The following is a 71,207-nucleotide window of genomic DNA, read 5'->3' as shown; positions in this document are numbered from 1 at the left end:
GAGGACCTCTCTCAGCGTGAGGGAGGTCCTCTCAGCGTGACGGAGGACCTCTGTCAGAGGACCTCTCTCAGCGTGAGGGAGGACCTCTCTCAGTGGACCTCTCTCAGCGTGAGGGAGAAACTCTCTCAGAGGACCTCTCTCAGCATGAGGGATGACCTCTCTCAGAGGACCTCTCTCACGCTGAGAGAGGCCCTCCCTCACGCTGGCCTGTTGAGGCCCAACTCCTGCCTCTGGCACCCTGCCCAGAGGCGTGAGCCCCTGCCTCACACTGGCCTCTCTCACGCTGAAGGAGGTCCTCTCTCACGCTGAGAGAGGTCCTCTCTAATGCTGACAGAGGAGCTCTGTCACGCTAGGACTTCTCAGCTTGAGAGAAGACCTCTCCCAGAGGACCTCTCTCAGAGTGGAGACGACCTCTCAGAGGACCTCTCTCACGCTGAGAGGTCCTCCCGCACGCTGGCCTGTTGACGCCCAACTCATGCCTCTGGCACCCTGTCCAGAGGCGTCAGCCCCTGCCTCACACTGGCCTCTCTCAGGCTGAGAGAGATCCTCTCTCAGACGACTTCTCTCAGTGTGAGGGAGGACCTCTCTCAGAGGACCTCTCCCAGCGTTAGGGAGGACCGCTCTCAGAGGACCTCTCTCAGCGTGACGGAGGACCTCTCTCTGAGGACCTCTCTCAGCGTGAGGGAGGACCTCGGAGGACCTCTCTCAGCGTGAGGGAGGACCTCTCTCAGAGGACCTCTCTTGGCGTGACGGAGGACCTCCCTCACAGGACCTCTCTCAGCGTGAGGGAGGACCTCTCTCTGAGGACCTCTCTCAGCGTGAGGGAGGAGTTCTCTAAGAGGACCTCTCTCAGCATGAGCGAGGACCTCTCTCAGAGGAACTCTCTCAGCATGTGGGAGGCCCTCTCTCAGGGGACCTCCCTCAGCGTGAGCGAGGACCTCTCTCAGAGGACCTCTCTCAATGTGAGAGACGATCTCTCAGAGGACCTCTCTCACGCTGATAGTTCCTCCCTCACGCTGGCCTGTTGAGGCCCAACTCATGCCTCTGTCACCCTGCCCAGCGGCGTGAGCCCCTGCCTCACATTTGCCTCTCTCACGCTGAGAGGGGTCCCCTCTTACACTGAGAGGGGTCCTCTCACACGGTGAGAGAGTTCTCTCACGCTAGGACCTCTCTCAGCGTGACAGAGGACCTCTCTCAGGGGACCTCTCTCAGCGTCAGGGAGGACCTCTCTCAGAGGACCTCTCTCAGCATGAGGGAGGACCTCTCTCAGAGGACCTCTCTCAGCGTGAGGGAGGACCTCTCTCAGAGGACCTCCCTCATTGTGAGGGAGGACCTCTCTCGGAGGACCTCTCTTATCCTCAGAGAGGTCCTCCCTGATGCTGGCATCTTGAGGCGCAACTCATGCCTCTCGCACCCTACCCAGAGGCGTGAGTGCCTGCCTCATACTGGCCTCTCTCACGCTGACAGAGGTCCTCTCTCACACTAGGACTTCTCAGCGTGAGAGAAGATCTCTCTCAGAGGACCTCTCTCAGCATGAGAGACCACCTCTCAGAGTTTCTCTCTCACGCTGAGAGGTCCTTCCTCACGCTGGCCTCTTGAGGCCCAACTCTTGCCTCTGGCACCCTGCCAAGAGGCGTGAGCCCCTGCCTCACGCTGGCCTCTCTGCCACTGAAAGAAGTCCTGTCTCACGCTGAGAGAGGTCACCCCTCACGCTGAGACAGGTCCCGCCTCACACTGAGAGAGTTCTTCCCACACGCTGAGAGAGGTCCTCCCTCACGCTGAGAGACCTCCTCCCTCACGCTGAGAAAGGTCCTCCCTCACGCTGAGAGAGGTCCTCTCTCACGCTGATAGAGGTCATCTCTCACGCTAGAACCTCTCTCAACGTGAGGGAGGAACTCTCTCAGAGGACCTCTCTCAGTGTGAGGGAGGACCTCTCTCAGCATGAGGTAGGACTTCTCTCAGAGGACCTCTCTCAGCTGAGGGAGGACCTCTCTCAGAGGACCTCTCACAGCGTGAGGGAGGACCTCTCTCAGAGGACCTCTCTCAGCGTGAGGGAGGACCTCTCTCAGTGGACCTCTCTCACCTTGAGGGAGGACCTCTCTCAGAGGACCTCTGTCAGCATGAGGGATGACCTCTCTCACAGGACGTCTCTTAGCATGAGGCAGGACCTCTCTCAGAGGACCTCTCTCACGCTGAGAGAGGTCCTCCCTCACACTGGCCTGTTGAGGCCCAACTCATGCCTCTGCCACCCTGCCCAGAGGCGTGAGCCCCTGCCTCACACTGGCGCCTCTCATGCTTAGAGAGGTCCTCTCTCACGCTGAGAGAGTTCCTCTCTGACGCTGAGAGAGGAGCTCTCTCAGTATGAGGGAGGACCTCTCTCAGAGGACCTCTCTCAGCGTGAGGGAAGACCTCTCTCAGAGGACATCTCTCAGCGTGAGGGAGGACCTGTCTCAGCGGACCTCTCTCAGCGTGAGGGAGGACCTCAGAGGACCTCTCTCAGCGTGAGAGAGGACCTCTCTCAGCGTGAGAGGACCTCTCTCAGCGTGAGGGAGGACCTCTCTCAGACAAACTCTCTCAGCGTGAGGGAGGACTGCTCTCAGAGGATCTCTCTCAGAGAACTTTTCTCAGCCTGAGGGAGGACCTCTCTCGGAAGACCCTCTCAGTGTGAGGGAGGACCTCTCTCGGAGGAACTCTCTCAGCGTGAGGGAGGAACTCTCTCAGCATGAGGGAGGAACTCTCTCGGAGGACTTCTCTCAGCGTGAGGGAGGACCTCTCTCGGAGGACCTCTCTCAGCGTGACAGAGGAAATCTCTCACAGGATCTCTCTCAGCGTGAGGGAGGACATCTCTCAAAGGACCTCTCTCAGCGTGCGGCAGTACCTCTCTCAGCGTGAGGGAGGACCTCTCTCAGAGGATCTCTCTCAACGTGAGAGACGACCTCTCAGAGGACCTCTCTCACGCTGAGAGGTCCTCCCTCACGCTGGCCTGTTGAGGCCCAACTCGTGCTTCTGGCACCCTGCCCAGAGGCGTGAGCCCTGCCTCACACTGGCGCCTCTCATGCTTAGAGAGATCCTCTCTCACGCTGAGAGAGCACCTCTCTGACGCTGAGAGAGGAGCTCTCTCAGCGTGAGGGAGGAGCTCTCTCAGAGGACCTCTGTCAGCGTGAAGGAGGACTTCTCTCAGAGGACATCTCTCAGCGTGACGGAGGACCTGTCTCAGCGGACCTCTCTCAGCGTGAGGGAGGACCTCTGTCAGAGGACCTCTCTCACCGTCAGAGAGGAACTCTCTCAGCGTGAGAGAGGCCAGTGTGAGGCAGGGGCTCACACCTCTGGGCAGGGTGCCAGAGGTCTGAGTTGGGCCTCAACAGTCCAGCGTGAGGCAGGACATGTCAGCGTGAGAGAGGTCCTCTGAGAGGTCGTCTCTCACGCTGAGAGAGGTCCTCTGACAGAGGTCTTCGCTCACACTGAAAAGTCCTCTGAGAGAGGTCCTCCCTCACACTGAGAGAGGTCCTCCCTCACAGAGAGAGGTCCCCTAAGAGAGGTCCATCCTCATGCTGAGAGAGGTCCTCCCTTACGCTGAGAGAGGTCCTCGGAGAGAGGTCTTCCCTCACGCTGAGAGAGGTCCTCTGAGAGAGTTCCTCCCTCACGCTGAGAGAGGTCCTCTGAGAAAGTTCCTCCCTCACGCTGAGAGAGGTCCTCTGAGAGAGGTCCTACCTCATGCTGAGAGAGGTCCTCTGAGAGAGGTCCTCCCTCATGCTGAGAGACGTCCTACCATGAGAGACGAACTCTCTCAGCGTGAGAGGGGACTTCTCTCAGCGTGAGAGAGGACCTCTCTCAGCGTGAGACAGGACCTCTCTCAGCGTGAGACAGGCCAGTGTGAGGCACAGGCTCTCGCCTCTGGACAGGGTGCCAGACACATCAGTTGGGCCTCAACAGGCCAGCGTGAGAGAGGACCTCTCAGCATGAGAGAGGTCCTCTGAGAGATCATCTCTCACGCTGAGAGAGGTCCTCTGAGAGAGGTCTTCTCTCACGCTGAGAAGTCCTAGCGTGAGAGAGGCCAATGTGAGGCGGGGACTCACGTCTCTGGGCAGGGTGCCAGAGGTATGAGTTGGGTCTCAACAGGCCAGCGTGAGGGAGGACCTCTCTCAGCGTGAGAGAGGTCCTCTGAGAGACGTCCTCCGTCACGGTGAGAGAGGTCCTCTGAGAGAGGTCCTCCCTCACGCTGAGAGAGGTCCTCCCTCACGCTGAGAGAGGACCTCTGTCACGCTATGACTTCTCAGCGTGAGAGAATACCTCTCTCAGAGGACCTCTCGCAGCGTGAGAGACGAGCTCTCTGAGGACCTCTCTCACGCTGAGAGGACCTCCCTCATGCTGGCCTGTGGAGACCCAATTCATGCCTCTGCACCCTGCCCAGAGGTGTGAGCCACTGCCTCACACTGGCCTCTCTCATGCTGGGAGAGGTCCTCTCTCACGCTAGGACCTCTCTCAGCGTGCGGGAGGACCTTCTGAGCGGACCTCTCTCAGCGTGAGGGAGGACCTCTCTCAGAGGACCTCTCTCAGCGTGAGGGAGGACCTTTCTCAGCGGACCTCCCTCAGCGTGACGGACGGCCTCTCAGCGGACCTCTCTCAGCGTGAGGGAGGTCCTCTCTCAGAGGACCTCTCTCGCCGTGAGGGAGGACCTCTCTCAGAGGACCTCTCTCACCGTGAGGGAGGACCTCTCTCAGAGGACCTCTCTCGCCGTGAGGGAGGACCTCTCTCAGAGGACCTCTCTCGCCGTGAGGGAGGACCTCTCTCAGAGGACCTTTCTCAGCGTGAGAGGACCTCGTTCAGAGGACCTCTCTCACGCTGGCCTGTTGAGGCCCAACTCATGCCTCTCTCACCCTGCCCAGAGGCGTAAGCCACTGCCTCACACTGGTCTCTCTCATGCTTAGGGAGGTCCTCTCTCACGCTGAGAGAGGAGCTCTCTCATGCCAGGATTTCTCAGTGTGAGAGAAGACCTCTCTCAGAGGACCTCTCTCAGCGTCGGAGACGACCTCTAAGAGGACCTCTCTCATGCTGAGAGGTCCGCCCTCACGCTGGCCTGTTGAGGCCCAACTCATGCCTCTGGCACCCTGCCCAGAGGCGTGAGCCCCTGCCTCACACTGGCCTCTCTCACGCTGAGGGAGGTCCTCTCTCACGCTGAGGGAGGTCCTCTCTCACGCTGAGGGAGGTCCTCTCTCACGCTGAGGGAGGTCCTCTCTCACGCTGAGGGAGGTCCTCTCTCACGCTGAGGGAGGTCCTCTCTCACGCTGAGGGAGGTCCTCTCTCACGCTGAGGGAGGTCCTCTCTCACGCTGAGGGAGGTCCACTCCAACGCTGAAGGAGGTCCTCTCTCACGCTAGGACCTCTCTCAGCGTGAGGGAGGACCTCTCTCAGAGGACCTCTCTCAGTGTGAGGGAGGACCTCTCTCATCGTACCTCTCTCAGCGTCAGGGAGGACCTCTCTGAGGACCCCTCTCAGCGTGATGGATGACCTCTCTCAGCGTGAGGCAGGACCTCTCTCAGAGGAACTCTCAGCGTGAGGGAGGACCTCTCTCAGAGGACCTCTCTCAGCATGAGGGAGGACCTCTCTTAGAGGACCTCTGTCAGCGTGAGAGACGACCTCTCAGAGGACCTCTCTCACGCTGAGAAGCACTCCCTCACGCTGGCCTATTGAGGCCCAACTCATGCCTCTGGCACCCTGCCCAAAGGCGTGACTCCCTGCCTCACACTGGCCTCTCTCACGCTGAGAGACGACCCCTCTCACGCTGAGAGACGACCCCTCTCACGCTGAGAGAGGTCCTCTCTCAAGCTAGGACCTCTCTCAGCGTGAGGGAGGACATCTCTCAGCGGACATCTCTCAGCGTGAGGGAGGACCTCTTTCAGCTTGAGGCAGGACCTCTCTCAGTGGACCTCTCTCACTGTGAGGGAGGACCTCTCTCAGAGGACCTCTGTCAGCATGAGGGATGTCCTCCCTCACGCTGGCCTGTTGAGGCGCAACTCATGCCTCTGGCAGCCTGCCCAGAGACGTGAGCCCCTGCCTAACACTGGCACCTCTCATGCTTAGAGAGGTCCTCTCTCACGCTGAGAGAGTTCCTCTCTGACGCTGAGAGAAGAGCTCTCTCAGCGTCAGGGAGGACCTCTTTTAGAGGACCCCTCTCAGCATGAGGGAGGACCAGTCTCAGCGGACCTCTCTCGGCATGAGGGAGGACCTCTCTCAGAGGACCTCTCTCAGCGTGAGGGAGGACCTCTCTCAGCGTGAGGGAGGACGTCTCTCAGAGGACCTCTCTAAGCGTGAGGGAGGACCTCTCTAAGCGTGAGGGAGGACCTCTCTCAGTGTGAGGGAGGTCCTCTCTCAGAGGACCTCTCTCAGCGTGAGGCAGTACCTCTCTCAGCGTGAGGGAGGACTTCTCTCAGCGTGAGGGAGGACGTCTCTCAGAGGACCTCTCTAAGCGTGAGGGAGGACCTCTCTCAGTGTGAGGGAGGACCTCTCTCAGTGTGAGGGAGGACCTCTCTCAGAGGACCTCTCTCAGCATGAGGCAGTACCTCTCTCAGCGTGAGGGAGGACTTCTCTAAGAGGACCTCTCTCAGCGTGAGGGAGGACCTCTCTCAGAGGACCTCTCTCAGCGTATGGGAGGCCCTCTCTCAGGGGAACTCTCTCAGCGTGAGCAAGGACCTCTCTCAGAGGACCTCTCTGAACGTGAGGGACGACCTCTCAGAGGACCTCTCTCACGCTGAAAGGTCCTCCCTCACGCTGGCCTGTTGAGGCCCAACTCACGCCTCTGGCACCCTGCCTAGAGGCGTGAACCCCTGCCTCACACTGGCGCCTCTCATGCTTAGAGAGGTCCTCTCTCATGCTGAGAGAGTTCCTCTCTGACGCTGAGAGAGGAGCTCTCTCAGCGTGCGGGAGGACCTCTCTTAGAGGACCTCTCTCAGCGTGAGGGAGGACTTCTCTCAGAGGACATCTCTCAGCGTGAGGGAGGACCTGTCTCAGCGGACCTCTCTCAGCGTGAGGGAGGACCTCTCTCAGAGGACCTCAGCGTGAGGGAGGACCCCTCTGAGAGGACCTCTCTCAGCGTGAGGGAGGACCTCTGTCAGAGGACCTTTCTCACCGTGAGAGAGGAACTCTCAGCGTGAGAGAGGGCAGTGTGAGACAGGGGCTCATGCCTCTGGGCAGGGTGCCAGAGGCCTGAGTTGGTCCTCAACAGGCCAGCGTGAGGGAGGAACTGTCAGCGTGAGAGAGGTCCTCTGAGAGGTCGTCTCTCATGCTGAGAGAGATCCTCTGACAGAGGTCTTCGCTCACGCTGAAAAGTCCTCTGAGAGGTCCTCCCTCACGCTGAGAGAGGTCCCCTAAGAGAGGTCCATCCTCACGCTGAGAGAGGTCCTCCCTCACGCTGAGAGAGGTCCTCGGAGAGAGGTCCTCCCTCACGCTGAGAGAGGTCCTCGGAGAGAGGTCCTCCCTCACGCTGAGAGAGGACCTCTGAGAGAGGTCCTCCCTCACGGTGAGAGAGGTCCTCGGAGAGAGGTCCTCCCTCACGCTGAGAGAGGTCCTCTGAGAGAGGTCCTCCCTCACGCTGAGAGAGGTCCTCTGAGAGAGGTCCTCCCTCACGCTGAGAGAGGTCCTCTGAGAGAGGTCCTCCCTCATGCTGAGAGAGATCCTCTGAGAGAGGTCCTCCCTCATGCTGAGAGACGTCCTAGCATGAGAGACGAACTCTCTCAGCGTGAGAGAGGCCAGTGTGAGGTAGGGGCTCACGCCTCTGAGAAGGGTGCCAGAGGCATGAGTTGGGCCTCAACAGGTCAACGTGAGAGAGGACCTCTCTCAGCGTGAGAGAGGTCCTCTGAGAGAGGTCCTCCCTCATGCTGAGAGAGGTCCTCTGAGAGAGGTCCTCCCTCACGCTGAGAGGTCCTCTGAGAGAGGTCCTCCCTCACGCTGAGAGGGGTCCTCTGAGAGAGGTCCTCCCTCACGCTGAGAGGGGTCCTCTGAGACAGGTCCTCCATCATGCTGAGAGAAGTCCTCTGAGAGAGGTACTCCCTCATGCTGAGAGAGGTGCTCTGAGAGAGGTCCTCCCTCACGATGAGAGGTCCTCCCTCACGCTGAGAGGTCCTCAGAGAGAGGTCCTCCTTCACACTGAGAGAGGTCGTCCCTCACTCTGAGAGAGGTCCTATGAGAGAGGTCCTCCCTCACGCTGAGAGAGGTCTTCTGAGAGAGGTCCTCCCTTATGCTGAGAGAAGTCCTCTGAGAGCGGTCCTCCCTCATGCTGAGAGACGTCCTCTGAGAGAGTTCCCCTCATGCTGAGAGGTCCTCTGAGAGAGCTCCTCCCTCACGCTGAGGGACGTCCTAGCGTGAGAGAGGACCTCTGTCAGCGTGAGAGAGGCCAGTGTGAGGCACGGGCTCTCGCCTCTGGGCAGGGTGCCAGATGCATCAGTTTGGCCTCAACAGGCCAGCGTGAGGGAGGACCTCTCAGCATGAGAGGTCCTCTGAAAGAGGTCATCTCTCACGCTGAGAGAGGTCCTCTGAAAGAGGTCATCTCTCACGCTGAGAGAGGTCCTCTGAAAGAGGTCTTCTCTCATGCTGAGAAGTCCTAGCGTGAGAGAGGCCAATGTGAGGCGGGGACTCACGCCTCTGGGCAGGGTGCCAGAGGTATGAGTTGGGTCTCAACAGGCCAGCGTGAGGGAGGACCTCTCTCAGCGTGAGAGAGGTCCTCTGAGAGAGGTCCTCCCTCACGCTGAGAGGGGTCCTCCCTCACGCTGAGAGAGGACCTCTGTCACGCTACGACTTCTCAGCATGAGAGAATACCTCTCTCAGAGGACCTCTCTCAGCGTAAGAGACGACCTCTCTGAGGCCTCTCTCACACTGAGAGGCCCTCCCTCACGCTGTCCTACTGAGGCCCAACTCATGCCTCTGGCACCCTGCCAAGAGGCGTGAGTCCCTGCCTCACACTGGTCTCTCTCACGCTGAGAGAGGACCCCTCTCACGCTGAGAGAGGACCCCTCTCACGCTGAGAGAGGTCCTCTCTCAAGCTAGGACCTCTCTCAGCGTGAGGGAGGACATCTCTCAGCAGACCTCTCTCAGCGTGAGGGAGGACCTCTCTCAGAGGACCTCTCTCAGCGTGAGTGAGGACCTCTCAGCATGAGAGAGGTCCTCTGAGAGGTCGTCTCTCACACTGAGAGAGGTCCTCTGAGAGAGGTCTTCTCTCACGCTGAGAAGTCCTAGCGTGAGAGAGGTCCTCTCTCAGCGTGAGAGAGGTCAGTGTGAGGCAGGGGCTCACGCCTCTCGGCAGGGTGCCAGAGGCATGAGTTGGGCCTCAGCAGGCCAGCGTGAGGGAGGACCTCTCTCAGCGTAAGAGTTCCTCTGAGAGAGGTCCTCCCTCACGCTCAGAGAGGGCCTCCCTCACACTGAGAGAGGTCCTCTGAGAGAGGTCCTCCCTCACGCTGAGAGACGTCCTCTGAGAGAGGTCCTCCCTCACGCTGAGAGAAGTCCTAGCGTGAGAGAGGTCCTCTCTCATGCTGAGAGAGGTCTTCTCTCATGCTGAGAAGTCCTAGCGTGAGAGAGGTCCTGTCTCAGCATAAGAGAGGTCCTCTCTCAGTCAGCATGAGAGAGGCCAGTGTGAGGCAGGGTGTCACGCCTCTGGGCAGGGTGCCAGATGCATGAGTTGGGCCTCAACAGGCCAGTGTGAGGGAGGGCCTCTCAGCCTGAGAGAGATCCTCTGAGAGGTCCTCTCTCAGTCTGAGGGAGGTTCTCCCTCACGCTGAGAGAAGTCCTAGTTTGAGAGAGGTCCTCTCTCATCGTGAGAGAGGCCAGTGTGAGGCAGGGGCTCACGCCTCTGGGCAAGGTGCCAAAGGCATGAGTTGGGCCTCAACAGGTCACCATGAGGGAGGAGTTGGGCCGCTCGCGGGCTGCCGGGACGCAGGCAGGGACTTGGCCCCGGGAGGCCGCCGTGGGGCGAGAGCTAGGCCTGGAGAAGCCCTTGGCAGGCAAGAGAGAGGCCTGCAGAGGCTGTTCTCCAGCCACAGCTGGGCCTGTTCAGGCCACCGGGAGGCAGGAGGTTGGCCTGAAGAGCTTGGCTGGAGAAAGTTCGGGGCCTACAAAGGCCGGCGGGAGCTGGGCAGGAGCTGAGCCAAAAGAGCTTGCTTGCTGGGAGGCCGGAGCTGGGCCTGGAGAGGCTTACTTCAGGACGACTTGGGCCTGCAGAGGTCGCCGGGAGGCCCAAGCTGGGCCTGGAGGAGCCCACCGACCGGACGCCGTTTGGGGCCTGGAGACGCCGTTGGAAGGCAGGAGCTGAGCCTGGAGAGGCCACCATGAGGCCTGAGCTGGGCCTGGGGAGCTTGGCCTGAGGAAGCTGTGGGCCGACCAAGGCCGCCAGGAGCTGGGCAGGCGCTGAGTCCAAAGAGGTTGTTGGGAGGCCGGAGTCGGGCCTGGAGACGCAGCTGGGCGGAAGAGCTGGGCCCGGAGAGGACGCCGGGAGGCTGCAAGTGGGTCTGGAGAGGCCAACTTGAGGAGGTTCTGGGCCCGGAGAGGCCGCCGGAAGGGAAAAACTGGGCCTGGAAAGGCCATTGTGAGGAATGAGCCCCATGGGCCTGAAGAGGCCACTGGCAGGCGGGAGCCGGGCCTGCCGAAGCGGCGGAAAGGCAGGAGCTTTGGACTGGGGAGGCCGCAGTGAGGTGAGAGCTAGCTGGGCGTGGAGAGTCCGCCGTGAGGCAGAGGCTGGGCCTGTGCGGGCCTTCGGGAGGCAGGAGGCCGGGCCTGGAGAGACCGACTGGAGGTCAAATTCGGGCCTGCAGAGGCCGCCGAAAGTCAAAAGCGGGGCCTGGGAAGGACGCCGGGAGGCATGAGCTGGGCTGGGCTGAAAGAGGCCACTGGGAGGCAGGAGGAGCTGGGCCTGGAGAGGCTGACTCGAGGAACTTTTGCACCCGGAGAGGCCGCTGAGAGGCCGGAGCTGGGCCTGGGGAGGCCGACTTGAGGACGACTTGGAGGCAGGAGCTGACCCTGGACAGGCCGACTTGACAACAGTCTGGGCCTGCGGAGGCCGCCAGGAGGAAGAGCTGGGCCTGGAGAGGCGCACTTGAGGAAGTTCTGGGTCTGGAGATGCTGCCAAAAGGCAAAAGCTGGGCCAGAATGGCCACTGTGAGGCATAAGCTTGCCCTAGAGAGGCCATTGAGGTAGGAGTGGGGCCTGTAGAGGCTGCTGAAAGGCAGGAGCTTGGCCTAGGGGGTTGCGGTGAGGCACATGCTGGGCCGGGAAAATCTGCTGTGAGGCAGAGGTTGAGCCTGTAGAGGCCGACGGAAGGCACGAGTTGGGCCTGCCTGGAATGGCAGAGTTGAGAAAGTTCTCAGTCTAGAGAAGCTGCTGGGATGCAGGAGCTGGGCCCGGAGAGGCCACCAAGGCATGATCTGTGCCTAAAGAGGCCAATGTTAGGCAGGAGCTGTGCCTGGAGAGGCTGACTTGAGGAAGTTTCGGACATGGACAGCCTGTCGGGGGGCAGGAGCTGGGCCTGGAGAGGCCACCGTGAGGCATGAGCTGGGCCTAATGAGATTAGTGTGAGGAAGGATCTGGGCCTGTTGAGGCTGCTGGGAGGCAGGTAGGACCTTGTTTGGGGAAGGCCTCTGTGAGGCAAAAGCTGGGCCTGGAGAGGCCATTGTCACGCAGGAGCTGGGCCTGTCCAGGCCATTGGGAGGCAGAAGGTGGGCCTGGAAAGCTTGACTTGAGGCAGTTTTGGGCCTACAAAGGCCACTAGGAGCTGGGCAGGAGCTGAGCCAAAAGAGGTTGTTCTGAGGCAGGAGTTGGACCTCCAGACACAGTCAGAAGAAAGAGCACGGCCTGTAGAGGCCACCTGGGGGCAGCAGCTGGGCCTGGAGACGCCAACGAAAGGCAGGAGCTGGGCCTTGAGAGGCCGACTTGTGGACATTTTGGCCCTGGATTTTGTGGCCTGGACTTGAGGACATTTGGGCCTCCTGCAAAGAGGCAGGAGCTGGGACTAAAGAGGCCGTTGTAAGGCAGGAGCTGGGCCTGTACAGGCTGCCGGGAGTCAGAAGATGGGCCTCAAGAGGCCACTGTAAAACAGGAGCTGGGTCTTGGAAGGTGGCCGTGAGGCAAAAGCTGGCCCTTGGGAAGCCAATGAGTGGCAGGAGCTGGGCCTGGTGAGGTCGACTTGAGAAAGTTCAGGGCCTGGAGAGAAGGCTGGGAGGCAGGAGCTGGGTCTAAAGAGGCCATTGTAACGATGGAGCTGTGCCTGTGGAGGCTGTTGTGAGGCAGTAGCCTCATCTGCGGAGACTGCCGTGAGGTAGGGTATGGGCCTAAATAGGCCACTGTGAGTCATGAGCTTGGTCTGTAGAGGCTGACTGGAGAAAGTTCTGGGCCTGGAGAGGCTGCCGGGAGGTAGGAGCTGGGCCAAAAGATTTAAGCACATTACATTTATTAGGCACTTTATTTCCATTATTACACTGTAATATATAATAAAATAATTATAGAACTCACCATAATGTAGAATCAGTGGGCGTGTTAAGCTTGTTTTCCTGCAACTAGATGGTCCCATCTGAGCGTGATGGAAGAAAGTGACAGATCAATAGGTATTAGATTCTCATAAGGACAGCGCAACCTAGATCCCTCACATGCACGGTTCACAACAGGGTGCGTTCTCTTATGAGAATCTAATGCTGCTGCTGATCTGAGAAGGTGGAGCTCAGGCGGGAATGTGAGCAAAGGGGAGTGGCTGTAAATACAGACGAAGCTTCCCTCACTCGACACCACTCACCTCCTGCTGTGTGGCTCCTTACGGCTCCATGGCTCAGGGGTTGGGGACCCCTGCTCAAGTGCATCCAAAACGACCCTTCCCACACTAGTCTTCATAGTGGTCAAGTGCAGCAACCACTTAGCTCCCAAGGCATGTGCCTCAGCTGGCATTTTGTCACAATCAACATAAGTGGTAGCTTGAGTCATTGTGAGGTCACTTCCTGGAAATCACCAGCATCCCATTTCCCACTGGCAAAGAGCTCAGCACTGCCCCCTGGGAAACCAAACCTATGCCCAAATCTCATCTGTGTGGGTTTATCTCCTGGGACCCTTCCTAGCATATTAGTCAGAGTCCAATCAGGAAGCATAAACCACTCAAAAGTTTAAAGTGGTAAAATTTAATACAGAGAATTATTCATTATAACAGGTGAACAGCATAATGAGAGATTGGCTAGCACAAAGTAAAGAGAACTCTAGAGAATATAGGACTAGCCTAGGCCAGGCATGGTGGCTCATGCCTGAAATTCCAGCAATTTGAGAAGCTAATGCAGGAGGACTGCTTAAGGCCAGGAGCTAGAGACCGGTCTGGACAACACAGTGAGACCCCGTCTCTATCCAAAAAAAGAAAAAAATTAGCTGGGAGTGGTGGTGCACACTTGTAGTTCCAGCTACTTGGAATGCTGAAGTTTGAGCCTGGGAGGTCAAGGCTGTAGTGAGGCATGATTATGCCACTACAGTCCAGCCTGGTGACAGAGCAAGAGCCTGTCTCAAAGAACAAAACAACAACCACCATTTACAGACAGAAAAGAAATAGAGCTAATAAGCTAAGGAAAGATGTTGAAATGTGACAAGTAAAGTAATATGAGGTCTTTTATCTATTTAAAATAATCAAACAAAAAATGACTTACTAAATTATAATACCCTGTGCACACTTTCTTATACTATGAGGGGTGTTTAAATTGTGTATAAGCCTTCCAGGGTAAAGCTTGTCAATTTTTTAAAATAATAGAGACAGGGTCTCACCATACTGCCATACTGCCTCCTCCAACTCTTGGCCTCAAGCAATCCTCCTGTCTTAGCCTCCCAAAGTGCTAAGATTATAGCTGGGAGGCACCCAAAACCTTGTCAATTTACATCAAGGGTAATGAGAATGTCCATTCACCATGACTCACAGTAATCTTACTTCTGGGGAGACAATTCAATCTAAACAAAAGGTCATCTGTACAAACAAAGTAAAAATCTGGGAGTAACTGAAGACAGATTTGGTAAGTGAAATAAGAAACAGTTATAAGAAATTAAACTATGGTATTAATAGGCACCTGGTAAAAGGTCAGTTGATGTTAGCTGCTACTTTTTTGTTGTTTTGAGACAGGGTCTCACTCTGTCACCCAGGCTGGAGTGCAGAGGCCTGATCATGACTCACTGCAGTCTCAGCCTCCCTGGGCTCAAGTGATCCTCCCACCTCAGCCTCCCAAGTAGCTGGGACTACAGGAACATGCCACCACACTAGGCTAATTCATGTATTTTTCTGTAGGGATGGTGACTCCCTTTGTTTCCAAGGCCTATCACAAACTCTTGGCCTCAAGCCATCCTCCTGCCTCAGCCTCCCAAAGTGTTGCGATTACCAGTGTGAGCCACCACACCTGGCCAGCTGCTAGTTTTATCAATATTATTATTATTCCACTCAATTAAAAATTATTATTTTCAAGGTTATGCAACAGTATGTATCCTACAGCATAATTGTAAAAACATATACAGTCGTCCCTCAGTATACAGAATTAGTTCCAGCCCCCCATCTCTGCATATACCAAAATCCATGCTTACTCACGTTTCGCTGTCACCCCTCTGGAATCCATGTATAGGAAAATTCCAAATATTAGTTGGGCATAGTGGCAAGCACCTATAGTCTCAGCCACGTGGGAGGTTGAGATGGGAGGATCGCTTCAGCCTGGAAGGTTGAGGCTGCAGTCAGCTGTGACAGCACTACTACACTCCAGCCTTGGACAACAGAGGGAGACCCTGTCTCAGAAAAAAAAACAAAATAAAACAGGTTAGAAATTGTAATGAGGTCTGTTGGGCAAAATTCCATATAAGCAAAGTATAAATTAATAAAGCAAATGGTGATAAATTAGTACGATTTGACTTTCTGGAGTTTCTGACAATAAAAGTAAGAAAAATGCAAAACACAAAGACAGAGGGTAAAAAGAGAAATTAGGAAAGCATTCTACATGTTTAACAGGAAGACACTGGCCATGTTCGTGCAGCAGCAGTATGTCATGATATGACATACCTTGGAGAGAAGTTAACAGATGAGGAAGTTGATAAAAATCATCAGAGAAGCAAAATACTGGTGGCGACACTCAAGTAAACCACGAAATTTCCATAACTTATGTCAGCAAAATGGGAATATTGTATGGTGTGTGTTGAAGCTCCTATACAACATTGTTTATCTGCCTTTTGTTTGTAAGGAATGTATATACTAAAAGTTCTTCTTGCTGTCAAAAGAATATGTGTGAATAAGTCATTTTAACTTATTCTTCTGTTTTTATCTTCCCTGCCATCATCCCACAGCCTTACTTTAGAAAATTTTTTTTTTAGAAAATTGAACAGGTGCTCCTTGTGGTGGCACATACCTCTAGGATGGGAGGCAGGGGTGGAAGGGTCACTTGAGGCCATGAGTTTGACACCAGCCTGGCCAACAAAGTGAGACCCCATGTCTACAAAACAATTTAAAAATTAGCCAAGTATCGTCATGTATACCTACAGTCCCAGCTACTCAGGAGGCTCAGGTAGGAGGATCCTTAGCCCAAGAGTTCAAGGCTGCAGTGAGCTGTGATAGCACTACTGTACTCAAGCCTGGGTGACAGGGTGAGACCCCATCTCCTAAAATAAAAAACAAAGAAAAAAAATAGTTCAAGTAGCAAGTAGTATGTGGCTTACTCTGAATATTTCTAAACTAGAAATTCTCAATCTTTTGGGGCCTAACATCCCTTTACATTTTTTAACTTTATTGAAGATCTCTAAGACTATTTCTTTCTGTAGATAATTATATTAAAACTAGAAAATAAGACACAAGTTTTTAAATATTATTCATCACATATTAAAGCCATTACATGTTGATATAATACAAGATTTTAAAAATATTTAATATTCATTACATATTAATAATAAAACCATTACATGTTGATATAATACTTTTTTTTTTCTTTGAGACAAAGTCTTGTTCTTTTGCCCAGGCTGGAGTGAAGTGGTGCAATCTCAGCTCATTGCAACCTCTGCCCCGCAGGTTCAAGCGATTCTCCTACCTCAGCCTCCCAAGTAGCTGGGATTACAGAGGCCCACTACCATGTCCAGCTAATTATTGTATTTTCTTAGTAGAGAAGGAGTTTCGCCATGTTGGCAAGGCTGGTCTTGAACTCTTGACCTCAGGTGATCCACCCGCCTGGGTCTCCCTAAGTGCTGGGATTACAGGTGTGAGCCACCGCGCCCACCCCGATTAATATATGTTTTAAAACACTGATTAGTCAGGCAACAACACTGGGCAGGGGTCTCCTCATTCCCAGCGACGCAAACCCCACTGCACGGCTGAGGGGTTGCAAAGGCTGCAGGGCCAAAAGGCTCTGACTTGAGATTTCATTATTTTACTTGTATTTTTATTTGTATTGTGAGACAGGTCCTGCTCTGTCACCCAGACTGGAGTGCAGCTGTGCACTTACAGCTCACTGCAGCCTCGACCTCCTGGGCTCAAGCCATCTTCCTGCCTCAGCTCCCCAGTAGCTGGTAGTACAGTTGAGTGCCACCATGCCTGGTTATTTTTTTAATTTTTTTGTAGAGTGAGGGGTCTTGCTATGTTGCCCAAGCTGGCCTCAAACTCCTGACCTCAAGAGATCTGCCCACTTCAGCCTCCTGAGTAGCTGAAACTACAAGTACACATCACCATGCCTAGCTATATTTATTTAATTTTGAAAAATATTTTTGTAAAGAGCAGATCTTGCTGTGTTGTCCAGGCTGGTCTTGAACACCTGCCCTTAAAAGTTACTCCCACCTCTGCTTACCAAACAGCTGGGACTACAGGCATGAGCCACTGCAATGAGCCTGAAGAGATTTCTTTCATCTAGCATCCCATACTTGGTAGGATTGGGAAAGGCAGTAGTGTTCTTTAAAATTACTTAATAATTTCAGTAACAATCAAACTCAACCTTGACCCCTGCCTTCTCTCACACCCCATATCCAGTCTGTCAGGAAATCCTGTTGACTGTCTTCGACATGTACTGAAGATCCCCACCCAGCAACTCCCTGGCCTCCTCCCCTACTTCTCCCCTCTGACCATCTCTCAACACCACCATGACCCTGGTCAGGACCACCATCACCTCCCGCCTGGATGTTGCCAAAGCTTGGCTCCCATGCTTCTACCCACATCTTCCCATAGTCTTTCTCAACTCAGCAGCCAGAGAATGCTTTTAAATCAGGAGACAGATCATGTCGCCTCTCTGCTCAGAACCCTCCGGCAGTTCCCATCTGAGTTAGAGTAAAAGCCAAAGCCCCAGAAATAACCTCCCGGGGCTTATGTGATCTGTACTGATCCCGACCCAGCAACTCCCTGGCCCCCTCCCCTAATTCTCTCCCTCTCTCCGTCTGCTCCATGGGCCTCCTTCCAGAGCCTCAGACACACCTCAGACACTTTATTCTATTGTTTCTGCCTACAATCCTCTTCCCTCAGCACCTTGGCCAGCTCCTTCCCCTCCTTCAAGTCTTTACTCAATTTTCACTTAGGAGGCCACCCCTGACCATTCTATTTAACATTGCCATCTGTCCCCATGCCCACCATGCTCATTTCTTCTTTCTTTACTTTCTTCTTTTTTTCAAGATCTCACTGTCACCAAGGCTGGAGTGCAGTGGCACAATCACAGCTCACTGCAACCTCAAATTTCCAGGCTCAAGCGATCCTCCCACCTCAGCCTTCCGAGTAGCTGGGACTCCAGGTTCATGCCATCATGCCTGGCTAAATTTTTTAGTATTTTATTTTATTTTATTTTGAGATAGAGTTTCACTCTTCTTGCCCAGGCTGTAGTGTAATGGTGCGATCCCGGCTCACTGCAACCTCCACCTCCCAGATTCAAGTGATTCTCCTGCCTCAGCCTTCCAAGTAGCTGGGATTACAGGTGCGTGCCACCACGCCCAGCTAATTTTTGTATTTTTAGTAGAGCCGGGGTTTCGCAATGTTAGCCAGGCTGGTCTCGAACTCCTGACCTCAGGTAATCTGCCTGCTTCGGCCTCCCAAAGTGCTGGAATTACAGGCATGAGCCACCACGCCTGGCCAATTTTTTCATTTTTTGTAGAGACAAGGTCTTACTCTGTTGCCCAGACTGGTCTTGAACTCCTGGCCTCAAGTGATCCTCCTGCCTAAATTCCTAAAGTGCTGGGATTACAGGCATGAGCCATCATGCCTGGCTTCATGTTCATTTCTTCTTGCTGCTGCAACATAGTTTGCAGTTTCCCACATTTAGTGGCTTAAAACACCACAACTCTACCATCTTACGATTCTAGGGGCCAGAAGCCCAAACTAGGTCTATTAAGGCTAAAGTCAAGATGTCAGCAGGGCTGCATTCCTTCTGGAGACTCTAAAGTGTTCTCTTGGCTTTTCCAGCTTCTAGAAGCCACCCCCATTCCTTGGATCATGGCCCCTGACTCCATCTTCAAAGCCAGAAGTGAAGCATCTTCAAATCTCCCTCTCTTACCTCTGCTTCCATCACATCTCCTGCTCCAATTCTAACTCTCCTACTCTCTTTCTTTTATAAAGACCCTTGTGATTGCTGGGCATGGTGGCTCCCACCCATAATCCCAACACTTTGGGAGGTCAAGGCAGGAGGAACACTTGAGGCCCAAAGTTTGAAACTAGCATGAACAACATAGTGAGACCCCCACCTCTAGAAAAAAATAAGAATAAATATTAGCCCGACACGGTGGTATGTGCCTGTAGTCCCAGCTACTTGAGAGGCTGAGGTGAGACAATCGATTTAGCCCAGGAGTTTGAGATCAGCCTGGACGACATAACTAAATCCCATCTCTACAAGGACGAGGTGGGAGGATCACTTGAGCCCAGGAATTTGCGGCCAGCCTGGGCAACAAAAGAAGACCCCGTCTGGCCAACACGGCCAACCTGGCCACCATGGTGAAACTCCGACTCTACAAAAATGAGCTGGGCATGGGTGACATGCATGTGTAGTCCTAGCTACTTGGGAGGTTGAGATGGGAGGATCGCTTGATCTCAGAAGGCCAAAGCTATAGTGAGCTATGATCACATCACTGCACTCCAGCCTGGATGACACAGGGAGATTCTGTCTCAAAAAAAAGAAAAGAAATATATATTTAATCTCTGTCCCTGGTTCCTGGCACAGAGCTTCTAAAGCTCTTACAAAGACCTCAGTGATAGATGTGACAGGAACATCTTTTGTTTTAATATTTGGTCTTGGTCCCAGGTTTCTAACACAAGAGCCTCTAAGAACTTTGGGATCTCCAGCATGGTAAGAATGCATTTGGGGATGTTGTTGAGATGACTGGGTGACTGCAAGCTCCTAAATTTCTTCAAGAGGAGGGCTGATTACCATGCAACCACATGGTACTTGTGGAACTTTCAGCCTCATGTGGAACCACATGGTACTTGGAACTTTCAGCCTCATGCACTGAACTCCAGGAGGAAGAGGGGCTGGAGACTGACTTAATCACCAACAGCCAAAGATTTTATCAATCATGCTTGCATAATAAAGCCTCCATAAACACCCTGAACGGGGTTTGCAGAGCTTTCAGGGTTGCTGGACACAGGAGATGCTGGGAGGGTCACATGTTCAACAGAGGGCATGGGAGCTCTGCGCCCCTCCGAACTTAACTTGCCCTGGGTATCTTTCTTTTTTTTGAGACAGGATCAGGCTCTTTTGTCCAAGCTAGAGTGCAGTGGCACAATCTCAGCTTACTGTAACCTAAGCCTCCCCAGTCCCCAGCTCAAGGCATCCTCTCACTTCAGCTTCCCTAGTAGCTGGAACTCTAGGTGCACAACACCACACCTGGTTATTATTATTATTTTTTAATTTTTTGTAGAGACAGGTTTTCACCATGTTGCCCAGGCTGGTCTCAAACTCCTGAGTTTAAGCAATCCTCCCACCTTGGCCTCCCAAAGTGCTGAGATTACAGGCATGAACCACTGCATCCAGCATGCACGTCTCTTTCATTGACTGTTTCTGAGATGTATCCTTCACAATGAACCAGTAATAGGAAATGAACTGGCCAGATGTGGTGGCTCACATCCGTAATCCCAGCACTTTCAGAGGCTGAGGTGGGAGGATCACTTGAGATCAGGAATTTGTGGCCAGCCTGGCCAACAAAACAAGACCCCATCTATACAAAAAATAAAAGAAACTAGCCAGATGTGGTGGTGCAGGCATGTAGTCTCAGCTATTAGGGAGGCTGAGGTGGGAGAACCACTGGAGCCCAGACAATCGAGGCTGCAATGAGCTATGACTGCACCATTGCACACCAGCCTGGGCAACAAAATGAGACCCTCTCTCTCAGAAAAAAAGAAAAGAAACTGTTTTCCTGAGTTCTGTAAACTGTTCTAGCAAATTATAAGAAGACAGTTATGGGAACCCCCGATTTGCAACAGGTTGGTCAAAAGTACAGGTAACAACTTAGGACTTGCCATTGGCATCTGAAGTCAGGATGGTCTCGTGGGACTGAGCCCCTAACTTGTGGGGTCTGTGCTAACTCCAGGTAGTGTCAGAATAAAGTCATGGGACACCCAGTTAATATCCAGAGCACTGAAGAATTTGGTGTAGAAACTCCATACATACATTCAGTTGGAAGTGTGTGAGTAGAGACAAACATGGGCTTTTCTGTCACCTGTCTACCTGCTTAACTGCATAGGAGAGGCAATACATGGTGCTCATGAACAAAGCAAACATTAAAGTCAGACCAGACCCAACATTTGACTCAGTCTTAATATCCAGGTGAGCTTGGGTAAATCATTCATTATTCCTAAGGCTTCATCACTCCATTCATAAAATGGGGATAACTGTGGCATCTACCTGTGATTCTGTGAGAATTAACGAAATATTATGCTTGGGGTTATTGTAATCATTATACCTATTCCAAACTATTTGACAAGGACAGTGACGGATGATGACATCAAAAAATCAGAAACTGCAATGAGGTCTCTCAGGCAAAATTCCATACTAGCAAATTACTGTCTCTACAAAGCATTCCTGCCACACTTAATTCACTATTCCCTGAACAAAATATGCCATCTTCATTGTTCAGGTCTGTATAGTGCTGGTTTCCCTTCCCGGGCTGTTTCCTCCATCCTATCCCAGCCCATTCCCCATCCCTCCACCTCCCCCTTCCCTCCCCACTCTCATACAACTCTTCCTCATCTTTCAGGACTTGGCTTCAATGTCACCTTAACTGGAAGCTTCTCTCACTCTCCAGAAGAGCTTCCCATTGCACTTGATGCATGCACTATTATTTGATCATTTTTGAGTTACAGTCCAAATCTTTTTGTACCTGAATAACATGTTGCCAAGTCAGTCTCTCTTCCTGGATTCAGAAGTCTTTCATGGTAGATCCAGCTGGAAGTGACAAAAAGACATCTTTTGACATAAAGGGATGACACAGACAGACATAAGTTCTTAAACATCTTAAATGTTATGTGAAAATTAAACAGAATTCAAAGACTTGTGGGGAACACTTAGGAGGGAAAGTTACTGGGAATGTTATAAAGGGTTAATTTGTATTTTATTTTATTTTATTTTATTTTTTGAGATAGTCTCATTCTGTCACCTAGGCTGGAGTGCAGTGGTGCAATCAGGCTCACTGCAGCCTTGACCACCTGGGCTCAAGTAATCTCACTTAATTTTTATTTGGTTTAAGAAAGTCTTGGTTGAGGGTGGTGGCTTATGCCTGTAATCTCAGCACTTTGGGAGGCTGAGAGAGGTATATTACTTGAGGCTAGGAGTTTGAGATCAGCCTGGGCAATATATTAAGACCCTGCCTCTACCAAAAAACAGAGTGAATGTGTGGAAGACAATTTTTCCACAGACTGGGAGTGAGGAAATAATTTCAGGATGATTCAAGTGCATTACATATATTGTGCACTTTATTTCTATTATTACTACATAGTAATATATAATGAAATGATTCTACAACTCACTATAATGTAGACTCAGTGGGATCTCTGAGCTTGTTTTCCTGCAACTAGACTGTCCATCTGGGGTGATGGGAGACAGTAACAGAATATCAGGCATTAGAGTCTCATAAGGAGTACACAACCTAGATCCCTCGCATGCACACTTCACAACAGTTTGTGCTCCTATGAGAATCTAATGCTGCTGATGATCTGACAGGACGTGGAGCTCAGGGGGTCATGCAAGTGATGGGAGGGGCTAGAAATACAGATGAAGTTTCCCTTCACTCGCCTGCTGCTCACCTCCAGCTCTGTGGCCCTGTGGTTGGAGACCGCCGCTCAAGTGCATTTGAAAAGATCCATCCCATGCCATTCTTCAGAGTCATCTTTACTGCTGCAGTGGTCAACTTGTAGCACCCCTAAGCTCGCAGGACATATGCTTCAACTGGCATTTCACAATCAACAGTATGTGGTAGCTTGAGTCATTTTGAGGTCACTTCCTGGAAATCACCAGCATCCCATATCCCATTAGCAAGGAGTTCAGCACTGCTCCTTGGATAACCAAACCTATTCCCAAATCCCATCTGTGTGCGTCTATCTCCTGGTACCCTTCCTAGCATCAATTCTGTATTTGTAGGAGTCCAATCAGGAGACACAAACCACTCAAAACTTTAAACTAGAATGAGCAAGGTGGCTCACACCTGTAATCCCAGCACTTTGGGAGGCCAAGGTGGGTGGACTGCTTTGAGCTCAGGAGTTTGAGAACAGTCTGGGAAACATGGCGAAACCTCGTCTCTACGAAAAACACAAAAATCAGCTGGGTGTGGTGGCACTTACCTGTAATCCCAGCTACTCGGGAGGCTGAGGTGGGAGAATTGCTTGAGCCTGGCAGGTGGAGGCTGCAGTGAGCAGAGGTTGTGCCACTGTACTCCAGCCTGGGTGACAGTGTGAGACCTGGTATCAAAAAGAAAAAATGTATATATGTAAATTTAATATAAAAAGTATTAATTTTTTGGCCAGGCACAATGGCTCATGCCTGTAATCCCAGCACTTTGGGAGGCCAAGGCAGACAGATCACCTGAGGTCAGGAGTTCGAGACCAGCCTGACCAGCATGGAGAAACCCCATCTCTACTAAAAATACAAAATTAGCTGGGCATGGTGGCACATGCCTGTAATCCCAACTACTCGGGAGGCTGAGGCAGGAGAATCGCTTGAACCCGGCAGGTGGAGGTTGCGTTGAGCTGAGATAGCGCCATTGCACTCCAGCCTGGGCAACAAGAGTGAAACTCCATCTTGAAAAAAAAAAGGTATTAATTTTTACAGAGGATCAGCACAATGAGGGACACACTAGCACAAAGTAAAGACAACTCTAGAGAATACAGAACTAGCAGAGGCCAGGCATTGTGGCTCATGCCTGTAATCCCAGCAATTTGGGAAGCGTAGGCAGGAGGATCGCTTGAGGCCAGGAGTTGAAGACCAATCAGCACAAAATAGTGAGACTCTGTGTCTACCAAAAAAAGAAACATTAGCCAGGTGTGGTGGTGGTGCACACCCGTAGTTCCAGCTACTTGGGAGTCTGGGGTGGGAGAATCCCTTGAGCCTGGGAAGTCTACACTACAGTGAGCCAAGATTGTGCCTCTGCACTCCAGCCTGGATGACAGAGTGAGACCCTGTCTTAGAAAGAAAAAAGAAAAGAAAGTGTTAATCCCCCTATGGGAATCTCCTCTTCTCCTGCCCTCTCTGGAACCTCACTTGTCAGTTCTTCCTCCCACTTTCCTGTATCTTTAACCTATCCCCCACTTTTAGCTCCTTCCCATCATCATTTAAATTACTCAAACTTCTTCTGTTTTAAAAACCTCTCCCTAAACTCAGTGAGAGGTCTCCTGCACACCCATTGAGCCATCTGCTCTCCCTGGTGCCTTCTCTACAGCAGCCTGAGCCATGTCTCTAATCCATGAATCTCATCATGTTACTCCCCCATTTATATCACTTCTCCTTGCCTCAGGGATTAAGTCCAAACTCCTTAACAGCCCCTGCTCTGCCCTGCCTTGCAAGGCAGCCTTACTGCTTGCCCCTCTCCATTTCATCTGCTATAGAGTCCAACTGAGCCTCATCTGCCCCTTGAATGCACTCTCTTTCTCCTCTGGGAGTCTCTGAAGTGGGTGATATCCTCTGCTTATAATATGCTTCCCCTTAAACCTCTACTCTCTTCCTAGCTAGCTTCGACTCCTCTGTCACTTGTCTGCTTTGGCATCATCTCCTCATGGAAGACTTCTTTGACTCCCCAGATTCTCAGGAGCATGGCAGGTGAGGTGCTCCTCCCATGAATGGATGGAGATTAGGGAGTGTGTGTTATTCATGCTTAATTCACCAGTGCTTAGCTGAGTACCTGGCATAAAATAGTTACTGTGGTGGCCAAAGTAATAACCCCCACCCCCACCAATTGCTCATGTCCTATGTTACACAGCACAATTACATAGGAAGGGGGAATTAAGAGTGCAGATAAAATTAATGTTGCTCATCAGCTGACCTTAAAACAAGATTATCCTGGAGTATCCAGGAGAGCCCATGTAATTACAAGCATTCTTCAAAACTGGAAGAGGGAGGCAGAAGGTTAAGAACCAGAGACGGTGGGCACAATGGCTCATGCCTGTAATACCAATACTTTGGGAGGCCAGGGCAGGAAAATCCCTTGAGTGCAGGAGTTCAAGGTCAGCCGTGGCAACATACTGAGGCCCCATCTCTACAAAAAAATAAAAACAAAATTCACTGAGTGTCACGATGCTTACCTGTAGTCCCAGCTACTGGGAAGGCTGACATGGTAGGATTGCTTGAGCCTGGGAGTTTGAGGCTACAATGAGCCACGATTAGACCACTGAACTCCATCCTGAGTGACAGGGCAAGGTCCTGTTTCTAAAGAAAAAAAGGACATTGGACCACTGAACTCCATCCTGAGTGACAGGGCAAGGTCCTGTTTCTAAAGAAAAAAAGGACATTGGAATCAGGGTCCTCTCCATCCTGAGGTACCTACAAGGCATCTCTCTCTGCAAACGAGTAAACATCACCCTCCAACTCCTTACAGAGTGGAGCAGCAGGAAAACTCCTTCACCTCATTTCTGTGCTGCTTGGGAGGCCTGGACAGCCCAATAACCAGCTCCTTGCTGATGAAGCAATCAGGAAATGGCTCGAGTTGAGCTAAGGAGAATTTGGATCCTTCTTTTGGTTCTCAATAGGCAGGATAGGAGCCAGGCATGGTGGCTCATACCTGTAATCCTTGCACTGTGGGGGGCCAAGGTGAGAGGATTGCTTGAGGCCAGGAGCTCAAGACCAGCCTGGGCAACATAGCAAGACCTGGGTGGCATACACCTGTGGTCCCTACTACTTGGTAGGATGAGGTGGGAGGATTGATCACTTGATCCCAGGAGTTTCAGGCTGCAGTGAGCCATGATCACACCACTGCACTTCAGCCTGGGTGACAGAGACAGACCATGTCACAAAAAGTTAGAAAGAAAAAAAAAGAGAGGGGGAGAGAGACTATACACAGGCACCACCACATTTGGCCAATTTTTAAATATTCTGTAGAGACAAGGTCTTGCTAGGTTGCCCAGGCTAGTCTAAAACTCCTGGCATGAGGCTGGGCATGGTGGCTCATGCTTGTAATCCCAGCACTTTGGGAGGCTGAGGCAGGCAAATCACCTGAAGTCTGGAGTTCGAGACCAGCCTGGCCAACATGGTGAAACTCTGACTCTACCAAAAATACAAAAATTAGCTGGGCAGTAGTGGCGTATACCTGTAGTCTCAGCTACTCGGGAGGCTGAGGCAGGAGAATCACTTGAACCTGGGAGGCGGAGGTTGCAGTGGACCCCATCACTGCACTCCACCCTGGGTGACAGAGCGAGACTCTGTCAAAAACAACAACAACAACAACAAACCTCCTGGCATCAAGACATCTTCCTGTCTTAGCCTCCCAATGCCCTGGGATTATACTGTTTCCTATAATTGAAGACACTTGCTCTTATACTGCCTTAAGGTATAAAGGAAAAAAAAAAAACAGATAATGGCAAATGTTGGTGAAGGCCGGGCATGGTGGCAGCCTGTAATTCCAGAACTTAGGGAGGCTGAGGTGGGCAGATCACTTGAGGCCAGGAGTATGAGACTAGCCTGGGCAACATGGTAAAATCCCATCACTACAAAAAAAATATAAAAATTAGCCAGGCATGGTGGCGTACACCTGTAATTTTCAGCTACTCAGGAGGCTGAGATGAGAGAATCACTTGTGCCTGGGAGGTCAAGGCTGCAGTGAACTGTGATGGCATCATTGCACTGCAGCCTGAGAGACAGAGCAAGCCCCTAACTAGAAAAAAAAAAATGTCAGTGCAGATGTGGAGGAATTGGAATCCACATACATTACTGGTGGGAACATAAAATCGTGTAACCATTTTGTTTGGGTATTTCTTTTCTTGTTATTTTAATTGGATTTTTTAAAAATCAAGACAGGGTTTCACTATCTTGCCCAGGCTGGTCTTGAATTCACGGGCTCAAGCCATCCTCCTAGCTGAGCCTCCTGAGTAGCTGGGATTACAGGTGTGAGCCATCGCACCCAACTGGTGTAGCCACTTTAGAAAACAGTCTGGCAGTTTCTCAAAAGGCTAAATGTACAGTCATCCTATAATGCAACAATTTCACTCCTAGGCATATATCCCAGAAAAATAAAAATATATGTCCACACAAAAACTTGTACAACAATCTTCATAGCAGCATTATTCATAATGACCAATACATGGAACACATGGAAACAATCCAAATATCTACCAACTGATGAACAGATAAACAAAATGCAGTGTGTCTCTACCATGGAATACTGCCATAGAAGGAATGAAATATTGATACACACTATGACATAAAGTTCGGGGTCTACAAAGGCTGGCGGGAGCTGGGCAGGAGCTGAGCCAAAAGAGCTTGCTTGCTGGGAGGCCGGAGCTGGGCCTGGAGAGGCTTACTTCAGGACGACTTGGGCCTGCAGAGGTCGCCGGGAGGCCCAAGCTGGGCCTGGAGGAGCCCACCGACCGGACGCCGTTTGGGGCCTGGAGACGCCGTTGGAAGGCAGGAGCTGAGCCTGGAGAGGCCACCATGAGGCCTGAGCTGGGCCTGGGGAGCTTGGCCTGAGGAAGCTGTGGGCCGACCAAGGCCACCAGGAGCTGGGCAGGCGCTGAGTCCAAAGAGGTTGTTGGGAGGCCGGAGTCGGGCCTGGAGACGCAGCTGGGCGGAAGAGCTGGGCCCGGAGAGGACGCCGGGAGGCTGCAAGTGGGTCTGGAGAGGCCAACTTGAGGAGGTTCTGGGCCCGGAGAGGCCGCCGGAAGGGAAAAACTGGGCCTGGAAAGGCCATTGTGAGGAATGAGCCCCATGGGCCTGAAGAGGCCACTGGCAGGCGGGAGCCGGGCCTGCCGAAGCGGCGGAAAGGCAGGAGCTTTGGACTGGGGAGGCCGCAGTGAGGTGAGAGCTAGCTGGGCGTGGAGAGTCCGCCGTGAGGCAGAGGCTGGGCCTGTGCAGGCCTTCGGGAGGCAGGAGGCCGGGCCTGGAGAGGCCGACTGGAGGTCAAATTCGGGCCTGCAGAGGCCGCCGAAAGTCAAAAGCGGGGCCTGGGAAGGACGCCGGGAGGCATGAGCTGGGCTGGGCTGAAAGAGGTCACTGGGAGGCAGGAGGAGCTGGGCCTGGAGAGGCTGACTCGAGGAACTTTTGCACCCGGAGAGGCCGCTGAGAGGCCAGAGCTGGGCCTGGGGAGGCCGACTTGAGGACGACTTGGAGGCAGGAGCTGACCCTGGACAGGCCGACTTGACAACAGTCTGGGCCTGCGGAGGCCGCCAGGAGGAAGAGCTGGGCCTGGAGAGGCCCACTTGAGGAAGTTCTGGGTCTGGAGATGCTGCCAAAAGGCAAAAGCTGGGCCAGAATGGCCACTGTGAGGCATAAGCTTGCCCTAGAGAGGCCATTGAGGTAGGAGTGGGGCCTGTAGAGGCTGCTGAAAGGCAGGAGCTTGGCCTAGGGGGTTGCGGTGAGGCACATGCTGGGCCGGGAAAATCTGCTGTGAGGCAGAGGTTGAACCTGTAGAGGCCGACGGAAGGCACGAGTTGGGCCCGGAATGGCAGAGTTGAGAAAGTTCTCGGTCTAGAGAAGCTGCTGGGATGCAGGAGCTGGGCCCGGAGAGGCCACCAAGGCATGATCTGTGCCTAAAGAGGCCAATGTTAGGCAGGAGCTGTGCCTGGAGAGGCCGACTTGAGGAAGTTTCGGGCACGGACAGCCTGTCGAGGGGCAGGAGCTGGGCCTGGAGAGGCCACCGTGAGGCATGAGCTGGGACTAATGAGATTAGTGTGAGGCAGGATCTGGGCCTGTTGAGGCTGCTGGGAGGCAGGTAGGACCTTGTTTGGGGAAGGCCTCTGTGAGGCAAAAGCTGGGCCTGGAGAGGCCATTGTCACGCAGGAGCTGGGCCTGTCCAGGCCATTGGGAGGCAGAAGGTGGGCCTGGAAAGCTTGACTTGAGGCAGTTTTGGGCCTACAAAGGCCACTAGGAGCTGGGCAGGAGCTGAGCCAAAAGAGGTTGTTCTGAGGCAGGAGTTGGACCTCCAGACACAGTCAGAAGAAAGAGCACGGCCTGTAGAGGCCACCTGGGGGCAGCAGCTGGGCCTGGAGATGTCAACGAAAGGCAGGAGCTGGGCCTTGAGAGGCCGACTTGTGGACATTTTGGCCCTGGATTTTGTGGCCTGGACTTGAGGACATTTGGGCCTCCTGCAAAGAGGCAGGAGCTGGGACTAAAGAGGCCGTTGTAAGGCAGGAGCTGGGCCTGTACAGGCTGCCGGGAGTCAGAAGATGGGCCTCAAGAGGCCACTGTAAAACAGGAGCTGGGTCTTGGAAGGTGGCCGTGAGGCAAAAGCTGGCCCTTGGGAGGCCAATGAGTGGCAGGAGTTGGGCCTGGTGAGGTCGACTTGAGAAAGTTCAGGGCCTGGAGAGAAGGCTGGGAGGCAGGAGCTGGGTCTAAAGAGGCCATTCTAACGATGGAGCTGTGCCTGTGGAGGCTGTTGTGAGGCAGTAGCCTCATCTGCGGAGACTGCCGTGAGGTAGGGTATGGGCCTAAATAGGCCACTGTGAGTCATGAGCTTGGTCTGTAGAGGCTGACTGGAGAAAGTTCTGGGCCTGGAGAGGCTGCCGGGAGGTAGGAGCTGGGCCAAAAGATTTAAGCACATTACATTTATTAGGCACTTTATTTCCATTATTACACTGTAATATATAATAAAATAATTATAGAACTCACCATAATGTAGAATCAGTGGGCGTGTTAAGCTTGTTTTCCTGCAACTAGATGGTCCCATCTGAGCGTGATGGGAGAAAGTGACAGATCAATAGGTATTAGATTCTCATAAAGACAGCGCAACCTAGATCTCTCACATGCACGGTTCGCAACAGGATGCGTTCTCCTATGAGAATCTAATGCTGCTGCTGATCTGAGAAGGTGGAGCTCAGGCGGGAATGTGAGCAAAGGGGAGTGGCTGTAAATACAGACGAAGCTTCCCTCACTCGACACCACTCACCTCCTGCTGTGTGGCTCCTTACGGCTCCATGGCTCAGGGGTTGGGGACCCCTGCTCAAGTGCATCCAAAACGACCCTTCCCACACTAGTCTTCATAGTGGTCAAGTACAGCAACCACTTAGCTCCCAAGGCATGTGCCTCAGCTGGCATTTCATCACAATCAACGTAAGTGGTAGCTTGAGTCATTGTGAGGTCACTTCCTGGAAATCACCAGCATCCCATTTCCCACTGGCAAAGAGCTCAGCACTGCCCCTTGGGAAACCAATCCTATGCCCAAATCCCATCTGTGTGGGTTTATCTCCTGGGACCCTTCCTAGCATATTAGTCAGAGTCCAATCAGGAAGCATAAACCACTCAAAAGTTTAAAGTGATAAAATTTAATACAGAGAATTATTCATTATAACAGGTGAACAGCATAATGAGAGATTGGCTAGCACAAAGTAAAGAGAACTCTAGAGAATATAGGACTAGCCCAGGCCAGGCATGGTGGCTCATGCCTGAAATTCCAGCAATTTGAGAAGCTAATGCAGGAGGATTGCTTAAGGCCAGGAGCTAGAGACCAGTCTGGACAACACAGTGAGACCCTGTCTCTATGCAAGAAAAGAAAAAAATTAGCTGGGAGTGGTGGTGCACACTTGTAGTCCCAGCTACTTGGGAAGCTGAAGTGGGAGGGTAGTTTGAACCTGGGAGGTCAAGGCTACAGTGAGTCATGATTATGCCACTACAGTCAAGCCTAGGTGACAGAGCAAGACCCTGTCTCAAAGAACAAAACAACAACAACAACTACCATTTACAGACAGAAAAGAAATAGAGCCAATAAGCTAAGAAAAGATATTGAAATGTGACAAATAAATATGAGGCCTTTTATCTATTTTAAATAATCAAACAAAAAATAATTTATTAAATTATAATACCCTGTGCTGGCAAAGGTGCAGTGAAATGGGCACTTTCTTATACTATGAGGGGTTTTAAAATTGTATATAAGCCTTCCAGGGTAAAGCTTGGCAATTTTTTAAAATAATAGAGACACGGTCTCACCATACTGCCTCCTCCAACTCTTGGCTTCAAGCAATCCTCCTGCCTTAGCCTCCCAAAGTGCTGGGATAATAGCTGGGAGGCACCCAAAACCTTGTCAATTTACAGCAAGGGCAATGAGAATGTCCATTCACCATGACTCACAGTAATCTTACTTCTGGAAATACCTTGGGAAGACAATTCAATCTAAACAAAAGGTCATCTGTACAAACACAGTGAAAATCTGGGAGTAATTGAAGACAGAGTAATTAAGTGAAATATGAAACAGTTATAAGAAATTATACTATGATATTTATAGGCACCTAGTAAAAGGTAAGGTGATGTTAGCTGCTACTTTTTTGTTGTTTTGATACAGGGTCTCACTCTGTCACCCAGGCTGGAGTGCAGAGGCCTGATCATGACTCATTGCAGTCTCAGCCTCCCTGGGCTCAAGTGATCCTCCCACTTCAGCCTCCCAAGTAGCTGGGACTACAGGAACATGCTACCACACACTAGGCTAATTCATGTATTTTTCTGTAGGGATGGTGACTCCCTTTGTTTCTGAGGCCTGTCTCCGACTCTTGGCCTCAAGCCATCCTCCTGTCTCAGCCTCCCAAAGTGTTGTGATTATCGGTGTGAGCCACCACACCTGGCCAGCTGCTACTTTTATCAATATTATTATTATTCCACTCAACTAAAAATCATTTGTCATTAAAAATTATTACTTTTAAGGCTATGGAACAGTATGTCCTACAGCATAACTGTACAAACATATACAGTCGTCCCTCGGTATACAGAGAGGATTAGTTCCAGCCCCCCATCTCTGCATATACCAAAATCCATGCATACTCACATTTCGCAGTTACCCCTCTGGAACCCACTTATAGGAAAAGTCCAAATATGAGCTAGGCATAGTGGCAAGCACCTATGGTCTCAGTCACGTGGGAGGCTGAGGTGGGAGGATTGCTTGAGCCTGGGAGGTTGAGGCTGCAGTCAGCTGTGATAGCACTACTACACTCCAGCCTGGACAATAGAGCGAGACCCTGTCTCAGAAACAAAACAAAACAGGTTAGAAATTGTAACGAGGTCTGTTGGGCAAAATTCCATATATAAGCAAAGTATAAATTAATGAAGCAAAAGGTGATAAATTAGTACGATTGACTTTCTGGAGTTTCTGACAATAAAGGTAAGAAAAATGCAAAACACAGAGACAAAGGATAAAAAAATAAATTAGGGAAACATTCTACAGGTTTAATAGGAAGACATTGGCCATGTTCGTGCAGCAGCAGTATATCACGATATGACATACCTTGGAGAGAAGTTAACAGATGAGGAAGTTGATAAAAATAATTAGAGAAGCAAAATACTAATAGTGATAGTCAAGTAAACCACGAAAAATTTCCAAAACTGATGTCAGCAAAATGGGAATATTGTAGTGTGTGTTGAAGCTCCTATACAACATTGTTTATGTGCCTTTTGTTTGTTTGTAAGGAACGTATATACTAAAGGTTCTTCTTGTTGTCAAAAGAACATGTGTGAATAAGTCATTTGAATTTATTCTTGTTTTCCTACTTTCATCTTCCTGCCATCATCCCATAGCCTTCAGAAATTTTTTATTTTTTTAGAAAATTGAACAAGTGCTCATTCAGTCCCTCTAGGATGGGAGGCAGGGGTGGAAGGGTCACTTGAGTCCAAGAGTTTGACACCAGCCTGGCCTACAAAGTGAGGCCCCATGCCTACAAAAATATTTAAAAATTAGCCAGGTGTCGTCATGTATACCTACAGTCCCAGTTACTCAGGAGGCTGAAGCAGGAGGATCCTTAGCCCAGGAGTTCAAGGCTGCAGTGAACTGTGACGGGACCAATGTACTCCAGCCTGGGTGACAGGGTGAGTCCCCACCTCCTAAAACAAAAAAAGAAAGAAAGAAAATAGTTCAAGTAGCAAATTGTATGTGGCTTACTCTGAATATTTCTAAACTAGAAGTTCTCAACCTTTTGGGGTCTAGCATCTCTTTACATTTTTTAACTTTATTGAAGATCTCTAAGACTTTATATAAATAATTATATTAAAATTAGAAAATAAGATAAAAATTTTAAAATATTATTCATCACATTCGTTAATAAAACCATTACATGTTGATATAATACAAGACAAAATTTTAAAAATATTTTATATTCATTACATATTAATAATAAAACCATTACATACTGATATAATACATTTTTTTTGAGACGAAGTCTTGCTCTTTTGCCCAGGCTGGAATGAAGTGGCGCGATCTCAGCTCACTACAACCTTTGTCCCCTGGGTTCAAGCGATTCTCCTGCCTCAGCCTCCCAAGTAGCTGGGATTACAGGTGCCCACCATGCCTGGCTAAATTTTGTATTTTTTTAGTAGAGACGGGGTTTTGCCATGTTGGCCAGGCTGGTCTGGAACTCTTGACCTTAGGTGATCCACCCACCTGGGTCTCCCAAAGTGCTGAGATTACAGCCGATTAATATATTTTTTAAAGCACTGATTAGTCAGGCAACAACATTAGACGGGGGTCTCCTCATTCCCAGCAACGCAAACCCCACTGCACGGGCTCCGGGGTTGCAAGGGCTGCAGAGCCCAAAGCCTCTGACTTGAGATTTCATTATTTTATTTGTATTGTGAGACAGGTCCTGTTCTGTCAACCAGACTGGAGTGCAGTTGTACACTTATAGCTCACTGCAGCCTTGACCTGGGCTCAAGCCATCTTCCTGCCTCAGCTCCCCAGTAGCTGGTTCTACAACTGAGTGCCCCCATAGCTGGCTATTTTTTAAATTTTTTGTAGAGTGAGGGGTCTTGCTATGTTGCCCAAACTGACCTCAAACTCCTGACCTCAAGATCTGCCCACCTCAGCCTTCTGAGCTGGAGCTACAAGTACACATCACCATGCCTACCTACGTTTATTTTATTTTATTAAATATTTTGAAAAATATTTCTGTAGAGAGGAGGTCTTGCTATGTTGCCCAGGCTGGTCTTGAACTCCTGCCCTTAAAAGACACTCCCATCTCTGCTTCCCAAACAGCTGGGACTACAGGCATGAGCCACTGCAATGAGCCTGAAGAGATTTCTTTTATCTAGCATCCCATACTTGGTAGGATTGGGAAAGGCAGTAGTGTTCTTTAAAATTACTTAAGAATTCATTAAGAATCAAACTCAACCTTGACCCCTGCCTTCTCTCACACCCAATATCCAGTCTGTCAGGAAATCCTGTTGACTGTCTTCGACATGTACTAAAGATCCCCACCCAGCAACTCCCTGGCCTCCTCCCCTACTTCTCCCCTCTGACCATCTCTCACCACCACCATGACCCTGCTCAGGACCACCATCACCTCCCGCCTGGATGTTGCCAAAGCTTGGCCCCCATGCTTCTACCCACATCTTCCCACAGTCTTTCTCAGACTCAAAAGCCAAGAGAATGCTTTTAAATCGGGAGACAGATCATGTCACCTCTCTGCTCAGAACCCTCCCGCAGCTCCCATCTGAGTCAAGAGTAAAAGCCAAAGCCCTAGCAATAACCTCCCAGGGCTTATGTGATCTGTACTGATCCCCACCCAGCAACTCCCTGGCCCCCTCCCCTAATTCTCTCCCTCTCTCGTGCTCCACAGGCCTCCTTCCGGAGCCTCAGACACACCTCACTTTATCCTGTTGTTTCTGCCTACAATCCTCTTCCCTTAGCACCTTGGCCAGCTCCTTCTCCTCCAAGTCTTTGCTCAATTTTCACTTAGCAGGCCAACCCTGACCATTCTATTCAACATTGCCATCTGTCCCCATGCCCACCATGCTCATTTCTTCTTGCTTTGCTTTCTCTCTCTTTTTTTTTTTTTGGACAAGATCTCACTCTGTCACCAAGGCTGGAGTGCAGTGGTGAAATCACAGCTCACTGCAACCTCAAATTCCCAGGCTCAAGCAATCCTCCCACCTCAGCCTCCCTAGTAGCTGGGACTACAGGTGTATGCCATCATGCCTGGCTAATTTGCTTAGTATTTTATTTTATTTTGAGACAGAGTTTCACTCTTCTTTCCCAGGCTGGAGTGCAATGATGTGATCCCAGCTCACTGCAACCTCCACCTCCTGGATTCAAGTGATTCTCCTGCCTCAGCCTTCCAAGTAGCTGGGATTACAGGTGCGTGCCACCGTGCCCGGCTAATTTTTGTATTTTTAGTAAGATAGGGTTTCACAATGTTGGCCAGGCTGGTCCTGAACTCCTGACCTCAGGTGATCTGCTTGTCTTGGCCTCTCAAAGTGCTGGGATTACAGGTGTGAGCCACTGCACCTGGCCAATTTTTTCATTTTTTGTAGAGACAAGGTCTCACTATGTTGCCCAAGCTGGTCTTGAACTCCTGGCCTCAAGTGATCCTCCTGCCTAAATTCCTAAAGTGCTGGGATTACAGGCATGAGCCATCATGCCTGGCTTCATGTTCATTTCTTCTTGCTGCTGCAACATAGTTTGCAGTTTCCTACATTTAGTGGCTTAAAACACCACAACTCTACCATCTTACAGTCCTGGGGGCCAGAAGCACAAACTAGGTCTATTAAGGCTAAAGTCAAGGTGTCAGCAGGGCTGCATTCCTTCTGGAGACTCTAAAATGTTCTCTTGGCTTTTCCAGCTTCTAGAAGCCACCCCTATTCCTTAGATCACAGCCCCTAACTCCATCTTCAAAGCCAGAAGTGAAGCATCTTCAAATCTCCCTCTCTTACCTCTGCTTCCATCACATCTCCTGCTCCTATTCTGACTCTCCTACTCTCTTTCTTTTATAAAGACCCTTGTGATTGCTGGGCATGGTGGCTCCCACCCATAATCCCAACACTTTGGGAGGTCAAGGCAGGAGGAACACTTGAGGCCCGGAGTTTAAAAGTAGCTTGAACAACATAGCGAGACTCCACCTCTAGAAAAAAATAAAAATAAGTATTAGCCAGACATGGTGGTGTGCATCTGTAGTCCCAGCTACTTGACAGGCTGAGGTGAGATGATTGCTTTAGCCCAGGAGTTTGAGATCAGCCTGGGTGACATAACTAAATCTCATTTCTACAAAAATGAGCTGGGCATGGGTGACATGCATGTGTAGTCCCAGCTACTTGGGAGGCTGAGGTGGGAGGATCGCTTGATCTCAGGAGGTCAAAGCTATAGTGAGCTATGATCACATGACTGCACTCCAGCCTGGATGACACAGGGAGATTCTGTCTCAAGAAAAGAAATATATATTTAATCTCTGTCCCTGGTTCCTGGCACAGAGCTTCTAAAGCTCTTACAAAGACCTCAGTGACAGACGTGACAGGAGTATCTTTTGTTTTAACATTCGGTCTTGGTCCCAGGTTTCTAACACAAGAGCCTCTAAGAACTTTGGGATCTCCAGCATGGTAAGAATGCATTTGGGGATGTTGTTGAGATGACTGGGTGACTGCAAACTCCTAGATTTCTTCAGGAGGACAGCTGATTGCCAGAGGAAGCAACCACAGGATAAGAGGATTGGAACTTTCAGCTTCATGCACTGAAATCCAGGAGGAAGAGGGGCTAGAAACTGACTTAATCACCAACAGCCAAAGATTTTATCAATCATGCTTGCATAATAAAGCCTCCATAAACACCCTGAACAGGGTTTGCAGAGCTTCCGGGGTTGCTGAACACAGGAGATGCTGGGAGGGTGGCATGTTCAACAGAGGGCATGGGAGCTCTCTGTCCCTCCTAACTTACCTTGCCCTCGGCATCTTTCTTTTTTCTGAGACAGTGTCTGGCTCTTTTTCCAGGCTAGAGTGCAGTGGCACAATCTCAGCTCACTGTAACCTAAGCCTCCCCAGTCCCCAGCTCAAGGTATCCTCTCACTTCAGCTTCCCTAGTAGCTGGAACTACAGGTGCACAACACCACACCTGGTTATTATTATTATTTTTTAATTTTTTGTAGAGACAGGATTTCACCATGTTACCCAGGCTGGTCTCAAACTCCTGAGTTTAAGTGATCCTCCCACCTCGGCCTCCCAAAGTGCTGGGATTACAGGCATGAGCCACCACATCCAGCATGTACGTCTTTTTCATTGGCTGTTTCTGAGATGTATCCTTTACAATGAACCAGTAATAGGAAATGAACTGCCCAGATGCGGTGGCTCACATCTGTAATCCCAGCACTTTAAGAGGCTGAGGTGGGAGGATCACTTGAGCCCAGGAATTTGTGGCCAGCCTGGGCAACACAACAAGACCCCATCTATACAAAAAATAAATTAGCCAGATGTGGTGGTGCAGGCATGTAGTCTCAGCTACTAGGGAGGATGAGGTGGGAGAACCACTGGAGCCCAGACAATCAAGGCTGCAGTGAGCTATGACTGCACCACTGCACACCAGCCTGGGCAACAAAATGAGACCCTCTCTCTCAGAAAAAAAGAAAAGAAACTGTTTTTCTGAGTTCTGTAAACTGTTCTAGCAAATTATTAAACCCAAGAAGAGGGTCATGGGAACCCCTGATTTGTAACAGGTTGGTCAAAAGTACAGGTGACAACCTAGGACTTGCCACTGGCATCTGAGGTGAGCATAGTCTCATGGGACTGAGCCCCTAATTTGTGGGGTCTGTGCTAACTCTAGGTAGTGTCAGAATAAAATCGTGGGATACTCAGTTAATATCCAGAGCATTGGAGAATTTGGTATAGAAACTCCATACATACATTCAGTTGGAAGTGTGTGAATGGAGACAAACATGGGCTTTTCTGTCACCTGTCTACCTGCTTAACCGCACAGGAGAGGCAATACGTGGTGCTCATGAACAAAGCAAACATTAAAGTCAGACCAGACCCAACATTTGATTCAGTCTTAATATCCAGGTGAGCTTGGGCAAATCACCCATTATTCCTAAGTCATCACTTCATTCATAAAATGGGGATAACTGTGGCACCTACCTGTGATTCTGTGAGAATTAACGAAATATTATGCTTGATGTTACAGTGATCATCATACCTATTCCAAACTATTTGACAAGGACAGTGATGGATGATAACATCAAAAGATTAGAAACTGCAGTAAGGTCTCTCGGGCAAAATTCCATACAAGCAAATGACTGTCTCTCCAAAGCATTCCTGCCACACTTAATTCACCATTCCCTGAACAAAATGTGCCATCTTCATTGTCCAGGTTTGTACAGTGCTGGTTTCTCTGCCTTAGCAGCTCACTTCACCCCATCCCAGCCCAATCCCCATCCTTCCACCTCCCCCTTCCCTCCCCACTCTCATACAACTCTTCCTCATCTTTCAGGACCTGGCTTTAATGTCACCTTAACTGGAAGCTTCTCTCACCCTCCAAAGAGCTTCCCATTGCACTTGATGCATACACTATTATTTGATCATTTTTGCATACACTATTATTTGATCACGTTTGAGTCACAGTCCAAGTCTTTCTGTACCTGAATAACATGTTGCCCAGTCAGTCTCTCTTCCTGGACTCTGAAGTCTTTCATGGTAGATCCAGCTGGAAGTGACAATGACATTATTTAAAAAAAAAAAAAAAAGAGGGATGACACAGACAGACATCAGTACTTAAAAAGTTTTAAATGGTATGTGAAAAACAAAATTCAAGGGCTTCTAGGAGAAACGTAGGAGAGAAGGTGTTACCGGGAATTATAAAGGGTTATTTTATTTTATTTTATATTATATTTTTTGAGAAAGGGTCTTGCTTGCTCTATTGCCTAGGCTGGACTGCAGTGGTGCGATCACAGTTCACTGCAGCCTCAACCTCCAGAGCTTGAGCAATATTCCCACCAAATTTTTATTTTATTTAAGAAACGCAGTCCTACTTTGTTACCAAAGCTAAAGTGCAGTGGTGTGATCATAGCTTTCTGCAGCCTCAACCTTCTAGGCTCAAGTGATCCTCCAGTCTCAGCCTCCCCAGTAGCTGGGACTACAGGTGTACACCACAGTATCTAGCTCACTTTTTTTTTTAATTTTTAGTAGAGACAAAGTGTCGCTATGTTGACCAGGCTGGTGGTGATCTCCTACCCTCAGGCAGTTCTCTCACCTCAGCCTTCCAACATGCTGGGATTATAGGTGTGAGCTGCCACACCTGGTTGAGGAGGTTAATTTTTAACTATATAAAGAGCTCGAAGCAAATATCAGAAGTAACCTAAACGCCTACGGCACCTGACTGGTAAATTGTGATACATTCATATAATAAAATATTATGCAACCATGAAAAGGATTAAGATAGATCAATAGGTATTGGCACAAATGTCCACAAAATATGAAAATGTGAAGTGATGTTCAATCAGCCTATATGTATTCTGAAGAATATCGCCCATTTTCTCAACAGCAATTATTTTCTGAGATAAGATTATGGGTCTAAACAGCGAAGGAAATTTTTCACTTCTTTATTTAAAAATATTTACTATTTTTATAATTTCATAAAAGATTAAATAGATCACTGAATTAGTAAAAGACACATTAACTCTATAAATGGAAAAGACATGGACAGCCCAGGCATGGTGGCTCATGCTTATAAAACCAGCACTTTGGGAGGGGGCGGTGGGGGGATTGCTTGAGGCCAGGAGTTCCAGACCGGCCTAAGAAACAAAGTGAGACCTTGTCTCTATTAAAAATAAAAAAAAATTGGCCAGGTATGGTGCCGCATGTGCCTACAGTCCCAACTGCTGAGGTAGAAGGATCACCTGAGCCCAGGAGGTCAAGGCTGCAGTGACCTGGAAAACAGAGCAAGACTTCGTCTCAAAAAAAAAAAAAAAAAAAAAAAAAAAAGGACAATAAAGAAATAAAGCTAATAAGCTAACATAAGGAAAGATATTGAAATGTGACAAATAGGCAAGGCACAGTGGCTCACACCTGTAATCCCAGCATTTTGGGAGGCCAAGGAGGGTAGATCATGAGGTCAGGCATTTGAGACCAGCCTGATCAACACGGTGAAACCCCATCTCTACTAAAAATACAAAAATTAGCCGGGCGTGGTGGTGTGCGCCTGTAATCCCAGCTACTCAGGAGGCTGAGGGAGGAGAATCACTTGAACCTGGGAGGCAGAGGTTGTAGTGAGCCGAGATCGTGCCACTGCACCCCACCCTGGGTGACAGAACGAGACTGTGTCTAATTAAAAAAAAAAAAAAAAAAGGAGTGACAAAGTACTATGAGGTCTTTTATTTATCAAAAATAATCAAACAGAAAATAACCTGTTAAATTATAATACCCTGTGCCAGCAAAGGTGCAGTGAAATGGGCATTTTCTTATACTATTAGTGATGTTTAAATTGTATATAAGCCTTCCAGAATAAAGCTTGGCATTTTTTTTTAAATAATACAAACAGTGACTCATTATACTGCCTCCTCCATCTCCTGGCTTCAAGCAATCCTCCCACCTCAGCCTCCCAAAGTGCTGGAATTATAGGCTGACAGCCACCATGCCTGAAAGCTCGGAAATTTACATTCTTATTAATTTACATTAATAAGAATGCTCATGCCCTGTGACTCACAGTAATCTCACTTCTGGAAATGTCATCTTTGGATATAATTCAACCTAAACAAAGGTCACATGCACAAACTCAGTGAAAATCTGTAACTTTTTTTTCTCTTTTTTTTTAAAAATATGGAATGCTTCACAAATTTGCATGTCATTCTTGCACAGAGGCCATGCCAATCTATTATTCCAACTTAAGTATATGTGCTACTGGAGCAAGCATGAGTAATTTAAGATAGAGTGGTTAAGTGAAATAAGGAAGAGTTATGGGGAATTTAAAAATCGATGGTATTTATAGGCACCTAGTAACAGCTGAGTAAATATTAGCTGCTACTTTTATTATTTTCATGGTAATTCCACTAAATTAAAAATTGTCATTAAAAATTACCATTGCCATGGAACATAATGTATCCTACAGTATAATTGTAAAAACAGATAAAATGTGTCCCTTGGTATACGGGAGGGATTGGTTCCAGCTCCCCCATTTCTGTGTACACCAAAATCCACGCATATTCAACTTTTCAAAGTCAGTCCTGTGGAATCCACATATAAACAAAACGGGAAAATAAGGTGTGGTGACAAGCACCTGTAGTCCCAGCTACTTGTGAGGCTGAGGCAGGAGGACTGCCTGAGCCCAGGAGGTTGAAGCTGCAGTGAGCCATAATTGCACCACTGCACTCCAGTCTGGGCAACAGAATGAGACAGGAGGTTCACTTTTTAATAGAATTTTTCTGTTCACTTGAAGATATGATCAGGACTGTGGCATATGAAAATTCTTCATAAAATAATTATCTAATCTAATTAATGCTGGAATTGGGAACAGAAAATGTTTTGGCGACTATTTATTCCTTCACTTGCTATTACATAAACTATTGCCAGTGGGCACTTACCAACCAGAAGTGTCATCTCAGAGCTACTCACAATGAAAGGTGATATCTGGGGCTCAGGTGTGTTGAGGTCCCCACACCTGGGCTATGCGTGCTGAGTGGAACTTATTGTCCATCCATTTTCTATATTCCAGCACTGGGAAACTTGGGTTTATCCATCTTGATGAGATGTCATTTAAATTCCACTTGGCAAGAACCACAAATGGAAGAAAGGCCATGAAACCACAGGACAGTACTTGTTCTCAAGGGAATCTTCAGCTTAGGTGGCTCTGAAAGAGAAACTACATTGTTGAAAAATCATCGCAGGTCAGGTGAGGTGGCTCATACCTATAATCCCAGCCCACTGGGAGACTAAGGCAGGAGGATCCCGTGAGGCCAGGAGTTCAAGACCAGCCTGAGCAACAAAGTGAAACCTCATCTCTACAAAAAATTAGAAAATGAGCTGGGTGCGGTTAACACATTCCTATAGTCCCAGCTACTCTGGAGGCTGAAATGGGAGGATCACTTGAGCCCAAGAAGTAGAAACTGCAGTGAGCTCTGATCTCACCACTGCACTCCAGCCTGGGTGACCCACACACACACACACACACACACACACACACACCCTCATCTCAGTCTGTCCAGCCTTGACTAATGAAAAGGGTCTTCTGGTTACAGAAGAGGTATGCTCTTTTGTAGGACAGGGAGAGACCAGCAAGCTTGTTCACAGCCTTTTCCTTGTCCTCTGCTTAGTTTTCCAAGAACCCTCACAGTGGAAATGGAGGCCCTGGAAAAAGGACCCAAATCTTGTTACGAGGGGAGAAATATGCATCCTTTGTCAATTAATAAATGGAACACCTGCCTTAAAAACCAGGGAGTTCTGCTAGAATGAATCACTCCCTACGACCCTGACCTTTGCAGGGAAACATGAAAAACCGGAGTTCAACCGGGCATGATGGATCACACCTGTAATCCCAGCACTTTGGGAGGCCGAGGCAGGCGGAACACCTGAGGTCAGGAGATCTAGACCAGCCTGGCCAACATGGTGAAACCCCAGCTCTACTAAAAATAAGAAAATTAGCTGAGATGAGGGTGTGTGTGTGTGGCCAACATGGTGAAACCCCAGCTCTACTAAAATTAGCTGAGGGTGTGTGTGTGTGTGTGTGTGTGTGTGTGTGTGTGTGTGTGTGTGTTGAGACAGGGTCTCACTCTGTCACCCAGGCTGGAGTGCAGTGTAGCTGAGGGTTTGTGTGTGTGTGTGTGTGTGTGTGTGTGTGTGTGTGTGTGTGTGTTGAGACTGTAGCTGAGGGGGTGTGTGTGTGTGTGTGTGTGTGTGTGTGTGTGTGTTGAGACAGGGTCTCACTCTGTCACCCAGGCTGGAGTGCAGTGGTGGACCCTGTAATCCCAGGTACTAAGGAGGCTGAGGCAGGAAAATCGCTTGAACCTGGAAGGTGGAGGCTGCAGTGAGCCAAGATTGCACCACTGCGCAAGGCACTGCCAAATACCAGCTGGCTGTCTCCATGGGGCACCACTGTATCTCTGGCTCTCGTTTCCCCAGGAGATGCTCTATTACAGCCTTCTGTTACATTTTGTATCCTGCACATTTCCTAGCGTAATACCTCACAACATAGCAGGCTGCTGAGTCAATGCTGATCTACTGCAGATCCAACTTCAGGTTCCAGCAGGGCTTGTGTGTTTGAGAAATTAAAAAGGAGAGAATGGACCCAGATTGGCGCTGGCCAGCTTAGCAGTCCGAGGATATAAGCTGCTTAAACTGACTACAGTGCCTCTGATTTTCTGAGTCTGCCCTTGCTCCTAGGGCTCTTTGGATGAAATTAACTTCTCCTTTTTGAAGAAATGGTTTGCTAGAATACAAAAAATGTGGCCAGGCACGGTGGCTCACGCCTGTAATCCCAGCACTTCGGGAGGCCCCGGGAGGGGGGATAACGAGGTCAGGAGTTCAAGACTAGCCTGGCCATCATGGTGAAATCCCATTTCTACTAAAAATACAAAAATTAGCCAGGTGTTGTGGCATGCGCCTGTAGTTCCAGCTTCTTGGAGGCTGAGGCAGGAGAATCGCCTGAACCCGGGAGGTGGAAGTTGCAGTGAGCCGAGACTGTGTCACTGCACTCCAGCCTGGGCAACAAAGCAAAACTCTATCTCAAAAAAAAAAAAAAAAAAAAAAAAAAAAAAAAAAAAAAAGAGAATGTAAAAAATTTAAAGAAGAAAAAAATGTTAAAATAAAATTTTCTCCTAAAGAGCACTCAAAAGCACACACCCACCAATGCTGGATCTATTTATCTCTCTCTTGCTTTTTTTTTCTGAGATAGGGTCTCACTCTGTCACCCAGACTGGAGTGCAGTGGCGAGATCACAGCTCACTGCAGCTTCCAACTCCTGGGCTCAAGCTATCCTCCCACTTCAGCCTCCCGAGTAGCTGGGATTACAGGTGCATGCCATCATGCCTAGCTAATTTTTTAATTTTTTGTAGAGGGGTCTCGCTATGTGGCCCAGGCTGGTCTTGAACTCCTGTTTCAAACTAATCCTCCCACCTTGGCCTCCCAAAGTGCTGGGATTATAGGCTTTAGCCACTGTGCCCAGTCTATTTATTTTTCTATAACTCATATATTAAATCTTCCTCCTTAAATCGCTTCCTATCCACCCATCTGCAGGCATAGCAAACACAGGTCTCAGGGGGTCAGGCAACCTACATGAAGGAAGGAGGCTGAAGTAATGTGGGAAACCAGGGGGAACTGTAGCAAACTGCAAGGTGTTCACTTCGGAAGTTTTTCCAACACTGTGATGGTCAAACCAAACACAAAAACAGGAAGCCCAGCTCAGTCACCAGCAGCCAACGTGGGATATTTGATCTACATGCTACAATGCAAACTGCTTAGGATGAATGACCTGGTCTTCCACCAACCTGCTCTTCAGGTCCAGTCACTCCTGCCCAAGACCCTACACTCTAATGACATGACCCACATTCACACTACTCTCCTGACACCTTTGCTTGTTCACTCTTTTTTTTTCCCCAACTAATAATTTTTTTTTTTTACTTTTTTTGAGACAGAGTCCCCCCTCTGTCATACAGGCTGAAGTACAGTGGGGTGATTATGTCTCACTGCAGCTTCCATCTCCTGGGCTCAAGTGATCCTCCCACTTCAGCCTCCCAAGTAGTTGGGATTATAGGCAGGTACCACAACACTCAGTTTATTATTTTTTTTCTTTTTTTCTTTTTTTTGAGATGGAGTCTCACGTTGCTCAGGCTGGAGTGCAGTATGCAATCTCGGTTCACTGCAACCTCTGCCTCCCATGTTCAAACGATTCTCTTCCCTCAGCTTCCCGAGTAGCTGGGATTACAGGTGTGTGCCACCATGCCCAGTTAATTTTTGTATTTTTAATAGAGATGGGGTTTTACCATGTTGGCCAGGCTGGTCTTGAACTCCTGACCTCAAATGATCTGCCCACCTCAGCCTCCCAAAGTGCTGGGATTACAGGCATGAGCCACCGCATCCAGCCAGTTTATTTTTTCTAGAGGCAGGGTCTCACTATGTTGCCCAGGCTGGCCTTGAACTCCTGGGCACAAGCAATCCTCTGGCCCCCTCCTCCCAAAGTGCTAGGATTACAGGCTCGAGCCAACATATCAGCCCCTAACAAATATTTCTTGAGCACCTACTATACACCAGGCACTATAATAGGTGCCCAAGAAACAGCGGTGAACAAGGTCTAAGAGTTTCTGCCCTTGTAGAGTTTATAGAGTAGCAGGAAATTGATATAGTTTGAATGTTTGTCTCCTCCAAATCTCATACTGAAATTAAATCCCTAATGTTGGAGGTGGTGCCTGATGGGAGCTGTGCGGGTCATGGGGGCAGATCCCTCATGAATTGCTTGGTGCCGTCCCCATGGTAATAAGTGAGTTCTCTCTCCACTAGTTCATGTGAGAGCTGGTTGTTTAAAGAGCCTGGCACCTCCTCCTCTCTCCTTTGCTCCCTCTTCTCACCAAGTGACATCCTGGCTCCTCCTTCATCTTCTGCCATGAGTGGAAGCCTCCTGAGGTCCACTTCTCACCAAGTGACATGCTGGCTTCTCCTTCACCTTCCACCATGAGTGGAAGCCTCCTGAGGTCCTCACCAGCAAATGCTGGCACGATGCTTTTTTTTCCCTGAGACAGGGTCTCACTCTGACACTCAGGCTAGAAAGCAGTGGTGTAATTATGGTTCACAACAACCCTGACCTCCTGGGCTAAAAAGATCTTTTTATCTTGGCCTCCCAAGTAGCTGGAACCACTGGCATGCATCAGTGCACCATCATACCTGGCTAATTTTTTTTTTTTTTTTTAGTAGAGACAAGGTCTCACCATGTTTCCCAGGGTGGTTTCAAACTTCTGGGCTCAAGTAATCCTCCTGCCTCAGCATCCCAAAGTGCTGGGATTACAGGTGTGGGCCACTGCACCTGGCCTGGCACCATGCTACTTGTATAGTCTGCAGAACTGTGAGACAAATAAACTTGTTTTCTTTATAAACTACCCAGCCTCAGGTGTTTCCTTATAGCAATGCAAAATGGACTAATATAGGAATCATATGTCAACACTTATCAGACTGTGATGAGCACAATGACAGGAGTACAGAGTGGGACTGAAATGCTCCCAAGCCCCTTGGGCTTCTTGTTGCATCAGAGAGTGGGGTGAGACATCTTGGCTGAGGCTAAAAATGAACAAAGATGAGAGTGAAAGACTGATGATGGGCGTAGGGAAAGGGTTTCCTGAAGAAGGACCAGTAAAGTCCCCCAAGGAAACTGACATTACATGTGGCTAGAGGGTAGGGATATGGGGAGGGTAGTGCAGGATAAAACTGGGAAGGTGAGCAGAGGCCAGCTCTTACCAGGCCCTGTGGCCCAATTAGTTTGGACTTTGTCTTAAAGGCAATGGGCAGTCACTCCAGCAGGTTTTAATCAAGGACCATTTTGACCCAAATTTGCCTTTTAGAATTCCTCTGGCTTAAGTGAACAGCCTGAAGTGAGCAAGCCTAGAAGTCAGAAAGACAACAGCGCCTTTGGAGACACACAATAAACCAGTGTAAAAGAGAACAGGGCCAGGCATGGTGGCTCCTGCCTGTAATCTCAAAACTTCAGAAGTCCAACGTGGGCAGATGGCTTGAGCCCAGGAGTTCAAGACCAGCCTGAGCAATGTGGTGAAACCACATCTCTACAAAAAACACATAAATTAGCTGGGCATGGTGGCTCGTACCTGTGGTCCCAGCTACCCCGGAGGCTGAGGCGGGAGGATAGCTTGAGCCCGGGAGGTTGAGACTGCAGTGAGCTGAGATCACACCACTGTGCTCCAGCCTGGGCAACAGAGGGAGACTGTCTCAAAAAAAAAAAAAAAAAAAAAAAAAAAAAAAAAAAAAAAAAAAAAAAATCCCATTCTTCACCTATTAGTGCCCTAATGTTCTCATAAGAACCTTGGTGACACAGTGAATTCAACTGTCCTTCTAACTCAGCAACCCACACACTTAAGTTTGTGTTTGATTTTCAATAATATCGCCCTGGGGATACAAGAAGTAAGGAATTGTGTTTGGGCTATCTTGGAAGTTCTCTGGATCTTAGACCATGACTTATGCTGAGAGGTAAAAACTTGAGCTTTTTGTTTTTCTCTCTGTAAGTGCTCAAGTGCAGCAGTCCCCAATTTTTTTGGCACCAGGGACCGGTTTTGTGAAGACAATTTTTTCACAGACTGGGGGCAGGGGTCAGTTTTGGGATATTTCAAGCACATTATATTTATTCTGTACTTTATTTCTATTATTATTACATTGCAATATATAAGAAATAATTATATAACTCACCATAATATAGAATCAGTGGGAGTCCTGAGCTTGTTTTCCTGCAACTTCCCATCTTGGGATGATGGGAGACAGTGACAGATTATCAGGCATAAGATTCACATAAGGACAAAGCAAGGTAGATCCCTTGCATGCACAGTTCACAATAGGGTTCATGCTCCCATGAGAATCTAATGCTGCCACTGATCTGACAAGAGGCAGAGATCAGACGGTAACGTGGGGAGTGGCTGTAAATACAGACGAAGCTTCGCTCGCCCACCTGCTGCTCACCTCCTGCTGTGTGGCCCAATACACACCTGTGACCAAAGGATTAGGGGCCCCTGCTCAAGTCATCCAAAAGGACCCTTCCCACACCAGTCTTCATAGTGGTCAAGTGCAGCAGTCACTTAGCTCCCAAGGCATGTGCCTCAGCTGGCATTTCATCACAATCAACAGTAAGTGGTAGCTTGAATCATTGTGAGGTCACTTCCTGGAAATCACCAGCATCCCATTTCCCATTGGCAAGGAGCTCAGCACTGCCCCTTGGATAACCAAACCTATGCCCAAATCCCATCTGTGTGGGTCTATCTCCCAGGACCCTTCCTAGCATCAATTCTGTATTTGTCAGAGTCCAGTCAGGAGACATAAACCACTCAAAAGTTTAAAGTGGTAAAATCTAAAATAAAAAATTTTTAATTATAACAGGGCAACAGCATAATGAGAGACTGGCTACCAAAAAGTAAAGAGAACTCTAGAGAACACAGGACTAGCAGAGGCCAGGCATGATGGCTCATGCTTATAATTCCAGCAATTTGGGAAGCCAACTCATGAGGACTTCTTGAGGCCAGGAGTTTGAGATCAGCCTGGGAAGCACAGTGAGGCCCTGTCTCTATCAAAAAAAAAAAAAAAAAAAAAAAAAAAGCTGGGTATGGTGGTGCACACCTGTAGTCCTAACTACTTAGGAGGCTGAGGTGGGAGGGTTGCTTGAGCCCAGGAGATCAAGGCTGCAGTGAGCCATGATTTCACCACTGCACTTCAACCTGGGCAACAGAGGGAGACCCTGTCTCAAAAAAAAAAAGTATAGGACCAGCCGATACAACGAGCAGTGACCGTCCCTACTGTCCCTATGCTGAGATAGAGTGACAAAGGAAGGGACTCCCCACTAGGGCTGAGATCCAGGCCCCCTTGGAGAGGGCACAGTCATGGGTAATTCAATGGCAGAATTGCTGCATTACCACATGGTGGAACATGCTAGCAATCTGCTCTCTGGAATTCGCTGAAAATCCACCCTTTTGGGTACTAGATTAAGCTATTAATGAACAGTTGTCTCACTACAAAACCATCCAGGCAGGTACAGAGAAACTGCTGGTTAGTGGGTGCTGCTGAGTACCGTGCAAGGCAGGAGCCTGGTGCTGGAGAAGCTCAGCGCCTGTGGAGATTCACAAACCACAATCAGAAAGAAAAGCCTCTTAAAAAGTCCCACTAGCACCATGTACTGACAACATTTAATAATGCACCAGCTGACAGAGGAAGCATTTAAGGAACCCACCTCTATGTTTGCAGAGCAGGCAGTGAAGGACGAATTGGAACTGATGGGCAGTCATTGGATGGACCGCTGGTACATGACATATTTCCATCTACCAAGGAAAAAAAAGGAGAGAGAAAAGAAAGAGAGGACAAGGTATGGTGGTTCACACCTGTAATCCCAGCAGTTTGGGAGGCTAAGGCAGGTGGGTCCAGGAGTTCAAAACCAGCCTAGGCGACATAGTGAAACCCTGTCTCTACTAAAAATAAAAAAATCAGCTGTGTGGTGGCATGTGACTGTAGTCCCAACTTCTCAAGAGGCTGAGATAAAAGGATCACAAGTGTCTGGGAGTTTGAGGCTGCAGTGAGCCGTGATCGCACCACTGCACTCCTGCATGGGTGACACAGTGAGATCTTGTCTCAAAGAAATGTTGGTGAAAATGTGGAGAAATTAGAACCCACATACGTTACTGGTGGAAATATAAAATGGTTTAACCACTTTGAGTGTTTCTTTTCTTGTCATGTTACTTTGATTTTTTTTAAATTGAGACAGGGTCTCGCTATCTTGCCCAGGATGGTATCTTTTAACTCATAGGCTCAAGTGATCCTCCCACCTCAGCCTCTCATGTAGCTGGGATTACAGGTGTGAGTCACCACACCTGACTGGTGTAACCACTTTGGAAAACAGTTTCTCAAAAGGCTAAATGTACAGTATCACAGAATGCAACAATTTCTCTCCTATGTACATATCCTAGAGAAATAAAAATATATGTCCACACAAAAACTTGTACATGAATCTTCATAGCAGCATTATTCATAGTGGCCAATACATGGAAACAATCCAAATGTTTATCAACTAATGAACAGATAAGCAAAATGTGGTGTGTCTCCACCATGGAATATTATTCAGCCATAGAAGGAACGAAATACTGACACATGCTATGACAGGAAGGAACTCTGAACACTGTGCTAAGAGGGAAAAAAAAGCCAGCCACAGAAAATCTCATATTGCACAATCCTATTTATATAAAAGGTCCAGATTAGGCAAATCTATAGTGACAGAAAATAGATTAGTGGTTGCTTATGGGAGCACAGGCACATGGAGGCAGTAGGAGCTAGTGGATAAGAAGTGTGGATTTCTCTACAGGGTAATGAAAGCTTCTAAAATTGATTGTGGTGACAGATGCACAGCTCTGTGAATATTCTAAAAATCACTAAATTGCACACTTTGATAAATGAATTACACGGTATGTGAACAACATTTCAATAAAGCTGTTATTAAAAAAAGAAAATAGGGGGCCAGGCACAGGTGGCTCATGCCTGCCTATAATCCTAGCACTTTGGGAGGCTGAGGTAGGAGGATCACTTGAGGCCAGGAGTTCCAGACCTCCTGAGCAACATATAGCATGATCCCATCTCTACAATAAAAAATAAAAAATTTAAGGCTGGGCACGGTGGCTCACGCCTGTAATCCCAGCACTTTTGGGAGGCCCAGGCGGGTAGATCACGAGGTCAAGAGATTGAGACCATCCAGGCCAACATGGTGAAACCCCCTCTCTATTAAAAATACCAAAATTAGCTGGGCGTGGTGGCGCGTGCCTGTAGTCCCAGCTACTTGGGAGGCTGAGGCAGGAGAATCGCTTGAACCCAGGAAGAAGAGGTTGCAGTGAGCCAACATTGCGCCACTGTACTCCAGCCTGGCAAAAGAGCGAGACTCCATCTCAAAAAATAATAATTAATTAATTAATTAAAAACACAAAAAAATTAAAAATTTAGATTTATGTGGTCGTGTACGTCTGTAGTCCCAGCTACTTGGGAGGCTGAGGTGGGAGTATTGCTTGAGCCCAGGAGTTTGGAGCTACAGTGAGCCATGATCACACCACTGCACTGCAGCCTGAGTCACAGAGCAAGACCCTGTCTCTAAAAAGGAAAGAAAAACAATGCAAGTTTTTATCACTTTGTGAGAGTAACAAAGTTTGAGGACAAACAGAGAAGAACCAAAGAGCACTTAATGGTGAGGGTGGGTGGCTGGTTAGGCTCAGTTCCTAGCTAAGTGGCTTCTGAAAAAGTAATTAGTAAAATCATAGCTCTAGGGGTCAGTCATGCAGTCAAATGATGAATGCTAAATCCATTACAAATGCTCATCGTCTTTCTTTACATGCCTTCTAGTGAAAAATTCCTAACTTCCTAAATAGCAAGTGGTCTGAAACGATAGCAGCTGTTTATTAAAGAAATAACATCTCAGCCAGGCGTGGTGGCTCATGCCTGTAATCCCAGCACTTTGGGAAGCCGAGGCAGGCGGATCACCTGAGGTCAGGAGTTTGAGAACAGCCTGGCCAACATGGTGAAACCCCCGTCTCTGCTCAAAATACAAAAAATTAGCTGGTTATGGTGGTGGGCGCCTGTAATCCCAGCTACTCAGGAGGCTGAAGCAGGAGAATCACTTGAACCCGGGAGGCAGAGGCTGCAGTGGGCCAAGATCGTGCCATTGCACTCCAGCCTGGGCAACATGAACGAAACTCCATCTCAGAAAAAAAATAAAATAAAATAACATCTCAATTTTTAAAAACCATGAGTCATATATTATTTTCCTCCTCCCATTTTACAAGTGTACAACCTAAAGAACAGAGAATTTAAGTAATTTCCTAAGTGGCAGAGCGCAGATTTAAATACTATCACTTTGGCCTCAGAGTTTGTGCTTTATTTTATTTTATTATTTTAAAATTAATATTTTTTATTATTTATTTATTTATTTATTTTTAAGACAGGGTCTCATTCTGTCTCACAGGCTGGAGTGCAGTGGTGCAATCTCGGCTCACTGCAACCTCCGCCTCCCGGGTTCAAGTGATTCTCCCGCCTCAGCCTCCCCAGCAGCTAGGATTACAGGCACATGCCACTGCGCCTGGCTAATTTTTTGTATTTTTAGTACAGACAAGGTTTCACCATGTTGACCAGACTGGTCTTGAACTCCTGACCTCAAGTGATCCACCTGCCTCAGCTACCCAATGTGCTGGGATTACAGGTGTGAGCCACCGCGCCTGGCCAAATTAATCTTTTTTAAAACCAAGAGACTTACACAAAATTCTGCTAGGATTTAAAAAAAGCCTCTTGCTTTTCCTGACCATGGGTGCAGGCAGGGCTCACACTGCATTTTCTTTACTTACGTATGTCCTGCTTGGATGGAGACATGATGACAGGAGCTCCCTCAGTCACCATGCACCAGAAAGAAAAGTGAAGAGAAGCAAAAGGAAGCCAGTCTTACCATCTTTGAGCTACTGAACCAATGTCAGCCTCAGCCTACCTGCGCAATTACTTTTATGTGAGAAAAACAGGCATCTCCCTGTTTGGAAAATCATGACTGGCTGCAGCAGCAAACAATCCTCAAGTTACTCCTGGTTATATTATTCCTACAGCCCCAATTTGTCTCCAAAAAAAAAAAAAAAAAGATCCTAATGCAGTTATTTCCTTTTACATTTATGAGGTGATAAAAGAAATACCCATATTTGATGGTTGGTTGGCAACTGTCTTTGGTATTGTATAAAGTATTTTAACACTGTAAACATGAGAATCCTGAAGATCCCGCGGGCATGAAGAAAAGGAAGTACATTACGGGGTGTTGTAGGAAATACTTTCATTTCAGGCACTGCTATTTAAACTATGCCTAAACTTTCTTTCCTTAAAATAATAGAAAAAACATAGAGGACAAAAGATCAAGAAACATTCCACGTGACCCTCTGTACCCTTATTTGTTGTAATAAAGGAAAAGCATTTTAGGGATTTTCTTGAGTGTAGTTTATGATGTGATCCAAGTTACTTATTTTCTGTTAATGATTTTCAAAATTTCTATTAAAAACATTCAGAAATTTAGCTTTATCAAACGCAGTTGTTCACATGTACAACTAGTTTGGTTAACCTCATCTGTATAAACATGTAGCTAGTGAACTGACATAACTATTAAACTGGAGAATCAACAGAAACATGCCAAGGACTGGCCCTTACCTTCCGCAGTGACCTCGATTTCAGGAACCTTTTCATTACTCCCAGGGCTTCATGGTCTTTTTGGGGACTGCAAAGCTGTAAAATAAGCACAGACTTACTTTAGTATATTGTAGGAAAAAAAAACACAGAAGGAGATGCTTTATAAGAGCAGAGTACTAAAATACATAGTTTGGCTCTTTTCAAAGAAATCTGCAGAATTAAACTTGTAGTGTAATCCTCCACAGGGGGGGCTCAACAAAGCCATGGAAACATGAATGAACTGGGATTGCAAATATGACACTTCCAATGAAATTAAAAAAAAAAAGAAAGAAAAAGAGGTCCATTACATAAAATACCTTAAAAAGCCAAGAAACTAACTGCAAGTCCCACAAAGATATTGGCCAATGATTCTGTATGATTTAAGGAATGGTGATAAAAAATGTCTTAATGTAGTGAAATATAATACGAAGAACATGTAATCTCTTACCTTTAGTGTTTATTTTACTAGCTGTTCCAGGAGGCAAGTGGGAGGTAACTAGTTCAGGTCTAGAAAGAAAACCAAGAAATGTTACAGTAGCCAGTATAATGGTGGTCTCACAGCTAGTAAAACAGTCGTGATATGACCAGGGTTTTTTCCTAAAGGCATTCAGAGTCATCCTGTAATGTAACAATAATTCCTATCATTTTGGACGAAAACCTTGACTTTTCCTTCCCATGACTGACAAGTAATTATATGAAGAATAAATTACTTCTTTCATGAAAAAGAAAATTCACACTAGTGTACTTTCTTCAGCCACTAAAATTCTGCAGAAACATAGATATAATAAGAAACTCAATCATCCTATCAGGCCAGGTGCAGTGGCTCACATCTGTAATCCTAGCACTTTGGGAGGCCGAGGCCTGAGGTCAGGAGATCGAGACCAGCCCGACCAACTTGGTGAAACCCCGTCTCTACTAAAAACTAAAAAATTAGCTGGGCATGGTGGCACATACCTGTAATCCCAGCTACCTGGGAGGCTGAGGCAGAAGAATCACTTGAACCCGGGAGGCGGAGGTTGCAGTGAGTCAAGATTGCACTCTAGCCTAGGCAATAAGAGCGAAACTCTGTCTCAAAAAAAAAAAAAGGAAAAAGAAAGAAACTCAATCATCAGTATTTAGTCCCTCACAAAACTGACCCAGGAATAACAGAGCAGATAAAACCCAGCAAATTAAATTTCATTCAAGTGCCTCTGAACACCGTGGAGACAGTGGTCACTATTCTTGCACTGAATAGTGCAAGAATTCACTATTCTTGTACTGAATAGTGCAAGAATTCACTATTCTTGTACTGAATAGTGCAAGAATTCATTATTCTTGTACTCAGTTGAAGACAACTGAGTACAGGGTGGGGGACTGCAGAGGCAACAGAGTGTGCCAGGACTGCAGCTCAGAGCCAGACTTTTCCATCAAGGACTTACAGCCACGCCTGTCACCTCTAGCTAGAAAAAAATTTTAGTAGAAATGTCATTTTATTGTTTTAATTCCAGAAATGACTATGATGACAAATAGAACTTTTTTATTGTTGTTGTTGTTGAGGCAGAGTCTCACTCTGTCGCCCAGGCTGGAGTACAGTACTGTGATCTCGGCTCACTGCAGCCTCTGCCTCCCAGCTTCAAGCGATTCTCCTGCTTCAGCCTCCAAATAGATGGGATTATGGGCGCCAGCCACCATGCCAGGCTAATTTTTTGTATTTTTAGTAAAGATGGGGTTTCACCATGTTGGCCAGGCTGGTCTCGAACTCCTGACCTCAGGTGATCCATTCGCCTTGGCCTCTCAAAGTGCTGGAATTACAGGCATGAGTCCCCACGCTGGCCTAGAACTTACTTTTTAACAACCAACTTGATTTTATTACTCCTATGGACGATCCTTTCAAGTCATGGAACTCCAAACCAGGTAGGGCTTCGAAAGAAAATCCCCTCTCGTAAGCCTTCTACATACAGGAACTCGGGGTTTGATTCAAACACAGGATATGGTATTTTTACTGCCTCAGTGAGTCCAAGAGCTTGAGCTGAAAGTGCAAGAGAATATAATTTGTGGAAGATAAAATTTACAGACATTCTTTTATTTGTATCTGCATCCTCAAGTACATTATGGACAAGTTCCATACAATCGAGCAATATGCACAATATCTACTTCATATTGAGGGCATTTTGCTGAGGATATTGGGCAAATCTGAAGGACAAGCATAAAAGATAAGTACTTCTAGGAGGAACATTTAACACTTTTTCTTTTCTTTTTTTTTTTTTTTTTTTTTTTGAGACAGTCTTGCTCTGTCGCCCAGGCTGGAGAGCAGTGGCGTGATCTTGGCTCACTGCAATCTCCACCTCCCAGGTTCAAGTGATTCTCCTGCCTCAGCCTCCTGAGTAGCTGGGACTACAGGCACGCACCACCACGCCCAGCTAATTTTTTGTATTTTTAGTAGAGATGGGGGTTTCACCATATTAGCCAGGATGGTCTCGATCTCCTGACCTTGTGACCTGCCCACCGAGGCCTCCCAAAGTGCTGGGATTACAGGTGTGAGCCACCGCGCCCAGCCTATTTTAACACTTTCAATCAAAAGGAGAGTTATTAGTCAAAATGACCTCTGTGTTCTAATCAGAAATGACCAAAGGCCATTCCATACAGCAGTGATCCCTGGAAGCCTTTGCATTCTCATCAAGAGGCAGGGTAGCTGTTCAAAGACAGGTGGTTTCTATGATGCAACTAAACACCACTCAGTAAGTTCGAGTCATCAGACGCAGAGTAGTCAGGATTCCCGTTAAGGGACAGGAAACATCAACACCAGGTATTGAGATAATGGACAGGAACGCCCCAGGAATGCTGCGAGCGCCCCCTACTCCTTACTTCCTTCTCCATGACAGACACACCCAATCAACTGAAACGCACCTTCTTGCTGAGCCTCCTCAGAATCGTTCAAGACAGCATTCCAGGAAACCACTGTCAATAAATCTTAAGTATTTGCCACACGTGTGTTAGCCAGATTAGAAGTATAGACAGTGGAATGACACTTATCCCAACACCTCCCTTCCTCTCCCATTCTGACATATGAGAAAGCTGAATCCAAGAGAAATTAAATTGTCTGCTTGGTTTCAATAGCAAGTGTAGTAGTAGAAATAAACCAAAGCCTGGTTTCTAGGACCTTCCTTTTTTTTTTAGGTCCTGAACTTTTATAATTCATTCAGACATGACCCTTCATTGATATGTTATTAAATTAAGGACATACAGTAGGGGAAGGACTATGAGTCCCTTCATGTTCATATGAAAGAGAGAGACTCTTGTCTCCAAAAAATAAAAAATACAAAAATGTTTCAATTAAAAAAAAAAAGTGTGATGGTCTTTGGCAATATTTAAATAGAAAATAAGAGTATCACTTTCAAATAAGCTGATACTTTCTGAACATGTAGTAACCAGGGTCACAGAATCACAGAGGCCAGTAAGAAGATTAAAAAGTACCCCTGTGAGCCCCAGTGACACATATACCATCAGGAAAATTTCCTGTTCCTGTCCCTCCAACTAATCCACGCAACATAATGTCAGCAAGTGGCATGATCTGCCTCCCCTACCTCCAGGCAAGAACAAGAAAAGTGGAGAACAAAGGGATCATTCCTGTGTCACTGATAAGTGAGGCTCAATGAGAAACACGAAGCACGAGGGGCACCCAAAGGTAGAGGACCAGTTCAGTGTCTCTCCTTTGTTTTCCTGCTTCAGGTATTATCTGTATCTTCTGCTCTTTTCATAAGGAAGCAGCAATAGCATGCCTACTGTGGAAATGTGAGACTACTCATCAGGCATCATGGAACTTATTGTAGAAGTTTATACAACCCTGGGAGCTTTCAGAACCTGGTCTCCTAACACGTACATCTAAGTTTTCTAAGGCTCTTGACCAGGCAGTAGACTGTGAACCCGAGTTCACACAGGTTTTCTAGGGTCTTCACACTGCTAACCTCAGTCATGGCAACTCCTTCATTTTCTTTTTAAACAATTGTTTTCCCAATTATTCCTTTAAAATTGGGCACTTTAGGCTGGGTGCAGTGGCTCACACCTGTAATCCCAGTATTTTGGAAGGCCGAGGTGGGCAGATCACTTGAGGTCAGGAGTTTGAGACCAGCCTGGCTGACACGGCAAAACCCTGTCTCTACTAAAAAATACAATAATTAGCTGGGCATGGTGGTGGATGCCTGTAATCCCAGCTGCTCAGGAGGCTGATGCACGAGCATCCCTTGACCCCAGGAAGTGGAGGTTGCAGTGAGCAGAGATTGTGCCACTGTATTCCGGCCTGGGCAACAGAGCAAGCCTCCATCTCAAAAATAAATAAATAAAAATTGGGCAGTTTAGAGCCTCTGATATAGCAAGTGAGAGTGCACAATGATTAGTGGTGATGAGCTAATAAACATCATTAACTAGGCCATGGTGGTTTTAAAAATTGTGATTGGCCAAGCGAGGTGGCTCACGCCTGTAATCCCAGCACTTTGGGAGGCCAAGGCGAGCAGATCACCCGAAGTCGGGAGTTCGAGACCAGTCTGACCAACATGGAGAAACCCCATCTGTAGGAAAAATACAAAATTAGACAGGCATGGTGGTGCATGCCTGTAATGCCAGCTACTCGGGAGGCTGAGGCAGGAGAATCACTTGAGCCCGGGAGGCGGAGGTTATGGTAAGCCAAGATCACACCATTGTACTCTAGCCTGGGTAACAAGAGCGAAACTTTGTCTCAAAAAAAAAAAAGAAAAGAAAAATCAGGCCAGGCACGGTGGCTCATGCCTGTAATCCCAGCACTTTGGGAGACCAAGGCGGGCAGATCACAAGGTCAGGAGTTTGAGACCAGCCTGGCCAATGTGGTGAAACCCTGTCTCTACTAAAAGTACAAAAATTAGCCGGGCATGGTGGTGGGCGCCTGTAGTCCCAGCTACTCAGCAGCTGAGCCAGGAGAATCACTTGCACCCGGGAGGCAGAGGCTGCAGTGAGCTGAGGTTGCACCACTGCACTCCAGCCTAGGTGACAGAGCAAGACTCTGTCTCAAACAAACAAAAAATCAATACCAAGCAGATGGTGAGGCATCGACAATGTGACCAGGTGCCAAGGAATGTCCGTAAGGGTGGAACTGCAGTCAAGTCTGCTGAATTTCCTTCCTTGGGTCCCTTCCCTGGGCCCACCCCTACCCATATAACCACATCCTCACTCTTCTCCCCCAAACACAAATCGAGGGACACTCAAAGCAAGCATTGTACTCACTTCTTAACCGATCCATCCCCTCCTCCATCCCCAACACATGGGGAGAACTTATGTTAGCCTTGTAAATAAGAAACACTTACCACCCCACAGTTATTTTTCCAGTGTGCCTTTTTTTAACCATTTACCTGGCAGAAACTATTATTCTCCTGGCCAGCAGCTGTTTGTAAAACTGGTCTGCCTCCCTATTTTTACACTGAAGATACTAATTTTTTAGTAGAAAAGGCAGTATTCTAAATCAGACAATTGACAAACTACCTAGAATCTCCACCCCCTCCAAAGAGGCACACAAACAAAAGAATTAACCCAATTTGTTGAATATAATAAATAGGATGTTCTACCCACCACTGAGCCCCAGAGGTTGTTACTAGATGACTAATCCCTGGTAGTAATGGCTACAATGGTCCAGTTCCTTATTTTATTACTGTGTGCAGAAATTTTAAAGGCACTCCTCTCCCACCCCCATCTTTCCTTACATACTTTTGCACATCAATCCACTAAGAATCTAAAGTGTAATTTATCTTACTCGCTATTATCCTGTTAAATTACTCTACAGCTGCCATGGGAGTAACTGCAGTGATCAGTGATTCAGACTTCTTGAGCAAAGGGCCTTAAGTAGGTTTCATTATTAAAATTTCCAAAGGATTTATTATTGAAATAAACCTGAGATAGAGCAGTATGCCTCCATGGGGCAGTCATACTAATGATTCTTAAGTTATGAAGGGATGTCAGACTCATCTCAGTGTCGCGCTTCTGAGTACGAGTAACTGGGAATTTGTTAACCAATAAAAACAACTGGCATTCTAAGAATGAAGCCTTTTAAGTAGCATATGCAGTGCTGTGCAATCCTTTAAAAAGCTGCCTTTAGCCCGGCGCAGTAGCTCACGCCTGTAATCCCAGCGCTTTGGGAGCCTGAGGAGGGTGGATCGCCTGAGGTCAGGAGATCAAGACCATCCTGGCTAACATGGTGAAACCGTCTCTACTAAAAATACAAAAAAATAGCCGGGCATGATGGCACATGCGTGTAATCCCAGCTACTCAGGAGGCTGAGGCAGGAGAACTGCTTGAACCTGGGAGGTGGAGGTCGCGGTGAGCCGAGATCACGCCATTGCACTCCAGCCTGGGCAACAAGAGCAAAACTCTGTCTCAAAAAAAAAAACAAAAAAAACTGCCTTTGGTCAGTCCGTCTCCAAAAAAACAAAACAAAACAAAACACCTGCCTATGGCCAGGCACAGAGGCTCAGGCCTGTCAATTTCCAGCACTTTTGGGAAGCCAAGGCGGGTGAATCACCTGAGGTCAGAAGTTCGAGACCAGCCTGACCAACATGACAAACCTCATCTATACTAAAAATACAAAAACTAGCTGGGCATGGTGGCGCATGCCTGTAATCCCAGCTACTCAGAAGACTGAGATGGGAGAATCGCTTGAACCCAAGAGGCAGAGGTTGCAGTGAGCCGAGATCGCACCACTGCACTGCAGCCTGGGTGACAGAATAAGACTCTGTCTCAAAAAAAAAAAAAAAAAAAAGCTGCCTTTGTTCACTGAAGTATTGCTTGTAAGAGCAAATACTGGAAATGACTCAAGTGCACATGTATAAGGCACTGATTCAATAAAGCAGGAGGCAGCCATCTACACAATGGAATACTACGCAGCTCTGATTTAAGAATGAGAAAGCTTTCTCTCCCAACAAGGAAAGATCCTCAAGACATACTGTTAAGGACAAAACAGTAAACAATACGTTATATAATGAGCTACCTTTCATGCTAAAAGACCATGAAGGGGGTAAGAACATATGCTCATATTTGCTTTTATTTATATAAAGAAACACTGTATAGAATATAAGGAACTTTTTTTTTTTTTTTTGAGACGGAGTCTCGCTCTGTCACCCAGGCTGGAGTGCAGTGGCGCAATCTCGGCTCACTGCAAGCTCCGCCTCCTGGGTTCACGCCATTCTTCTGTCTCAGCCTCCCGAGTAGCTGGGACTACAGGCACCCGCCACCACGCCCAGCTGATTTTTTTTGTATTTTTAGTAGAGATGGGGTTTCACCGTGTTAGCCAGGATGGTCTCGATCTCCTGACCTCGTGATCCGCCCACCTCAGCCTCCCAAAGTGCTGGGATTACAGACATGAGCCACCGCACCCAGCCAGGAACTATTAAGAGTGACATATAATAAGGTACAGGGGTTCTACAGGGTGCACCAGACAGGGCTGGAAATAATATTAAATATCTCAATATATGCCTTTCAAAATAACTTTTCATATTTTTAATTTACCTTTACTACCTATTTGTTTGGGTCAGGGCTCCATTTCCTCCACTTTGGGACCAGGTAATACGGCTTCAGACTACCTACCTCCACCTGTCAGAAGTCACTAACCTCATGACAGAAATAATTTAGGTTAAAGGAGTAGCAAAGCTATTACTCAACTATTTCCTCAGAAAAAGAAAACCTGGGCCGGGCGTGGTGGCTCATGCCTATAATCCCAGCACTTTGGGAGGCTGAGGCAGGGGGACCACGAGGCCAGGAGACCAAGAACAGCCTTGCCAACATGGTGAAACCCCATCTCTACTAGAAATACAAAATTAGCTGGGAATGGTGGTGTGTGTCTGTAATCCCAGCTACCTGGGAGGCTAAGGCAGGAGAATGGCTGGAACCCAGGAGGCAGAGGATGCAGTGATCCGAGATTGCACCACTGCACTAGAGCCTGGGTGACAGAGCGAGACTCTGTCTCAAAACAAAACAAAAACAAACAACAACAACAACAAAAATGGAGAAACTGGTAAAACATGTGGGTCTCTAAAATTCGAACATTATATGCAAGACTTGGTTAAAATATGTTTAAAACACATCTCCTAAAAATTGTACAGGCCGGGCTCAGTGGCTCACGCCTGTAATCCCAGCACTTTGGGAGGCCGAGGTGGGCGGATCACGAGATCAGGAGATAGAGACCAGCCTGGCTAACACGGTGAAACCCCATCTCTATTAAAAATACAAAAAAATTAGCCAGGCGTGGTAGTGGGCGCCTGTAGTCCCAGCTACTCGGGAGGCTGAGGCAGGAGAATGGTGTGAACCCGGGAGGCGGAGCTGGCAGTGAGCCGAGATTGCGCTACTGCACTCCGGCCTGGGCGGCAGAGCAAGACTCCATCTCAAAAAAAAAAATGTACAAACTGCAGAGGTGTGACAATATGCTAAAAATCTTTGAGGGAAGTGGAAGATCAAGACAGTGGTCCTCCTTCCCTGCTCCTTTTATAGTGTGATTTCATCCTTGGCTTTTCATACTGGTCTTTTGTAAAGAGGGGATTTCCTAAAATCTGTAATCCTGGAAGGTCTGGGATTACAACTATAGATTTTTGTTCGTTTGTTTGTTAAGAGTCTCACTCTGTCGCCCAGGCTGGTATGCAGTGGCACAATCTCGGCTCACTGCAACCTCCACCTCCCAGGCTTAAGTGATTCTCCTGCCTCAGCCTCCTAAGCAGCTGGGATGACAGGCGCCAGCCACCATGCCCAGCTAATTTTTGGATTTTTTTGTAGAAACGAGGTTTCACCATGTAGGCCAGGCTAGTCTCAAACTCCTGACCTCAAGTGATCTACCTGCCTCGGCCTCTCTAAGTGCTGGAATTACAAGCATGAGCCACTGTGCCTGGCCTGGATTACAACTATTTTAAGACCACTTTCCACACAACTGCTTTTTTTTTTTTTTTTTCATTTTTTTAATTTTTGAGATGGAGTCTTACTCTGTCACCCAGGCTGGAGTGCAATGGCACAATCTCAGCTCAATGCGACCTCCACCTCCCGGGTTCAAGCGATTCTCCTGCCTCAGCCTTCAGAGTAGTTGGAACTACAGGCGCCCACCACAACACCCGCCTAATTTTTTGTATTTTTAGTAAAGACGGGGTTTCACCATGTTAAGCCAGGCTGGTCTCGAACTCCTGACCTCAGGTGATCCGCCCGCCTCAGCCTCCCAAAGTGCTGGGATTACAGGCATAAGTCACCACAACCGGCCACAAGTGCTTTTTTATTAAATACTTCTGTTGACACAAGAACTGGAGCGAGCGCAAAGCAGAGCTAGATCTAGGATTAATGTGCTTGGGCCCAGCTCCTCACTACTTACCTATGAGTCCAGTTCTGGAACCCAAGTAGAGGGTGTGGAAACAAGGCTCCCGGCATTTCCCTAATGTCTGCATCTCTTTCACATTTCTCATCTCCTTGCAAAGAAACTAAATAAGCTCGACTAAGATAACTAAATGATTAAACCCTATACAGAGAATCTCCAAAGATTCACAAAACTTCATCAAGAATGTTATACAACCTTGAGGATGACCTGATCTAACAGTGATCTACAATATTTGAGATCATTCGAAATTCCCATCAAGCATCTGCCTATATCAACACGGGAGCCAAGGACCAACCATTCAAATACGCCCTGCTGTCCAGCCTTTTGTTTACAATGCCATCTCTTCATATTGTTCCGTTTAACAAAACTGCAGCCCATCATCTATCCTTAAGTCCCTTTGCAAATGGTACAGAGCCAGAGTATGCTACTCCCTAGCAGGAAATCAACAGGATGACCTACTAAACACCATTCAGAAGATGCTAAGACCCATGAATTACAATAGGAAAGAAAAGACAGAGAATTAGCCAGGTACATGCTGTGCCAAAAATGCACTACAACCCCCACCCAATTCTGCCTAATCCTAGCTGGGCTGACACCAACCTGACGAGACAGGCCTATAAGATCTCAAACTAAAACAGAAACTCCTGAACTGGGTTCTTTCTAACCCAGGAAGCAGGAGTAAACCATTAAAGAACAGATAAGGTCTTGATGAGGTGAGGGAGAGTTTCAGATAAATGGAATGCTGTAGAACACAGGGCCCAAAGGAGCAAAAGTTAACCTAAGCCCAGGCAGAACCTTGTTTACTAGAGTATTAGGCACGGGTTGGGGCAACTGTTCTAACCATAGAAATTGGCTCCAGTGAGGGCAGGTTGGCAATCCAAGGTACAGCTTGCATAGGGCTGGCAAAATTCAGGGTGACTGAAGCAAAAGCTTCAGAACCAAAAAGACCACATCTGGCGGTAGAACACAAAACTCTCAAGAGATGAATCTTTCTAAGAGTGAGGCAGAACTACATAGCAGTTTTAGATCTGTTGGTGCCCAGCAAGAGCTCCAAACAGGCTATATGCAGGGATGCAGGCTGTAATCTTAGGAGAGGAGGTTCACAAAAGTAATTCAGTCCAAAACCCCAAACTGTGTTCTCTACTAAAAGGAATCAAGGCCCCCTAGAGAAATGGCTGACTTCATGTATGGTGCAGAATATAGATCCTGGAACATCTTTTTTGCCAGAAAGCAAGGAAGACATCAAAATCCAACAGGATCACATCAAAAAGACATGAGTCAACTTGAACAGATAATTATTAACCTAGATGAGACAATGTAAGCATCCAAAACAATAAAGACTGCAATGGCCTGAAATACATCAAATGCAAACAATAATCTATGGGTTCATAATGATATTAAAAAAAAACTATTGGTCACTAGAGTGGAGGTTACTAGGTCACTAACTTATTACTCTGAAAAGTGACTTAAAATGGGAGGAGGTAGGGTGGACAATTAGGTATTTATCCAGTTTTTCCTGTACAAACATAAATTTTTAGGGAGATTGAAGCAGATGAAACAAATCTGGAAAAATGGAGGTAACTGCTTAATTTGCGGGTTCGGTACATGAAGGTTCATCATATTTCTTTTGTGTATATTTGAACTCCCTACAAAAAGCACACGACAAAATGTGAGCCAAGCAGCTCAGGGTTTAGGCAAGGCTTCTGCCTACATGAGACACTAGGATATGAGGGGTAGTTTTAGCCCTGATGGGCTGAGCCAACTGGAGGTATATAGGGAGGTGCTAAATTGCAGAGGTATCATGTTGCCCAGCACTTGATCAAATCCTAGATCCTAGGCCCACTTGGTAGCATGTTTCCTAGATGGTGGATCTGAGGCTACCTATAGAACTTCCTTTGCAGTCATAATTCGCTCAGAACTACAAAAGGGCTTGCTCTTGAAAATGGAGCCTGTCTTTGTCCATTTCATGCCGTTATAAAAGAATGCCACAGGCTGCATAATTTACAGAAAGGAAAGAAGGAAGGAAGGAAGGAAGGGAGGGAGGGAGGGAAGGAGGGAAGGAGGGAAGGAGAAAAGGAGGGATAGAGGAAAGGAAGGGAAGGAAGGGAAAGAGGGAAGGAGGAAGGGAGGGAAGGAGGAAGGGAGGGAGAAAGGGGAAAGGAAGGGAGGGGAAGGGAGGAGAAGGGAAAGGAGGGAGGAGAGGAGAGGAGAGGAAGAAATTTATTTCTTACAGTTCTGGATGCTAGAAGTCCAGGGTTGAGGGGCCTGCATCTGGTGAGGGTCTTCTTGCTGCATCATCCCACAACAGAAGGCAAAAGGACAAGAGAGTGCAGGAAAGCAACAGGGCAAAAGGGGCCGAACTCTCTTTTATAATAAGCCCACTCTGATTACTAATCTATTACCACAATAACAACATTAACTCATTCATGAGGGCTCTCTTATTAGGCCCCACATCCCAACTGGTGCATTGAGGATTGAGTTTCCAGCACATAAACTTTGGGGGACACAGTTAAACCATAGCAGAGCACTTATGTAAATTCAACCAAGAGGAGCTGGGAAAATCAAAGGCATGAGAAAGACAGCAAAGGCTGGCAGAGAAATATGTGCAGGTTTAGGAAAAAAGTCACAATGAATCCTGTAGTGCAGACTACTTTATCAAAGACACTTAAAAAAGATCTCATTAACTCCCCCAATTCACCTCCACCCACATCTAAAGAGCCACACACAGCACTACCAAAGGCAGCACAATGAGAACCGTGTTCTCAACAGATGAGGTGTGAGTACCCAAAGAGACACCCGACCTCAAAAGCTCCAGAACAGCCCCAGGAGAGCTCCTCCCTAACCACCACTCAAGTCACCAGCTGGCAAAGTATTCAGAAAACCCACATCCTGACACACCACTACCAAACAACTTGAACAGCAAAGAACAACCCATTTAAACAGCAATGCCAGCTGCCAGGAAAAGGAGGGACAATCAGTAGAGAAAAAGCAGACCTCCTGGGGTCTGCCAAGACCCAGTCTCTCAGCTTCAGCACTTTCAAATGCAGAACCCATATACCTCTGGGGCCTGTGGAGCTCCACGAGGCATGTTGTCCTCAAAGATAAATGAGCAGGCAAGCTGGCCAGAAAACCACTAAGGGTATTACTCTTTAAAGAATCTTTATACGGACAAAGAGGAATGGGTCTTACAGGCTATGTGTATTCCCCACAGATTCTGAGGATGTCAGTATCCCTTTCCAGATGTGTTTAACACTTTGCGGTCACTTGTATTCCTGCAAAGCACTGAGTGCCAGTGCTTTGCTAATTTGAACTGATTCCAGCTCACACTGACCCCAGATCCCTGGATCTGGTTACCATTAGCCAAGACTGTCATCCATACCGTACCCTTTCAAAGAGTCCTAAAAACAGCTCTTCACCTACTCTTCCAAGATGAGTAAAAATGTCTGCCAAAAAAATGGGGAAAAAAGATTGAGAGAGAGAATACAATTAACATACTAACAAGAGAAGGGAGAGAAAAAACTAGGAAAATCATATGTGGGCTCACACCTATTTCCAAAGCTGGGCTAGTATCCTTTCACTTGTGTCTGAATAAAGCGCCAATTTTAAGCTGCTAATGAAAAAAAAGAAAAAGAGAAAGAAAGAAGCAGGCCCAGGCCTGGCCCAGTGGCTCACGCCTGTAATCCCAGCACTTTAGGAGGCCGAGGCAGGTGGATCACCCAAGGTCAGGAGTTCTAGACCAGCCTGGTCAACGTGGTGAAACACCATCTTTACTAAAAATACAGAAAATTAACCAGGAATGGTGGCACATGCATGTAATGCCAGCTACTCAAGAGGCTGAGGCAGGAGAATCACTTGAACTCAAAAGGCAGAGGATGTGTTGAGCTGAGATCACACCATGGCCCTCAAGCCAGGGCAACGAGAGTAAAATTCGGTCTCAAAAATAAATAAATAAATAAAATAACTCAGACTTAATTAAATATAACCCTAGTCGTGAATGAATATTGGCCAACAATAAAAAAGATGTATTACTCAGAACAGAGATAAGAGTCAAATAAGAATCCAAGAGTCTTACCTTTTAATAACAAAACGAATCCCTTCCTTTGAAAGTAATATCCTCTCCAGGCCAGGAATTCCATTAGTAGACAGCCTTCTTAAAAAAAAATTCCTGCTTTTTTTTTTGCTTAGGCCCGCGGCACGGACAGGATGGGCAAGTGTCGTGGACTTCCTACTGCTAGGCAGCTCCGTAGTCACTGATGAGACCAGAAGTGGCATGATAAACAGTATAAGAAAGCTCATTTGGGCACAGCCCTGAAGGCCAACCCTTTCGGAGGTGCTTCTCATGGAAAAGGAATTGTGCTGGAAAAAGTAGGAGTTGAAGCCAAACAGCCAAATTCTGCCATTAGGAAGTGTGTCAGGGTCCAGCTGATCAATAATGGCAAGAAAATCACAACCTTTGTACCCAACGATGGTTGCTTGAACTTTATTGAGGAAAACGATGAAGTTCTGGTTGCTGGATTTGGTCGCAAAGGTCATGCTGTTGGTGATATTCCTGGAGTCCGCTTTAAGGTTGTCAAAGTAGCTAATGTGTCTCTTTTGGCCCTATACAAAGGCAAGAAGGAAAGACCAAGATCATAAATTTTAATGGTGAAAACACTGTAGTAATAAATTTTCATATGCCAAAAAAAAAAAAAAAATTCCTGGCCGGGCGTGGGTTCATGTCTGTAACCCCAGCACTTTGGGAGGCCGAGGTGGGAGACTCACTTGAGGTCAGGAGTTTGAGACCAGCCTGGCCAACATGGTGAAATCCCATCTCCACTAAAAATACAAAAATTAGCCTGGCGTGGTGGTGGGCACCTGTAATCCCAGCTACTCGGGAGGCTGAGGCAGAAGAATCATTTGAACCCAGGAGGCAGAGGTTGCAGTGAGCCAAGGTTGCACCACTGCACTCCAGCCTGGATGACAAGAACGAAAACCCCATCTCAAAAAAAAAAAAAAAAAAAGAAAGAAAAGTCCTTTGGGAAGGCCTTCTACATAAAAATCTTCAACATGAGACTGAAAAAGCGTATGGGATCATCACCGGACCTTTGGCTTTTACAGCTCGAGCTATAAGGACAAAAAAAAAAGGGATAACATTTAAACACAATATGAAGAAAAGAATAATTATTGAATCTGTACTGGTCTTTACCTTTCACACTTTGGTCTTTAATTCTGTTATTGTAATTGAGTCCAAAGAAAAACAGTATGAGTGAAATAAAAACAACACCAAAAATGCTAATATTCTGTTTATCAAAGTCTGCAGCAAAATATCCCATTAAAGCCAGATGCAGTGGACTCACACCCGTAATCCCAGCACTTTGGGAGGTGGAGGTGGATGAATCACCTGAGGTCAGGAGTTCAGGACCAGCCTGGCCAACATGGTGAAACCCCAACTCTACTACAATTGCAAACATTAGGCAGGTGTGGTTGCAGAGGCCTGTAATCCCAGCTACTTGGGAGGCTGAGGCAGGGAGAATTGCTTGAATCCAGGAGGTGAGCTTGCCACGTGCTGAGATCACACCACTGCACTCCAGCGCTGGCAACAGAACAAAACTCCATCTCACAAAAAAAAAATTAAAAAAGATCAGCTAGCAGGTGACATTTGCTATGGGGAGACAAGTGATATGATATTGCTGCAATCCTTCCATTTTAGTAAATCTAAACAGTGTGATTCCATTCTGTTTCATCCCCACTCCACTCCAGAGCCAAAACAAGTAAGAAAATCTATTATTTCTATTTCTTTCAAAACATACCTAACAATTAAAAGATGATACGCATGACTCCATACTCTAAAAGAAAACTTCTCATGTCCTGCGTATCATGGACATTTCATGAATGTTTGTTCAGTTGACTGGTGTAGACTTCAATAACAACCTGTTCAATGCATTATGCCAGATAAATCTTCATCTCAAAAGTAGGACAAACATTGTTCTTTCAGTTCTGTCTACCCATAGATGCAATATTTACATGTATTTATAATGGGTTAATAAAAAGAAAATGAGTTTATCATTCTAGAGAGTATGAGAATTTTGAAAACATGCATTCTCCTGTCCTGGCACATAATTAATACTTAGAGGCATATTATTTCATGTGGAAGCTACCATTAAAAGAAATCAATGTTAAGCATCAAGTAATTATTCCACATAATCTTCTAATTTAAGACTGAAGACCTACCTCACAAGGCTGGCTTATCAAGCTGTACATCTTCACGAGTTGAATTCATAAGTTCATGCCTGAAGACGAGAATAAATACTTAATATTCACTAGGAAATATTCAGCAAAGTAATATCCACTAGTATATATTTAACATTTCATCACCAAGGGTGGGTGTGAAAAGAAAAGACAGGGTGGGCACAGTGGCTCCCCAAGTTGAAGCACTTTGGGAGGCTGAAGCAGGTAGATCATGAGGTCAGGAGCTCAAGATCAGCCTGGCCAACATGGTGAAACCTCGTCTCTACTAAAAATACAAAAATTAGCCAGATGTGGTGGCAGGCGCCTGTAATCCCAGCTACTCGGGAGGCTAAGGCAGGAGAACTGCCGGAACCCAGGAGGCAGAGGTTGCAGGGAGCCAACATCACGCCACAGCACTCTAGCCTAAGTGAAAGATCAAGACTCCATCTTGGGAGGAAAAAAAAAAAAATTAAGACAATCTGGATAATTGTGCACAACTACATCTTCTTTTGAGCTTTCTACAGAGTAACTACACAAAGTAACAATTGCAAATGGTCTCATAAGGTGCTTTGTGGTGCATGTGCCCTCACAAGTAAACTGGTAACTTTGCAACCTGCAGGTCTTTGAAGCATATTACAAAAATCTTAAATGGGATCCTTTTATATCACATTGCATTCAAGACTATCTTCCTCTACACATCTATAAAAACAATCATATATTCCCACATAGGCTTTAAAATCTCAGGCCTAAAAACAAGACATGGATACTATTCTCTTTAGCAAAAGTAGCAGAAAATCATGAAAGAAAATATGAGTTCCATGCCAGTCAGGTGCAGACAGTGTTCATGTTTCAAAAGCTAACACTGGCATGACTGACTCAATGTTGGACCCAGATAAATTAAAAAGTGGAAGATAAAAATACATAAAATAGGCCAGGTGCGGTGGCTCACGCCTGTAATCCCAGCAGGCCAAAGCAGGCAGATCAAAGCAGGCAGATCAAAGCAGATCAAAGCAGAGCTGAGGCCAAAGCAGGCAGATCACCTGAGGTTGGGAGTTCGAGACCAGCCTGACCAACATGGAGAAACACCATCTCCACTAAAAATACAAAATTAGATGGGAGTGGTGGTGCATGCCTGTAATCCCAGCTACTCAGGAGGCTGAGGCAGGAGAATCGCTTGAACCCAGGAGGCAGAGGTTGCAGTGAGCCAAGATCGCGCTATCGCACTCCAGCCTGGGCAACCAGAGCGAAACTCCGTCTCAAAAAACAAAAAAGAAAAAAAAAACCATGAAATAACTCAGACTTAATTAAATATAACCCTAGTGGTGAATGATTATTTGTCAACAATAAAAAAGATGTATTACTCAGAACAGAGATAAGAGTCCAATAAAAATCCAAGAGTCTTACCTTTTAATAACAACATGAATCCTTTCCTGTGAAAGTAATAACCTCTCCAGGCCAGGAACTCCATTAGTAGACAGCCTTCTTACAAAAAATTCCTGGCCGGGCATGGTGGTTCAAGCCTGTAATCCCAATCTGGGATTACAGGCCTGGGGAGGCCGAGGCAGGAGGATCATCTGAGATCAGGAGTTCCAGACCAGCCTGGCCAACATGGCGAAACCCCAGGCTAATACAAAAATTAGCCTGGCATGGTGGTGGGCGCATGTAATCCCAGCTACTCGGGAGGCTGAGGCAGGAGAATCGCTTGAACCCAAGAAGCAGAGGCTGCAATGAGCCAAGATCACACCATTGCACTCCAGCCTGAGCAAGAAGAGTGAAAACCCCATTCCCCCCACCCCCAAAAAAAGTTCCTTTGGAAAGGCCTTCTACATAAAGATCTTCAACATGAGACTGGAAAAAAGGGTATAGGATCATCACTGGACCTTTGGCTTTTAAAGCTCAAGCTATAAGGGCAAACAGAAAAAGGGATATCATTTAAACACAATATGTAGAAAAGAATAATTATTAAATCTGTATTGGTCTTTAACTTTTATACTTTGATCTTTACTTCTGTTATTGTAAGTGAGTCCAAAGAAAAATAGTATGAGTGAAATAAAAAGAACACCATAAATGCTAATATTCTGTTTATCAAACTCTGCAGTGAAATATCCCATTACAGCTGGGTGCAGTGACTCACACCCATTAATAACGGCACTCTGAGAGGCCAAGGCAGGTGAATCACCTGAGGTCAGGAGTTCGAGACCAGCCTGGTCAACACGGTAACACCCCATCTCTACTAAAAATATAAAGAGCAGCCAGACGTCGGGGAGGGTGCCTGTAATCCCAGCTACTCGGGAGGCTGAGGAAGAAGAATCGCTTGAACCTGGGAGGCAGAAGTTGCAGCGAGCTGAGATCACGGCATTGCTTTCCAGCCTGGGCAACAAGAGCTAAACTCCATCTCAAAAAAAAGAAAAAAAGAAAAAACAGTAAGAGAAAACTGGAGCTGACTCCTACTCATTGTATTTACTTACCTAAAATAAAACAACATTTAAAAAAAAATTATGGCCAAGCCCAGTGTCTCATGCTTGTAATACCAGTACTTTGAGAGGCCAACGCAGACAGATCACATGAGGTCAGGAGTTCAAGACCAGCCTGGTCAAAATGGTGAAACCTCAACTCTACTACAAATACAAAAAGAGGCAGGCACTGTGGCAGGTGCCTGTAATCCCAGCTACTTGGGAGGCTGAGGCAGGGAAAATTGCTTGAATCCAGGAGGTGGAGCTTGCCATGAACTGATATCACACCACTGCACTCCAGTGTGGCCAACAAAACAAAACTCCATCAAAAAAAAAAAAAAAAAAAAAGAACAGCTAGCAGATGCAATTATTCACAATATGTAGAAATTATTCTTTTCTACATATTGTGTTTAAATGATATCCCTTTTTCTAATTGTTCTTATAGCTCAACCTGTAAAAGTCAAAGGTCCGGGGAGACTAGGGATATGATCTTGCTGGCAATCCTTCCATTTTAGTAAATCTTAACAGTGTGATTCCATTCTCTTTTGTCCCCACTCCACTCCAGAGTGAAAACAAGTAAAAAAATCAATTATAATTCTATTTCTTTCAAAACATTTCTAACAATTAAGAGATGATATGCAAGCCTCCATACTCTAAAAGGAAACCTCATGTCCTGTGTATCATGGACATTTGATGAATGTTTGTTCAGTTGACTGGTGTAGACTTCAATAACAACCTGTTCAATGCATTATGCCAGATAAATCTTGCATCTCAAAAGTAGAACAAATATTGTTCTTTCGGTTCTGTCTACCCATAGATGCAATATTTACATGTATTTATAATGGGTTAATAAAAAGAAAATGAGTTTATTGTTCTAGAGAGTATGAGAGTTTTGAAAACATGAATTCTCCTGTCCTGGCGCATAATTTTTTTTTTTTTTTTTGAGACGGAGTCTCGCTCTGTCGCCCAGGCGGGAGTGCAGTGGTGCAATCTTGGCTCACTGCAAGCTCCGCATCCC

At 47.5% G+C, this 71,207-nt stretch overlaps 1 protein-coding gene and 4 pseudogenes across 1 annotated transcript; 1 reads left to right on the top strand and 4 right to left on the bottom strand.

Annotated features, from left to right (window-relative positions):
- Positions 1-11,169, bottom strand: part of LOC134737578 (putative uncharacterized protein FLJ46235) — an 11,307-nt pseudogene extending 138 nt beyond the window's left edge.
- LOC134739939 (putative uncharacterized protein FLJ46235) lies at positions 11,165-12,860 on the bottom strand. Its single transcript, XM_063668466.1, has 3 exons — positions 12,788-12,860; positions 12,066-12,319; positions 11,165-11,732 (listed from the first exon to the last, which is right to left on the bottom strand). Exons 1-3 carry the CDS (start codon positions 12,858-12,860, stop codon positions 11,547-11,549), a joined length of 513 nt encoding a protein of 170 aa, XP_063524536.1. The 3' UTR covers positions 11,165-11,546.
- Positions 12,861-26,775: 13,915 nt separating this feature from the next.
- Positions 26,776-66,128, bottom strand: LOC129040763 (putative uncharacterized protein FLJ44672; annotated as a pseudogene).
- Positions 40,088-40,183, bottom strand: LOC129041779 (U6 spliceosomal RNA; annotated as a pseudogene).
- On the top strand, positions 65,733-66,223 carry LOC129040766 (small ribosomal subunit protein uS12-like; annotated as a pseudogene).
- The last annotated feature ends 4,984 nt before the right edge of the window (positions 66,224-71,207 follow it).

The sequence above is a fragment of the Pongo pygmaeus genome, chromosome 6, assembly GCF_028885625.2.
Source record: "Pongo pygmaeus isolate AG05252 chromosome 6, NHGRI_mPonPyg2-v2.0_pri, whole genome shotgun sequence".
Classification (NCBI taxonomy): domain Eukaryota; kingdom Metazoa; phylum Chordata; class Mammalia; order Primates; family Hominidae; genus Pongo; species Pongo pygmaeus.
The sequence above is the reverse complement of the archived record's forward strand: the minus strand, read 5'-3'. Positions and strand labels throughout refer to the sequence as shown.

Excerpts from the sequence above, each read along its gene's own strand:
- LOC134739939 (XM_063668466.1), bottom strand. The coding sequence starts at position 12,860 with ATGAAGACTAGTGTGGGAAGGGTCGTTTTGGATGCACTTGAGCAGGGG. Across the intron at positions 12,320-12,787 it reads AACCCCTGAGCCATGGAGCC|TGGCCTATTTAGGCCCATAC; the intron begins GTAAGGAGCCAC and ends CATGACTCACAG. Across the intron at positions 11,733-12,065 it reads GACCCAGCTCCTGTTTTACA|GCCCAAAACTGCCTCAAGTC; the intron begins GTGGCCTCTTGA and ends TGGCCTTTGTAG.